The 72,089-nt window shown below is 42.4% G+C and overlaps 2 protein-coding genes and 1 pseudogene across 3 annotated transcripts; 1 reads left to right on the top strand and 2 right to left on the bottom strand.

Moving 5' to 3' along the window:
• Positions 1 to 29,219: 29,219 nt before the first annotated feature.
• Positions 29,220 to 48,229, bottom strand: ppm1aa (protein phosphatase, Mg2+/Mn2+ dependent, 1Aa). Of its 2 annotated transcripts, none has more exons than XM_046366958.1 (6): positions 48,109 to 48,229; positions 42,764 to 43,609; positions 42,450 to 42,567; positions 42,191 to 42,302; positions 41,752 to 41,809; positions 29,220 to 33,086 (listed from the first exon to the last, which is right to left on the bottom strand). In XM_046366958.1, exons 2-6 carry the CDS (start codon positions 43,598 to 43,600, stop codon positions 33,057 to 33,059), a joined length of 1,155 nt encoding a protein of 384 aa, XP_046222914.1. In that variant the 5' UTR covers positions 43,601 to 43,609; positions 48,109 to 48,229; the 3' UTR covers positions 29,220 to 33,056. The 2 variants fall into 2 exon arrangements, with proteins under 2 accessions (XP_046222914.1, XP_046222913.1); XM_046366957.1 differs by having other exon boundaries at positions 47,915 to 48,200.
• A 366-nt stretch (positions 48,230 to 48,595) lies between these two features.
• dhrs7 (dehydrogenase/reductase (SDR family) member 7) lies at positions 48,596 to 55,897 on the top strand. Its single transcript, XM_046366956.1, has 7 exons — positions 48,596 to 48,841; positions 49,421 to 49,573; positions 49,706 to 49,812; positions 52,615 to 52,854; positions 52,953 to 53,075; positions 53,346 to 53,561; positions 54,856 to 55,897. The coding sequence occupies exons 1-7, from the start codon at positions 48,718 to 48,720 to the stop codon at positions 54,901 to 54,903; spliced, it is 1,011 nt and encodes a 336-aa protein (XP_046222912.1). The 5' UTR covers positions 48,596 to 48,717; the 3' UTR covers positions 54,904 to 55,897.
• Positions 55,898 to 60,790: 4,893 nt separating this feature from the next.
• On the bottom strand, positions 60,791 to 64,696 carry LOC124046514 (annotated as a pseudogene).
• Positions 64,697 to 72,089: the final 7,393 nt, after the last annotated feature.

The following is a 72,089-nucleotide window of genomic DNA, read 5'->3' as shown; positions in this document are numbered from 1 at the left end:
ACTTTATACAAGGCATAATGTCGCTGCTGTGCAGATTAATTCAATGAAATGTCCTTGGTAACAAAAATGACTGTCTATAATTCATAGATCTTAGCAGAAGTTAAATATTATAGTGGAAGATAAAACTAACCATACATAGCACCATACTGTATTATATTATGTTGAATATAATATACTTTGAAATTCAGAGACAGGTCCAATGTATCTTACCGTTCGTTCCCTTTGATATTGATGCTGTATTTGTATGATAAGGAGCAGATAGAGCCTCGATATTCCCTGGTAGCAGCCCTGCTATGGAGGAGAGTGGGGACAAAGGGAAATTCAGACTGTTTGTATGTCACTTACCAGCTTCTAGAAAATACCATATTTCTGCTGATGTTGCAAAGTGTCTCTATGAAGCTAATACTTAATGCCAGATTCTATACTCACCTCTACATAGTTAAAAAGATGATGACTGGGTTCTTAAGTAGTGGTCGGTAAACAGCACGTCTCCTGCCTGTTTTAGCCACTCTCTCTTTACCTTCATTATCAACACTTCATCAATGAGGAGGGACAGACAAGTAAATTGGTGGGAGGAGGGAAGGAATAAAACAGAATAAAAAGGAAAACAGAAAGAAGTGCCAAGCAATGAGAACTGGCATGCTGCAGTTGTCTGTCAGTCACCTAGCAACAAGTTGTCCCCATCACTTATCCCCCCCATCTCCCGCTGTGCTCTCTAATTCAACAAATCTGCTCAGAATGTATGGCTGCTCTCCTGACAAAACGCATTCTGTGCTGGGGGCTAAGGATGTGGGCCTCTGCTGAACACGCCACTCAGCTGCCCATTGACCACCGGGGCCTTTCTCTGCACACACTAAGGAGCTGGGGACAAAGCCCCTGAAAGAAGGCCAGCTCCACAGAGAAAACATTTGCTTGTAATTGTGTTTGACTGCGTAATGAAAATGATGTTCTTTTTTAATTTGGGCTTGTTAAGGCCACACTATTTTCCTCTGGTCACCTGATTATTTTAAAGAACCCCCCCTCCCCCACCCTGTAGGGGCTCTTTACTATAACCCCTCTTGTGTTTCAAGTATTCAGTGAAAACAACATAAATATGAACACTTGGTTCATTACAGGATGGGAGACAAGATGCCGGAATTTGGGTTTTCAGATAGGAAAAGGGTGTGCACACAAACACTCACTCACACAGCTCTGTCATCCGGTTCTAAAAACCTGCAGTGAGTTGGGAGGTATTCAGGAGGTAGCATTCCTTGTGCTACTTCAGATAAACAGGCCATTAGGGGAAGCATCGGGCTAACACCAGAACACTGCCTCAATGGACACATTCACAACCACTGGTGATTTGCAGATGTTAGCCTCTAATTTCCTGTTTCATTAACTGGACTTTTCCTCATTCCACATCCACTTGGTTTTCTTCCATTTCTCCTTCACTTTAACAAATGGAAAGGTGAATGTACAGGTGAATGTACAAGGGAGAAAAAGTAAAAAAAACAAAGAGAAAACCCTCACATTGAAAGACCCCTTAGTTCGATTGTTATTTGAAAGGGTTGTATTATATTATTATTATTATTATAATTAAGCTTGAGAGAATTTTGTGCCTAATCAAAAAACCCAACCTTCCACTCTCTCCAAGGGGTCAGCATGTTTTTCTCCAATGTACAGCCACACATTGTTGTCATGACTGATGACATGTTACATGAAACTTGTGGCCATCAAAGAGCAAAGGTTGTTGTATTCCTCAAGGTTTCTCCTCACACCTCATATAGATTGCTATTGAATTACATAATTGCTTTGGATGTTGTCCCATCTCTCGCCTTCATTGCACAGCAATGAGTGAACATGAGGCTTTTCAAAGAGACGGGGAGAAAGGAGACATCATTTCTGGTTCAGACATTGATATGCAGTTTTTTAATGCATATCTCTGAGCCACTGGCTTACGTAACCCTGCTCCATGTACGTTGCTTTTCATACACATGTAGCTGTTTTCTTTGATAGTGTCCACATCTTTGCTTACGTCAACTAATGTCAGACTAGCACTCTGCAAACTTATTCAGTTTTCCCAGTTAGAAGGGGAAAAAATGACTTTATGGTTCTCTACAGCCACACACAACTGCACAAACAGAAGAGGACACTTCTTTCAGGACATGTCTTACATTGTTATTACTGATGTATTTACTTATAAGTGTCCCTCTCATGAGCACAACCGCAGTGGGATTTCAGACAAATACTATACCTGAGAACTTTTAGTCCATTTCCCTAATCTCTGTACCACTATAGTTAATGTAGGGTTCAACGGGTGTATGAAGTAAGGATTAATAGTCTGTGAGGTCAGATGTGAGTGGTCTCAGTCTTAGGGGCTTGGTCACACTTGACTTGCTTGAGGGCTTGCGGTGACAACCCTCACGGAATTAACGAGTTCCACCACATTGACCAGAGCCTGTTTTATTTGTTTTTAAAAGTGGAAACAAGCAGAAGTGTGGGTCTGTGGGTGTTTTTGGAACTCTTTCACCATCAAGACTCCAACTCTGACACCAATTAAAGAGATTATGTTTTAAACTGAGAGGAAAGCTATAGCCCTGTCTGTTACCACGGTGATTGCTTTTGACAAGGTCATGGGGTGCCATGCAACAGTGCATGACCTTAACAGAAATTTACTTTGCTGCACAAATGCCAATTTAACTAATATTCCTCTCTGCAGTTAGCAATTTCCAATACCCAATTACGGTTGGCATACATCTGGACGAAGGGACACACCTGCACATATGATAGACAAAGGGACACAACTGAAAAGGGTGATCTGTTTTCAACTGTTGCCACTCAAAACAATGTTATTAGCCATATTGTGATGAAAACAAAATCAGAAGTAAAAAAAACATGGTGACATTTTTTTTCACGCTGTTTGTGAACATGCTAGTTTATAAAAAAAGGTTGGAATAGGTTAGATGTCTTGCTATTCCTTCTTGTCATAAATAAAACATGTGCAGAAGCCTTTTTAAGTGCTCTGAAAAATCCTGTTATATTTAGAATTTATATACATTTCTTAAACCTAGAATCCTTAATTGAAACAATAACAAAGTGGTCCCGGTTCTGGTAAACAGCTGAGGGATGGCCCGGCAAAATGTTTCATTCATCATATATAGACTGATTCTTGAAGAATATAACTTATAAATGGCTCATGAATCAATTGTCTAACCCCATCAGAATCCAAAATATAAGATTTATAAGCTACGTCTTTGTTTGTAAACAATGTAGGCTAATGGTAGCCTAAACAAACTCTATATGGCCTAAAAACATAGTTAAAACTATACTGAACAAAATTCTAAACACAACATGTAAAGTGTTTGTCCCATGTTTCATGAGCTGGAAATGTCATGCTGGTTTAAAGGATTTTGAAGACAGGCGCAGGAATACACAATAGGGGTTTTTAATACACCCATAACAAACATGTATACAAAAACACTGGGCTGTACCCCAAAAAAAAGAGCGAGGGTAAACCTCGTTGACCGACACCCATAACACACAATATATATATATATATATATATATATATATATATATATATATATATATATATATAGCACACAGCATAACAGCTGCACCAACGCATAGGTACTCACACCACCAATGGACATGGGAACAATAATCGACAAGACAATGGAAACCAAAGGGCACATATATACAAATACTAATCAATGTGAATAGGGGACAGGTGTCCGTGATGAAAGTTCCGGAGGGATCCGTGCCAGAAATAAAATATCCCAGACATTTTCCATATGCACAAAAAGCTTATTTCTCTCAAATACCTGTTAGTGAACATTTGTCCGTTGCCAAGATAATCCATCCATCTGACAGGTGTGGCATATCAAGAAGCTGATTAAACAGCCTGATCATTACACAGCTGCACCTTGTGCTGGAGACAGTAAAAGACCACTCTAAAATGTGCAGTTTTGTCACAGACGTCTCAAGTTTTGAGGGAGCGTGCAATTGGCATGCTGACTGCAGGAATATCCACCAGAGCTGTTGTCAGAGAATTGAATATTAATTTCTCTACCATGAACCGTCTCTAATGCCGTTTTAGAGAAGTATGTCCAACTGGCCTCACAACCACAAACCACAGGTAACTATGCCAGCCCAGGACCTCCACATCCTGTTTCTTCACCTGTGGGATCATCTGAGACCAGCCCTTTGGACAGCTAATGCAACTGAGGAGTATTTCGGTCTGTAAAGCCCTTTTGTGGGGAAAAACCTATTCTGATTGGCTGGGCCTTGCTCCCCTGTGGGTGGGCCAGTCTCCCAAGTGGGTGGGCCTATGGCCTTCCAGGCCCACCCATGGCTGTGCCCCTGCCCAGTTATGTGATAGCCATAGATTAGGGCCTAATGAATTCATTTAAATTGACTGATTTCCTTATATGAACTGTAACTCAGGAAAATCGTTAAAATTGTTGCATGTTGCGTTTATATTTTTGTTCAGTATATAATTGTGATATCATGGATGGTCAGTCCTTGCACCCATAGCTCTGTCTATGAATTTGAAAATGGTTACATTTCTACAGCCCCAACCCCTCGGCTGTTTACAGAAACGGTGTAGATTGCCCCTTTAATGACTCCGAACATGCATTCTCAGAGGAAAATAATAATTGATCTTATGCCAATCAGACAACCTTCAGACAGTCCAACTGGTTTTAATTGGATATAGGAGTTTTGTGCAAGATGGGTTCTTTACAGGTTTTAATTAAGAACGTCATGTCTTCCCACAGGTAGACTATTCAATTATCTCAAGTTTAGTGAAATATACATGTTGTGGACATAGACCTACTACATGCCATGTGCGTTGGGAATGTCATTTACTGCTTGTAGGCTACATACATGAGTATCTTTTGTTATTTTGAATGTTTGCGATGTCTAGTTCAACATATAGATGGCTGGAGTATATAGGTTCATGGTCATCTCGTCTCACAATGGTGTGTGTGTGCAAACCAGAGCGGCTCATCTCTTTTCAGTTCAAGTTGAAGCTAAGTTATTTGGCAATGTTTGACTTTACAATAATACACGAACAGTGGAGATTTTAGAATGTAAATCTTGGTAGGGGGGAAAAAAGTGGGATGCATGCCAGAAAATCCACTACACAACACTAAACAATACATTAATTGCACTATAACGGTGACAAATGGTGCCCACAAACTGTTAGAGCCTACATAAAGCTGTCCCAACAGCAGTCCCAACATCTTACCACTGCTACACCTGACTATCAGTGGAGTCTTGTCTGGCAGCGAAACAGTTCATTCAGCCTCATTTACTGCCTTTTAAAAAACATAGCTGATATGAATGACTTGCTTAAACAAATGTGGTTTCCACTGACAATTGAGATGTACAAACAATGACGTAATGGGACAACAAGTGGACAAGAGACAATCTGCAATTTGATATTAAGACATTAATGAGCGAGCTAGGATGGACGTAGTCAATATAACTATTTGTTAAGCACGTTTGAAATGTACAGCAATAGAATTCAGAACATAGTTCGTTCTCACAGTGTTCTCCCTGTACACCAAGTCAGAACCATAGGATGAATAATGGGGGCATATAAGCAGACAATGAAAGCTCTTACAATATTCAATGATTACATTTCTCAAAAACAGGTTATAGGCTACAATTTCACCACCAAGTCAGAACAGTAGGCGAAATTAAGAGGTGAAAATAGACCAAATTATTAGGGTGAGGCACATGGGCTACTAACAGCTTACTACACAACATACACTTCATCTTACTTTCTTAGCTACATTATACATATCTCCATGGCATATTACATAATTTATGCAGCAGCAAACAATACATTTTTGGACTCACTTTGTTGTGCTGTGCTCACTTGAACAGGAAGGTCAAACTTTGTCATCAAACCCTGGAATTCTCTGGATTAATAGTGCTTTCAAGACAACTGGGAACTCTGGAAAAAAAGGCTCATCATGATGATGTCAGTGATCTTCAGGTCGTAGATCTAGAAAGAGGCCCGAGTTCCAAATGTACAATTCCGAGTTGGATGAAAGTTCAAAACCTATTTTCCCAGTCGTAGCTCATTTTTCCAGAGTTCCCAGTTGTCTTGAACTCACTAAAGTCAGATTTTGCAGTTCCAAGTTAAGTTGTTTTGAGCGTGGCACAAATCATGCTCCATTGACAGCATGGCCAATGTTGAATGTTTATCATTTTAAAATAGGAAAAGAGACCCTTAATCTTAGACTTGGGATCATACAGCAACTCCACTGAATAGCAGGCTAATGATTGCTTTGCAATGCTTGCAGTTATAGCAGCTGAATCCTTCCAAACCAGTCATGGTTGAATTTGCGATTTCCAACTTGTTGTGTAATGTTTATGTCTAAAGGCCAATGAGCACCGATATGTTTATCTATCATTTCTATTCACTATTTATCTTCATTTGACAAGGATTATGAAGGATTGCCAGTAAAGTGTTGTTTTGATTCATGATGATGACTGCTTGCTAAGATTTTGAAAGTATGATGTCCAATCAAATATCATATTTTGTTAATCTAGCTAAACAAAGTCACATATAAATAGAACAGACACATTTTGGACCAACATTTATTAAGACCAAATTAATTAACCTGTAACCAGTTACCTACAATTTCAAAGTGAGCATATAGACTGAAGGCTCCAATAATTTATCGCCTTTCCCGGGGGTCAGCCTAAAATATAAACAGTTAACAGTGGTTGCCTGATACTTTGACATTAAGGTTGATGATGACCTTTATTTAGAGTGTATGATTTATTTTACATTTTATACGAAAGTTAAAGCTGGCTTCCTCTATCATGGGAGTTCTCTTTTTGTCTGTTTTCACGTTAATTGGTGGTTGCAATGGGAGTCGTAAATCAAGCACTACGGAGTGTATTAATGAGTTGGACCACCCAAGACACCATTTTATCCCCAGTTTCTTGATGGACAATGTAAGGATACTCAACCCTGCCACGCTCTGAAAACCATTGATGAACATTCACAAGATCAATGGTCTCCTACAGTCACATTTCCAAAACAGGCCTGTGGCGGGGTGCAGGCCTACAACTGAAAAAATATTTCACAAAGCTGAAGTATTTTGGACACAAAATTCAACTAATTTGTTTATTTTACATGCCATATGTTTGTCCAAATCATGAAAGGTGTGCAATTGCATTGAACAACAATGCAAGAGGGACGGGCCTAGTGGCTGTGCAATAAACTGTTTCGTAGATTTTTTAAATATTTTAAATCGTGGGGAAATGTGAATGCCATTGCCATACAATATTTGAATAAGTGATATTTTACGAAACACCAATTATCCTTGGTGCATAATTGGGCTAATTTCAAACGAGGGCACACGTTGTTTAAACTTATACACATTTTAATACAATTGGTTAACAGTTTCAGAAGAAAGCCTTTGGTCGGTCTGCTATCAACTTCTCTTTTGTTTTGTTAATAGGATTATTACTTTTTAATCGGCCAAAAATATCATAATAAAGGCCTAATAAATAAAAATATATAATACATATCTATACAAGACTGAAAGTTTTTTGCTAAAACATTTTTACATTACATTTTTAGTCAGACGCTTGTATCCAGAGCTATTGAAAGCTATTTGTCCTCTTAAACCCCAATGCGTATCTCCTGGTGTTTCTTCAGAGTGCTGAGTTGTTTGAATGCTTTCTCAGACATTGGAATGTTGGGGTAGTTTCTCTCCGGTGTGTTATCATGTGATTCTTTAGAGCTCAAAATAAAGCATTTAAAGTTTATTTTATTTCATAGTATAAAGTAGGCGACAAATCACGTTGTAACATCTCAATATCTCCAAGACCTCATTCCAAAAGCTCATTAAGTTGTTATTACTATTCCAAGAAACGCAAGACCATAATCACAATATTGAGACGGCCGACTGAAACGTCAGGCAGTCAGTAATTAATTAACCTACCATTATTCCAGAATATGCCTATGATTTACAAAGCGTAAAGATTTTTTTTAAACTATTATATATTTGAACTTTTTATGAACTCTTTGAATAGCACAATTAAATATTATATCAATCAGTCACTCACCAAAAATCACATTCAACTAGTCCTACGTTCTCCTGCATTTGGTCTTTGAAAGTGCACTTCATTGATTAATAACTTAGTTCAAAAAAGTTATTTCCCCAAAAAGTTTTACTTCAAAAACCTGCCACGGGTTCTTATCAGAAAATAAAGAATTATACTTTTTTTGCAGGAGCGCATGCTTTCACCACCTCCTAAATTGAAAATGGTCTTCCATTATAACAGTTCACAAAGATAGACCAGTGAAGTATAAAACACAAAGGCTATAATCTTGTTAAAAAGGTTTTTCCTCCAGGATACAAAATACTACATTTCCAAAATACACTCATCAATATGAAGGGACAGTATTATTAATTGAAATGTTAACCTTGATGAGCAGGCTTTGAACTTTCAACCAGGTTTGGCATTCATCATTCATAGTGAACCCAAATTAAACATAACATTTACACAAGACTGATGATTCGAAAGACTGATGATTAGTTTTTCAATATCTTAAAAAAATCATTGTTTTGTCATATCAATGGGTAATATGTATGTCCCTGAAAATTTGTTCAGGAATCCCCACTGCTCTAACTCACCCGTTTCATCCTTCTCACCTGTCTACAATAACTCTCACTTGTTCAGGTTAGCATTCAAGATGTAGTATTTCTGCCTCCTCTCTCCTTCCTTCTTTCCCTCACACACTGTCTATTTACTCAGCCAGACTGTCCAAGCCATTCCTAAAGTGGAGAGCGGAGGATTCCGCATGGGGAAGCTAAATGCCCATCTTTAGAGACTTTTCTTCTCTGACACTGTGGCTTTTTAACCCACATCCTCGTGCTGAAAGATGTTGTCTTCCCACACCTGGCCCTGAAATGTGTTCTCTCCAAACACTGTAGATCTCTAAACACTGTAGGCCTGTGTGTGTGTCCCTCTCAATGAAGGGACCTCAGTCAGACAGGCAGTTCAACCAATTACCTTTAAAAACTGGATGGATGACCATAGATATTGAAAAAAGGGCTCATGCAGTTATCTTACTTGAAGCAGTTCTATACTGAGAACACTTGAAGGGGATGTAGCAAAATAACTGCCTTATATTCAACAACTGCCTTTTAGGTTGAATACAAATGGAAGTAACCACCCATTCTCATCATAATCACACCAAGTCTAATGGTAGTTGTCACCTAATCACTGTTTGGGTTTGTGTGTATGGTATGTCATTGCACTGGGAAATGTAGAACAAAAGACTACTGTGATAGGAAAATGGTCACAAACCTGGTAAATAAATAGCACAAATAGGACAACTGTGAACAAGTGTTGATATTCCTACTGGACTCCAGTCTATCCTTTCTTACCCACGTCATCATATTTTTCAGCCTGGTCTCATATACTAGACGTAACAATGTAAATGTAAATTCGGGCCACTCAAATTAGTATGAAATGTTATTTTGGTATGATTAAACAAGACAGATGGTTACTTAAGGCAAAACTAATGTAGGGTGGTTGGTCGGGGTGGACATATAACCCAAGCATCTAGCAATCCAAAGTTTGTGAGTTAGAATCTCAACAGACAACTTTTTCATTTTCGCTAATTAGGAACTATTGAACTACTACTACTTTTTAGCTACTTTGCAGCTACTTAGCATGATTGCTAACCCTTCACCTAACCCTTTTAGCTAACTCTTCCCCTAACACTTTAACTTAACTCCTAAACGTAACCTTAACCCTAACCCCTAGCCTAGCTAACGTTAGCCACCTAGCTAGAATTCGCCACATAACCTACCATTTTAAATTCGTAACATATAATACTAATTGTAAATCATAACATATCATACCAAATGGAGTGTCTCAGATATACGTTAAAAATATATTTTTTATTTCACCTTTATTTAACCAGGTAGGCTAGTTGAGACCAAGTTCTCATTTGCAACTGCAACTGTGACGGACTGCATCCAATTTGTTGAGTAAAGTGTTGGAGGCTATTTTGTAAATGACATCGCCGAAGTCGAGGATCGGTAGGATGGTCAGTTTTACGAGGGTACGTTTGGCAGCATGAGTGAAGCATGCTTTGTTGCGAAATAGGAAGCAGATTCTTAGATTTAATTCTGGATTGGAGATGTTTAATGTGAGTCTGGAAGGAGAGTTTACAGTCTAACCAGACACCTAGGTATTTGTAGTTGTCCACATATTCTAAGTCAGAACCGTCCAGAGTAGTGATGCTGGACGGGTGGGCAGGTGTGGGCAGTGATCGGTTGAAGAACATGAATTTAGTTTTACTTGTATTGAAGAGCAGTTGGAGGTCATGGAAGGAGAGTTGTATGGCATTGAAGCTCGTCTGGAGATTAGTTAACACAGTGTCCAAAGAAGGGCCAGAGGTATAGAGAATGGTGTCGTCTGCGTAGAGGTGGATCAAAGAATAACTAGCAAAAGCGACATCATTGATGTATACAGAGAAGAGAGTCGGCCCGAGAATTGAACCCTGTGGCACCCCCATAGAGACTGCCAGAGGTCCGGACAACAGGCCCTCCGATTTGACACACTGAACTCTATCAGAGAGTAGTTGGTGAACCATACGAGGCAACCATTTGAGAAACCAAGGCTGTTGAGTCTGCCAATAAGAATGTTGTGATTGACAGAGTCGAAAGCCTTAGCCAGGTCGATGAATACCGCTGCACAGTAATGTCTCTTATCAATGGCACTTATGATATCGTTTAGTTCCTTGAGCGTGGCTGAGGTGCACCCATGACCAGCTCTGAAACCAGATTGCATAGCGGAGAAGGTATGGTGGGATTTCGAAATGGTCGGTAATCTACCTACATGTACACAGTATCTCAATAAGCCTGACTAACAGGTGTCTGTATATAGCCTTGCTACTCTTTTTTCAAATGTCTTTTTACTGTTGTTTTATTTCTTTACTTACCTACACACACACACCTTTTTTTTATTTTCGCACCATTGGTTAGAGCCTGTAAGTAAGCATTTCACTGTAATGTTGTATTCGGTGCACGTGACAAATAAACTTTGATTTGATTCGATTTCATCTGTTTATTAACTTGGCTTTCGAAGACCTTAGAAAAGCAGGGTAGAATAGATATAGGTCTGTAACAGTTTGGGTCTAGAGTGTCTCCCCCTTTGAAGAGGGGGATGACCGCGGCAGCTTTCCAATCTATGGGAATCTCAGACGATACGAAAGAGAAGTTAAACAGGCTAGTAATAGGGGTTGCAACAATTTCGGCTGATAATTTTAGAAAGAGAGGGTCCAGATTTGTCTAGCCTGGCTGATTTGTAGGGGTCCAGATTTTGCAGCTCTTTCAGAACATCAGCTATCTGGATTTAGGTGAAGCAGAAATGGGGGAGGCTTGGGCGAGTTGCTGTCGGGGGTGGAGGGCTGTTGATCGGGGTAGGGGTAGCCAGGTGGAAAGCATGGCCAGCCGTAGAAAAATGCTTCTTGAAATTGACAATTATAGTGGATTTATCGGTGGTGACATTGTTTCCTTGCCTCAGTGCAGTGGGGAGCTGGGAGGAGGTGCTCTTATTCTCCTTGGACTTTACAGTGTCCCAGAACCTTTTTGAGTTTGTGCTACAGGATTAACATTTCTGCTTGAAAAAGCTATCCTTAGCTTTCCTAACTTCCCTGAAAAGTTGCATATCACGGGGGCTGTTTGATGCTAATGCTGAACGCCATAGGATGTTTTTGTGCTGGTCAAGGGCAGTCAGGTCTGGAGAGAACCAAGGGTTATATCTGTTCTTGGTTCTACATTTTTTGAACGGGGCATGCCTATTTAAGATGGTGAGGAAGGCACTTTTAAAGAATAACCAGGCATCCTCTACTGATGGGATAAGGTCAATATCCTTCCAAGATACCCGGGCCAGGTCGATTAGAAAGGCCTGCTCGTTGAAGTGTTTTAGGGGGAGTTTTGGCAGTGATTAGGGGTGATTATGGATGCAGGCAATGAGACAGTGATCGCTGAGATCTTGGTTGAAAACAGCAGAGGTGTATTGGAGGGCAAGTTGGTTAGGATGATATCTATGAGGGTGCCGAGTTTACGGAATTGGGGATGCTCTGAGACCAGGTTATATTTCTTTATACAATATTAATACATACTGCAAATGACTTGTAATAACCAATCATTGGTGTAATATAGTGTACATTAGATGTTTGTGTGTGTAGCCTGCCCTTCACAATGAGGACCCTTGACCCCTCGGTGAAAGGGTGAAAATGAACCTTTTCTCAGCTCAGATACTTACCCACCACGAAAACCAATGACTGTTAGCACGGCATGGGTGTTACACAGACCAATCAATCAACCAACCAACCACACACAAACCAACCACACACATACCAACCATTCAACCAACCACACAAGAAGGAATTTGGAGAAAGCATTTTCTGCTCACATCAAATAAAATGTTATTGGTCACATGCTTCGTAACCAACAGGTGTAGACTGTGAAATGCGTACTTACTGGCCCTTCCCAACAATGCAGAGAGAAAGAAAAAATAAAAATAATAGAGAATAAATCACATGTAATAATAAAAGGAATAGTAACAATAAATACAAAATGAGTAATGATAACTTTGCTATATACTGTACACAGGTTACCAGTACTGAGTCGATGTGCATGGGGTACAAGATAATTGAGGTAGATATGTACGCTATAGAGTGGGGAGAACAAGTATTTGATACACTGCCGATTTTGCAGGTTTTCCTACTTACAAAGCATGTAGAGGTCTGGAATTTTTATCATAGGTACACTTCAACCGTGAGAGACGGAATCTGAAACAAAAATCCAGAAAATCACAAGGTATGATTTTTAAGTAATTAATTAGCATTTTATTGCATGACATAAGTATTTGATACATCAGAAAAGCAGAACTTAATATTTGGTAAAGAAACATTTGTTTGCAATTACAGAGATCATACGTTTCCTGTAGTTCTTGACCAGGTTTGCACATACTGCAGCAGGGATTTTGGCCCACTCCTCCATATAGACCTTCTCCAGATCCTTCAGGTTTTGGGGCTGTCGCTGGGCAAATGAATTACTTAAAAATCATACAATGTGATTTTCTGGGTTTTGTGTTAGATTCCGTCTCTCACAGTTGAAGTGTACCTATGATATAAATTACAGACCTCTACATGCTTTGTAAGTAGGAAAATCTCCACCTGTTATAATCTCCACTCAGCATAGCCAGAAGAGGACTGGCCACCCCACATAGCCTGGTTCCTCTCTAGGTTTCTTCCTAGGTTTTGGCCTTTCTAGGGAGTTTTTCCTAGCCACCGTGCTTCTACACCTGCATTGCTTGCTGTTTGGGGTTTTAGGCTGGGTTTCTGTACAGCACTTTGAGATATCAGCTGATGTACGAAGGGCTATATAAATAAATTTGATTTGAAAACCTGTAAAATCGGCAGTGTATCAAATACTTGTTCTCCCCACTGTATATACAAAAGTATGTGGACACCGCTTCAAATGAGTTGATTTGGCTATTTCAACCACACCCGTTGAGGTGAGTCCAATACTGCGCAGCTGCACGTAATGACGGTGCCAGGTGTGCATAATGAAGGGCAGCCTGGCGCCCTCGAGCGCCAAAGAGGGAGAGTGGGAGCAGGCATGACAGTACCCCCTTCCCCTCTAGGGGCGCCACCCGGCATCCCACCTGGGTGAGCCTGACGGGCCACTCGAGGCATGGGTGTGGAGCTGGACAAGCTGGCTAAGGCGTGGAAGCCAAACGAGCCGGCAAAGGCGTGGGAGCCTGACGATCCGGCTGAGGTGAAAGCCTGACGGGCCAGCTGAAACATGACGTGGGGTGGACGCCTGCTGAGCCCAAAGAGACGAGAAGACCTCTCGAGCCAGCTAAGGCGTGGAAGCCCGACGAACTAGCTGAGGCACCCCCAGTTCCATCGGCGACGGCACCCGGACCCGACATAATCAACCACTCCCTGATGCTTCCTTTAGTGGTGTCAGCATTCTGTGAGGAGCACCAGAGAGGGAGAGCAGGAGCAGGCGTGAGACAGCTCTTTTGCCTTGCTGACATTGTGGGAGAGGCTGCTGTCATGGCACCACACTGCCAGGTCTCTGACCTTCTCAATATAGGCTGTCTCATCGTTGTCAGTGATCAGACCTACCACCGGGTCGTCAACAAACTTGATAGTGGTGTTGGAGTTGTGCGCATCGTTGAACAGTATGCGAGTTGGAGTGGATCCAGGGTGTCTGGGATGATGGTGTTGATGTGAGCCACGAGCAGCCTTTCAAAGCATTTTGTGGCTACAGATGTGAGGGCTACAGGGCAATAGTCATTTAGACCAGTTACCTTGGCGTTCTTGGACACAGTTACTATGGTGTTCTGCTTAAAACATGTAGGTATTACAGACTGGGTGAGGGAGAGGTTGAAAATGTCAGTGAAGACACTTCCCAGATGGTCAGATTATGCGTCCTGGTAATCTGTTTAGCCTTGCAGCCTTGTGAATGTCACTCTGTTTCAGGGTCTTACTCACATTGGCTACAGAGAGCCTGATTACACAGCTGGTGCTCTCGTGCATGGTTCAGTGTTGCTTACCTCAAAGCGAGCATATAAGGGATAGGATTAGTCTCCCGCTCCTTGAAAGTGGCAGCTCTAGCCTTTAGCTCAGTGTGAATGTTACTTGTAATCCATGGCTTCTGGTTGGGATATGTATGTATGGTCGCTCTGGGGACAATGTCGTCAATGCACTTATGAAGTGGGTGACTGATGTGGTAACCTCCTCAATGCCATTGGATGAATCCCGGAACATATTCCAGTCGGTGCTAGCGAAACAGTCCTTCATCGGACCACTTCTGTATTGGGCGCGTCACTGGAACTTCCCGTTTGAGGTTTTGCTTGTAAGCAGGAATCAGGAGTATAGAGTTATGTCATAGTTGCCAAATGCAGGGTGAGGGAGAGCTTTGTGTGCGGTTCTGTGTGTGGAGAAAGGTGATCTAAAGTTTTTTCGCCTCAAGTTGCACAGAATACATGCTGGTAGGAATGAAGTAAAATGGATTTCAGATTCCCTGCATTAAAATCACTGGTCACTAGGAGTATTTCCTTGTTTACTTATAACTATACAGCTCATTGAGTGCAGTCTTAGTGCTAGCATTGGTTTGAGGTGGTAAATAGACAGCTAAGAAAATAATAGATGAAAACGCTCTTCGAAAATAGTATGGTCTACAGCTTATCATGAGGTATTCTAAATAGGCAAGCAGAATATAGAGACTTCCTTAATATTGGAGATTGCGCACCAGCTATTGTTAACAAAGAGACACACACCTCCCACCTTGAGCATACCCGAAGCTGCCGTTCTGTCCTGCCTATGCATAGAAAAACCAGACAGATGCATATTACACCTGTCCTTGTTCAGCCACGACTCTGAGAAAATAGGATATTACAGTTCTTCAGGTCAAGTTGATAGTATAGTCTTGAATGGAGCTCATCCAGTTTGTTCTCCAGTGATTGTACATTTGCAAATAGAACGGAGGGTAGAGGCGGTTTATCAACTAGCCGACGTAGTTTCATCAGTGTGCCTGCAACAAATTGAAATGAACATTCAAAGCACTTGTGAAAAAACAGTACATCATAAAGAGAGAACCATTTATAGTTTTAAGTGCTAACCCAAATACGGTGGTCATCAGAACAGATATCACATCTTTAGGGTCCCTATTTTTCTGAGAAGGTCGGCTTGATTGGCTGTTTGGAAGCCTCTCAGATCAGCACCATTGGATGGTCTTGTGGCTTAGAAGCCTGAAGGAGATGATAGGGAACCATTTCTGCATCAGCCAGTCCTTTTAGTTACCATGAAAATATTATTGTACTTAGCGAGCAAATAAAACCACTAAGGGGCCACAGACTACTCTTAAATAATCCTATTCCTCTTTACTAAAACATCCCTGAGACGACATAGAATATCTTGGTCTTGTCCAAGTTGATGTGCTCGACACACTATTCACAAATGGGCCATACACTGACTTGAGTTGAGCACACAAACTCCTGACGATTGAGCACATATGCCCTTGAAACCAGAGGTTGCACCAATGCATCTCAATTCACGATTGAGCCCATTGTTTGGAATGATTTAAAATGTCTTAGGGCTCCTTTTTTTCTCAATTTCCACCTGACTGACGTGCCCAAAGTAAACTGCCTGTTGCTCAGGCCCTCAAGCCAGGATATGCATATAATTGGTACCATTGGAAAGAAAACACTTTGAAGTTTGTGGAAATGTTAAAATAATGTAGGAGAATGTAACACAATAGATATGGTTGGAGAAAATCCAAAGACAAACCAACCAGAATTGTTTTGGGGGGCCGGGGAGACCATGCTCTTACAATGGAAAGCATAAGGGCATACTGAATTCTAGCTACCAGGACGCAATTTCTATGGCTTCCACAGGGTGTCATCAGGTTATGTTCAAGGTTTCAGGTTTGTAACTTCCAAAACGAATAAGAAATATCAGTTTTAGTACAGGGACACAGTCTTGGAAATTCATGTTTGGACTCGCGATGAAGACAAGGCGCACCTGCTGAAATCGGTTTCCAATTGAACATACTTCTTTCCGTAAGAAATATTAGAGTTTGATTACATTTGAGGGTATCTGAGGAGGAAATAGAAACGTATTTTGACTTGTTGAAACAAAGTTTAGGGGTAGATTTTCGTATTCCTTTCTCTGCATGTTGAATGAGCGGGTTACTCAAATCGATAGCGCCAACTAAACAGACTTTTCGCTATTTGTGAATTTATTAAACCTGTGCCGGTGGAAAAATATTTTGATGTGGGGCACCATCCTCAAACAATCACATGGCATGCTTTTGCTATAATAGCTACTGTATACTCTTCGATTATAATCACAGCCGCATATACCCCCCCTCCCAAGCAGACACATCGATGGCCCTGAACAAACTATTTGACTCTGTGTAAACTGGAAACCACATATCCTGAGGCTGCATTCATTGTAGCTGGGGATTTTAACAATGCTAATCTGAAAACAAGACTCTCTAAATTCTATCAGCATATCGATTGTGCTACCAGGGCTGGTAAAACCATGGATCATTGATATTCTAACTTCCGCGATGCATATAAGGCCCCCCCCCGCCCTCCTTTCGGAAAAGCTGATCACGACTCCATTTTGTTGCTCCCTGCCTATAGACAGAGAATAAAACAGGAAGATCCCGCGTTCAGGAGTTTAATGCTGGTCCGACCAATCTGATTCCACACTTCAAGATTGTTTGGGAAATGTTCCGCATTGCGTCAAACAACAACATTGATGAAAACGCTGATTCGGTGAGCGAGTTTATTAGCAAGTGCATCGGCGATGTCGTACCCACAGCAACTATTAAAACATTCCCAAACCAGAAACCGTGGATTGATGGCAGCATTCACGCGAAACTGAAAGCGCGAACCACTGCTTTTCACCAGGGCAAGGTGACCGGAAACATGACCGAATACAAACAGTGTAGCTATTCCCTCCGCAAGGCAATCAAACAAGCTAAGCGTCAGTCTAGAGACAAAGTAGAGTCGCAATTCAATGGCTCAGACACAAGAGGAGTGTGGCAGGGTCTACAGTCAATCACGGATTACAAAAAGAAAACCAACCCCATCGCGGACCAGGATGTCTTGCTCTCAGACAGACTAAACAACTTCTTTGCTCACTTTGAGGACAATACAGTGCCTCTGACACGGCCCGAAACCAAAACCTGCGGACTCTCCTTCACTGCAGCCAATGGCATCCCCAGCCGCGTCCTCAGAGCATGCGCAGACCAGCTGGCTGGTGTGTTTACGGACATATTCAATCAATCCTTATCCCAGTCTGCTGTTCCCACATGCTTCAAGAGGGCCACCATTGTTCCGGTTCCCAAGAAAGCTAAGGTAACTGAGCTAAACGACTACCGCCCCATAGCACTCACTTCTGTCATCATGAAGTGCTTTGAGAGACTAGTCAAGGACCATATCACCTCTACCGACACCCTACCAAACACCCTAGACCCACTCCAATTTGCTTACCACCCCAATAGGGCTTACCGCCCCACAGACGACGCAATCACAACCACACTGCCCTAACCCATCTGGACAAGAGGAATACCTATGTGAGAATGCTGTTCATCGACTACAGCTCAGCATTTAACACCATAGTATCCTCCAAACTCGTCATCAAGCTGTGCAACTGGGTACTGGACTTCTTGACGGGCCGCCCCCAGGTGGTGAGGGTAGGTAACAACATCTCCACCCCGCTGATCCTCAACACTGGGGCCCCAAAAGGGTTCGTTCTGAGCCCTCTCCTGTTCTCACTGTTCACCCACGACTGCGTGGCCATGCATGCTTCCAACTCAATCATCAAGTTTGCAGACTACACTACAGTGGTAGGCTTGATTACCAACAACGAAGAGACGGCCTACAGGGAGGAGTCGAGGGCCCTCGGAGTGTGGTGTCAGGAAAATAACCTCACACTCAACGTCAACAAAACAAAGGAGAGGATCTTGGACTTCAGGAAACAGCAGAGGGAGCACCTCTCTATCCACATCGACGGGACAGTAGTGGAGAGGGTAGTAAGTTTTAAGTTCCTCTGCGTACACACCACGGACCAACTGAATTGGTTCACCCACACAGACAGCATTTTGAAGAAGGTGCAGCAGCACCTCCGCAACCTCAGGAGGCTGAAGAAATTCAGCTTGTCACCAAAAGCACTCACAAACTTTTACAGATGCACAATCGAGAGCATCCTGTCGGGCTGTGTCAACGCCTGGTACGGCAACTGCTCCGCCCACAACCGTAAGGCTCTCCAGAGGGTAGTGAGGTCTGCACAACGCATCACCGGGGGCAAACTACCTGCCCTCCAGGACACCTACACCACCCGATGTCACAGGAAGGCCATAAAGATCATCAAGGACAACAACCACCCGAGCCACTGCCTGTTCACCCCGCTATCATCCAGAAGGCGAGGTCAGTACAGGTGCATAAAAGCAGGGACCGAGAGACTGAAAAACAGCTTCTATCTCAAGGCCATCGGACTGTTAAACAGCCACCACTAACATTGAGTGGCTGCTGCCAACATACTGACTCAACTCCAGCCACTTTAATATTGGAAAAATGGATGTAAAAAATGTATCACTAGCCACTTTAAACAATGCCACTTAATATAATGTTTACATACCCTACATTACTCTTCTCATATGTATATACTGTACTCTATACATTTACATTACATTTGCATTTAAGTCATTTAGCAGACGCTCTTATCCAAAGCGACTTACAAATTGGTGCATTCACCTTATGACATCCAGTGGGACAGTCACTTTACAATAGTGCATCTAAATCTTAAAGGGGGGTGAGAGGGATTACTTATCCTATCCTAGGTATTCCTTAAAGAGGTGGGGTTTCAGGTGTCTCCGGAAGGTGGTGATTGACTCCACTGTCCTGGCGTCGTGAGGGAGTTTGTTCCACCATTGGGGGGCCAGAGCAGCGAACAGTTTTGACTGGGCTGAGCGGGAGCTGTACTTCCTCAGTGGTAGGGAGGCGAGCAGGCCAGAGGTGGATGAACGCAGTGCCCTTGTTTGGGTGTAGGGCCTGATCAGAGCCTGGAGGTACTGAGGTGCCGTCCCCCTCACAGCTCCGTAGGCAAGCACCATGGTCTTGTAGCGGATGCGAGCTTCAACTGGAAGCCAGTGGAGAGAACGGAGGAGCGGGGTGACGTGAGAGAACTTGGGAAGGTTGATCACCAGACGGGCTGCGGCGTTCTGGATGAGTTGAAGGGGTTTAATGGCACAGGCAGGGAGCCCAGCCAACAGCGAGTTGCAGTAATCCAGACGGGAGATGACAAGTGCCTGGATTAGGACCTGCGCCGCTTCCTGTGTGAGGCAGGGTCGTACTCTGCGAATGTTGTAGAGCATGAACCTACAGGAACGGGCCACCGCCTTGATGTTGGTTGAGAACGACAGGGTGTTGTCCAGGATCACGCCAAGGTTCTTAGCACTCTGGGAGGAGGACACAATGGAGTTGTGTCCTATGCCGTTCTGTACCATCACTCATTCATATATATTTATGTACATATTCTTCATCCCTTTACACTTGTGTGTATAAGGTAGTTGTTGTGAATTGTTAGGTTAGATTACTCGTTGGTTACTACTGCATTGTCGGAACTAGAAGCACAAGCATTTCGCTACACACGCATTAATATCTGCTAACCATGTGAATGTGACAAATATAATTTGATTTGTAAATCGCACAGTGCAGTTAGATTAACAAGAATTTAAACTTTCAACTGATATAAGACACTTGTATGTACCTCAATGTTTAATATCCATCATTTGTATGATTCTTTTTAAATTTTGCCCCCTCCAGCTTCACCGGATGTTGTCCCGCTAGCAGGACGCATAATTAAGTGTTCGAATCAGACAGGAGAAATGTGTGAAAAAAATACCAAAATATATCTTCAGTTCTTGCAAAACAGGGTGCAGAAAAACATTGATGGATTTTCTAACAATTCACAGCCTGTTTGGGAGGAGGGGGGTGGTCAACATTTTGAACAGTATTCAAAGTCATAAAATATAACAGTGAGAGAAAATTACTGATCACAGACAGTTCAAGGTCTGACAATAGACAACAGCAAACACCTCAGTAGGTGGGCGGAGATCATTGGTTTAGCTGAAACCCCGAAAGAAGAGAATCTCCTGGGGAAGATGTAGGTGAAAGATGGAGAAATAGCACAAGCAACTAACTGCATGCAGGGGCATGGATACTGAACATTATTGATGCATGTTAACAAGAGACACAAAAAAGTAACAACTGTCTGCATTCTGAGGGACAGAAAAGCATACCTTCTCAGATGTACTAAGAAAAAACATTTTTTTCTGCATTCCGAGGAATAAAACGACCACTGACTGAAGGCCAGAGGTAGCGGGATAGGCGATGAAAAAATTCTAATTTAAATATATTCAAACAGAGGGAAAACCTTCCACCTCACTACAGCATAGTCCACAGCGCAGAAAGCACAAACTGACAGACGGGCAGAAAGACACGGATCATGCTTAGTCCGAACAGGTGCCATGTATTCATCAATACATTTAAATAACAAGAACAAACAGTATAGTACACAAAAAAGAACATACAAAATAGCAGGTAGAGCTTGAAATTATACCGGACATGCAAGGGCAGTTTCTGTCACTCTTTTGTGCAAGCATATGGGAAGCATATGATTAAAGGCCCAGTGCAGTCAAAACCGTGATTTCCTGTGTTTTATATATATTTCAAACAACTATGTGGCATCACCAGGTGGTTAATTAGTTAATAGACCAATAAGAAAGAGATTTTCAAACCTCTTCCAATAACAGCTCGTTTTCCCCTCTCCACTCAGATCACTCCCAGACAGTTCTAGCAAAACTCTTGCTTGAGAAATTGCTTTCTGCTAAGAAGCTATTTTTTTGTTGCTTTTTGACCATCTTAATTGAAAACAATCACAGTAAGGTAATTAATTGTTACCCTGAAATGATTTGATATTGAGATCAAATCTGCTGCATTGGGCCTTTAAAGTTGTAATAAGCAGTTGGGCTGAATGGTGCAGTTTACATGAAGAAAACGTGTAAATAACCATCACAATAAACTCTGTAAATTTGAGACAATGGGCAACAGGTTTGCAGTCAATTCCATTTAAATTCCAGTCAAATCAGCAAGAATAAAAAAAAATCAAATTCTCTTCAATGACAAACATTTTGAATTTAGTTCACTTTTTGAGTAGACTGGAATTTTAATGTAAGTGAACTCAACCCTGATGGTCAACCATAAAGTTGGGACTAAGGAACAGGCTTTTTTACAAGGCAGAGAAAGCTGTAAATTCCGAATGAACATAGGAGAGGTGATAAGAAGAGGGTTTTCATGCCCCAACACAGAAAGAATCACTGATGCAACTTGACTGTCATGCTGCATCAAAACAAGGGGGATCCTAACAATGGATGTATTTCCCTGCAGTGCCATTTGTAGGGGAAAGTGTGTGGGGGGGGGGGGGGGGTGTCACATATAAAAGTTGAAACCGGAAGGAATTCAATCAGTCCCATAACTGGAGAATATCAACAGTGGTGAGCTGTGGGCCATATCTGACATTAATCCTGAACCTTCCAGTCAGCGTGAAGGAATGACAGGACATAATTTGGTGGGAGAGAATCCTGATACGGGGTCTAACGAGGAAAGTGCTGATGCTAATGAGTGCATCAGTGCACCTTAACGAGGCTGTCTTGTTTGGCATCTTAATTTAAAATGAGTCACATCTCAGGGGATTCAGGATAAAATGAGCTGGGCTGGGATTCCCAGGGCAGGAATAATCCACCTCACAAGGAGGACACAAACTCCCACAATGTGTGTGTGTTTGTGTGTGAGAGAGTGTGATAGAGAAAGCGGGAGGGAAACAGTGTGTGTGTGAGTATGAGAGAGAGAGAGGTACAGTATGTCTGTCTGTGGGAGGGGGAAAGGGCGAGAAAAGAGGAGGGGAAGAGAACAGCTAGATGTCATCCCTGCCTGATACGCTTGTTTATACACTCATATCATTGAATCACCGTGACCAAGTGAGAAAAGCTTGTGCTCTCTATGACAAACTGACCTCGGGCAACAAATAAACTCACGGATAGAGGAAACGGAGAGGGAGGGAGTCTGAGCAAGACGAGAGAGAGGAGTATAAGCAAATAAGAGAAAAAGCCATACAGTCCTAAAAAAGGTTGAATGTTGATTCACTGCAATATTTTCATTGACATTAAGTGTTGTTGGCATTGACCTTGGTTGACTGCATTACTAGGAGCTATGGCCCACTTCAATCTGTATCAATGAAGTAAGGTCAGCATGTCTACCTGTCCATGAGCATTCTATATACTATCAAGGAGAAATAATCAACTAAAGGGATGGCATTCAGTTTCAGGTCTTTCTTACCGGACTACCCAGAGAAAATATTCTTGCACTGCGTTCCGAAGTCAGCTAACAAATACAGAGGCTCGGTGACCTCAGTGTATAAAACCAAATGCAGAGTATGCATTGAGCTCTGCCGCCCCGCCTCTTTCTGCTATGTCTGCATTAGTCAGGCTCAAATGGGTTCCTGCCATGAGTAACAGAGCATGACAGTCGCTAAACAACGCCAGGCAGATGACAGGACAGCTCCGTTTGATGATGAGCCCGCTTTTTGATTTGGAGGAATATCAGGGCAGCGTGATTAATTATGAGATGCAGGTGGATTCGGATCTAATGAGTCTGCCATATTACACACACCTCAAAATGCAAATCGACAAATAACCACAGGAAATATGTACCGTAACATTCACAGTATATTCACCCAATGGTGAGTTATGGTCTCTTCTGGACTTTAAGCAAAAGTTAAAATATGGGACTTCTTGGCACGGTCTTTGAGAACTGTGTTTAAGGATTCAGAGACTTCATAACATGTCAATGTTGACCATCAAATAATTCAGACACCACTCTGAAAACTCTGATCAATCACTTGGAATTTCTCCTCATAGTCCACTACTGTCTGTGAGAATGTGTGGATCCACACAACTCTAATTGACACAGTTAATAACACTGGCCCCCCCTCTGGCTGGCTTAATGCATCTCTACCAGTAACTGGGACATTGGTCATTCCTCTGGTCACATTCACAGATCTGAATAGAGTACCACAGTATGAGTCATAATACCCATAAAACCTAGTGGTCACAGGGAAATGGTTCCAATTTTAGAAACACTTAAAATAAGGGCTGTGTTTTGTGTAGGCTTACCCCGGCGATTGGAACCATTTCCCTGTTTGACTGCTAGGTTTTATGGGTATTATGACACCTCCACTGTGGGGCTCTATTGGAAGAGGGGTGAAAGAGATGCAATATGAATGAAAAATGACCTTCGTTATTTAACTTAAATTCCAGAAATTGAGATGCACCAAAAGGGTGGTAGTAAACAGCTAACTACACTGACATTTACAGATGATTAACATGATTGTTTAAAAGAAACAGACAGAACAGACGGAATAGCATCCCCCAAAAATCTTCGGTATGTAAAGTATTAATTCATTGATGGTATTATGGTACTTTAAATCTGATACATTTACTCTATTCCTCTCAAATAAACCGGACTATATTCAGAGTACCGGTACATACATTTCATTTACACTGAAAAAAAAAATGAAACATGTAAAGTGTTGGTACCATGTTTCAAACGCTAAAATAAAAGACCCCAGAAATGTTCCATATGCACAAAAAGCTTATTTCTCTCAATTATTTTGCCACAAATGTGTTCATATCCATTACTGAGTATTTCTCATTTGCCAAGATAATCCATCCACCTAAAAGGTGTGGCATATCAAGAAGCTGATTAAACAGCATGATTATTAAACAGGTGCACCTTGTGCTGGGGACAATAAAGGCCACTCTAAAATGTGCAGTTTTGTTACACAACACAATGCCACAGATGTCTCAAGTTGAGGGAGTGTGCAATTGGCATGTGGACTGCAATTATGTCTACCAGAGCTATTGCCAGAGAATTGAAAGTTCTGAAATAAAGCTGAAAATGTCCCAGTTGTTCCATGGCCTGCATACTCACCCATTGAGCATGTTCACTCTGAATCGACAATCATGTTCCAGACAATATCCAGTAACTTCGCACAGCCATTGAAGAGGAGTGGAACAACATTCCACAGGCTACAATCACTCTATGCGAAGGAAAAGATTCACACTGCATGAGGCAAATGGTGGTCACACCAGATACGGACAGTTTTTCTGATCCACACCCCTAACTTTTAAAGGTATCTGTGACCAACAGATGCATATCTGTATTCCCAGTCATGTGAAATCCATAGATTAGGGCCTAATGAATTTATTTCAATTGACTGACTTCCTTATATGAACTGTAACACAGTAAAATCTTTGAAATTGTCACGTTTATATTTTTGTTCAGTACATACAGTTGAAGTCGGAAGTCTACATACACCTTAGCCAAATACATTTAAACTCAGTGTTACTCAATTCCTGACATTTAATCCTAGTAACAAATCCCTGTTTTAGGTAAATTAGGATCACCAATTTACTTAAAAATGTGAAATGTCAGAATAATAGTAGAGAGAATGGTTTATTTCAGCTTTTATTTCTTTCATCACATGTGGGTCAGAAGACCCAGTGGGTCAGAAGCTTACATACACTCAATTAGTATTTGGTAGCATTGCCTTTAAATTGTTTAACTTGGGTCATACAGTTCGAGTAGCCTTCCACAAGCTTCCCACAATAAGTTGGGTGAATTTTGGCCCATTCCTCCTGACAGAGCTGGTGTAACTGAGTCAGGTTTGTAGGCCTCCTTGCTCGCACACGCTTTTTCAGTTCTGCCCACAAATGTTCTATAGTATTGAGGTCAGAGCTTTGTGATGACCAATACCTTGACTTTGTTGTCCTTAAGCCATTTTGCCACAACTTTGGAAGCATGCTTGGGGTCATTGTCCATTTGGAAGACCCATTTGCGACCAAGCTTTAACTTTAACTTTAAGACTGATGTCTTGAGATGTTGCTTCAATATAATCCACATAATTCTCCTCCCTCATGATGCCATCTATTTTGTAAAGCACCCCCACAACATGATGCTGCCACCCCCGTGCTTCACGGTTGGGATGGTGTCCTTCGGCTTGCAAGCATCCCCCTTTTTCCTCCAAACATAACGATGGTCATTATGCCAAACAGTTCTATTTTTGTTTCATCAGACCAGAGGACATTTCTCCAAAAAGTACGATCTTTGTCCCCATGTGCAGTTGCAAACTGTAGTCTGGCTTTTTTATGGCGGTTTTGAAGCAGTGGCTTCTTCCTTGCTGAGCGGCCTTTTAGGTTATGTCACTCATTTTACTGTGGATATAGATACTTTTGTACTGGTTTCCTCCAGCATCTTCACAAGGTCCTTTGCTGTTGTTCTGGGATTGATTTGCACTTTTCGCAAAACAAAGTACGTTCATCTCTAGGAGACAAAATGCGTCTCCTTCCTGAGCGGTATGACGGCTGCGTGGTCCCATGGTGTTTATACTTGCGTACACCCATGGTGTTTATACTTGTTTGTACAGATGAACGTGTTACCTTCAGGCGTTTGGAAATCTCTCCCAAGGATGAACCAGACTTGTGGAGGTCTACAATTCTTTTTCTGAGGTCTTGGCTGATTTCTTTTGATTTTCCCATGATGTCAAGCAAAGAGGCACTAAGTTTGAAGGTAGGCCTTGAAATACATCCACAGGTACACCTCCAATTGACTCAAATGATGTCAATTAGCCTATCAGAAGCTTCTAAAGCTATGACATCATTTTCTGAAAATGTCCAAGCTGTTTAAAGGCATAGTCAACTTAGTGTATGTAAACTTCTGACCCACTGGATTTGTGATACAGTGAATTATAAGTGAAATAATCTGTCTGTAAACAATTGTTGGAAAAATTACTTGTGTCATGCACAAAGTAGATGTCCTAACCGACTTCCCAAAACTATAGTTTGTTAACAATACATTTGTGCAGTGGTTGAAAAATGAGTTTTAATGACTCCAACCTAAGTGTATGTAAACTTCAGACTTCAACTGTATATTGGCTAAATCAGGGATACAAGATAAAACCTCCCCTCCCCAACCAGACCATTCATAACGCATCATAACAATGCAAATTATACCCGATACATCAATTGCATGGCACTTAGCACCGTTTAACCTAACCCGGCCCATGACTTTATGTCGACATTTAATATAATCCCTGCCTCGGCCCTGGACCATCCCAAGCTGCATCTCCCCCATGGATGCAGACAGGCAAACACAGACAAGCCACATCCATGGCAGGGCCAATGCTTCGACACTAAGCTCGAGGCCACATGTCCCAAGCATTAGTGCTTGGGACATATGCAAGTGTATTATGCAGCGTTTCCCAAACTCTGTCCTCGGGACCCCAAGGAATGCACGTTTTGGTTTTTGCCTTAAAACTACACTGCAGATTCAAATTATCAAAGCTTGATGATTAGTTGAATCAACTGGTTAGCTCTAGGGCAAAAAACTAAACTTGCACCACTTGGACCCAAGGACCGAGTTTGGGAAACGCTAGTAATGTGTATAATATGAAATATGTGAGCATTGTGTAAGAGGGGGAGTGTACCCTACGTTCCCATCCTAATTTGAGCTGGGTGAGTGTGTAACACTGCATAAAAGCAGTAGTAAAAACTGCAATTCATCACCAGTCTACTGTACTACACACTATATCGTCCCCCACTTCAGGGTAAAACACCCCATAAACATGGATGCACAAAATGTACACCTATGTGACATTGACTCCATTCCTGTTGTCCATGCATGAGTGGATAATGTTATACTGCTGCATACAGCAGCAGTCCAAAATAGGGTACTGCTACAGTATAATCAGTTAAGAAAAAAGGTCCAATCTGTTGGCTAGGATCACTTGCAGTTAGAATTGATCTTTTAGAGACCACCTTAATTCCATACCAAGGGGCGGGGCAAATATATGAACACTAATATGTTCAGAATCTGGAAGGCTTTTAGAGGACTGGTAAAAACACATCACTTAATCTAGATAGCATGCAAAAACATGGCCTCATGCGCCATCACAGGTCTAGGAATACAGTGCCTTCGGAAAGTATTCAGACCCATTGACTTTATCAACCTTTTGTTACATTACAGCCTTATTCTAAAATGTATTCAATTGTCCCCCCCCCCCCCCCATCAATCAACACAATACCACATAATGACAAAGCAAAAACAGGTTTAGAAATTTGAGCTAATTAAAAAAAACTTAAATATTACATTTACTCAGTACTTTGTTTAAGCACCTTTGCCAGCGATTACAGAATCGAGTCTTCTTGGGTATGACGCTACAAGCTGGACACACCTGTATTTGGGGAGTTTCTTGCATTCTTCCCTGCAGATCCTCTCATGCTCTGTTTGGTTGGATGGAGAGTGAGACTTGTCCCAAAACCACTCCTGCGTTGTCTTTGCTGTGTGCTTAGAAAGTCACTGTCGAAAGGTGGACCTTCGCCCCAGTCTGAGGTCTGGCGCAGGTTATCATCAAGGATCTCTCTGTACTTTGCTCCGTTCATCTTTGCCTCAATCCTGACTCGTCTCCCAGTCCCTGCTGCTGAAAAACATCCCCACAACATGCTGCCACCACCATGCTTCACCGTAGGGATGGTGCTAGGTTTCCTCCAGATGTGACGCTTGGCATTCAGGCTAGAGTAAAATCTTGGTTTCATCAAACCAGAGAATCTTGAGGTCCCTTTTGGCAAACTCCAAGCAGGCTGTCATGTGTCCATTACTTAGGAGTGGCTTCCACCTGGCCACTCTACCATAAAACCTGATTGGTGGAGTGCTGCAGAGATGGTTGTCCTTCTGGTTGTCCTACCTCCACAGAAGAACTCTTGAGCTCTGTCAGAGTGACCATCAGGTTCTTAGTCACCTCCCTGACCAAGGCGCTCCTCCCCCGACTGCGCAGTTTGGCTGGGCGACCAGCTCTAGGAAGAGTATTGGTGGTTCCAAACTTCTTCCACTTAAGAATGATAGAGGCCACTGTGTCCTTGGGGATCTTCAATGCTGCAGACATTTTGTGGTACCCTTCCCCAGACACAATCCTGTCTCAGCGCTCTACAGACAATTCCTTCAACCTCATGGCTTGGTTTTTGCTTTGAGATGCACTGTCAACTGTGGGACCCTATATAGACAGGTGTGCCTTTCCAAATCCTGTCCAATCAATTGAATTTACCACAGGTGGACTAAAATTAAGTTGTACAAAGGATTTAAAAAAACGGAAACAGGATGCACCTGAGCTCAATTTCAAGTCTCATAGGAAATGGTCTGAATACTTAAGGTATTTTTTCCCTTTATTTGCAAAACTTTCTAACCCCGTTTTCGCTTTGTCATTGTATCTAGATGAGGATTTATTTCACCCATTTTAGAATAAGGCTGTAACGCAACAAAATATAGAAAGGGTCAAGGGGTTTGAATACTTTGAAGGCACTGTGTATATGCACATTATTGGATCAACAAAACACTAAATCAGTACTTTGTGTGTTGGGTCTTACAGTACATTGTGTGATTGAAAACAGTCTTTTATGAAGGAATTGATAGGTCTGACATTGAGCTTTAGATTTCTGGTTAAAAATGGGACAATGAATTGAGCAGATCAAGAGAGAAGAGCGATACAAGGTAACAACCCGTTTATTTTGTGGTACATTCTGCAAACTAGAAATTTTATTTCAAAATTCAAAAAGGCAACAAACAAAAAAACTAAGAAGATCAGGGAAATACGAGAACGCATAAATTCACAAGCAAGGAATGCAATTTGTTCAATCGACTCACATAGCACAATAAAGTTCAGGGAACAAAGCTTTAACATTTTATTTTATCCGAGCTAGAACATAATACAAAATATACAGTTTTTGAACTTTGTAGTCAGAGGCCTCTGAGAAGCAGTTGAATCAACATAGACAATACTTATCTACAGCACTAAAGCTATTCTTGAATGCATTCATAAATATAGCAGACATGTACGCACATTGCAAATGCTTACGAGGTTACCCAATTATTTAACACTTGCATTTGCTGAAAGTAGGACATCTGCAGGACTGAACAATTCAAATAATATTTCAAAAGATTAAATAAGTAACATTTATTTTTAATATAAACCAAAAATGACAAGGTGTACCATGTGACTACCAACATAGTATGCCACTTTGTAGAGAAGTACCCTAACTTTGAAACCCAATTTGAAATTACTCCTTGAAGTGTTCCAATGAACAAGTACTTTAGGGGGTTGAGTTAGATTGGGTAAGGCAAATCGGTGAGCTTATTAGTGAGCTGAAAAGGTCAGCAACATTGGGTTCAGGCCCCCTGTTAAAGGGGACACAACCCACCACTGCCAAAGGGTCACACAGTATCACCACAACTGAGGTACATCAATATTATGTACAATATGGGTGCAAGCATTAAAATCTCTTACTCCAATATAAATATATTCCTTATGAGGCTTAAATAAGAATATGACAGAGATGACGCCTTACATGAACCTAAAACCTTAGTCACTACGCAAGTCCGACAGTACGCGAGTAGCCCACATTAAAACTGGTGTGTTGACAACAGAATGCTGACCTTAAAGCTGACTCCTTAAACAACAGCAGGGCAGCACAAAATCAGTGTTAAGTTGTACAGATAACAGAAAAATGTCTGGCTAGCCAAAAGATTAAGTTAATGCATTTCGGAAATAAAAAAGTATTTATTTCAAGTCTTGTAAAAAAAAAATATATATATATATAAAAAAAAACTGACAGTAAAAGAATAAACCTGCAAAACAGGTTAAGACCGATTTTCCTTGGTTACATCATTTCGTAAATGAAAAACAATATACATACTGTAGTATTTCTGTAGAAAATACTTTAGCTTATAAAAAGGACAACAGCGTAACCGAATGTTGCACTCCTTAAGCTAAGATCCTAAACAACTATACAGACGTTAAAAAAAAGCTAGGGCTTGTATTACGGTTGTTCACGCCTCTTTGCACTCCTAAAACTTGGTTCCCTTCACACAAAATCACAGTAAAGAAAGACATTTACCAATTCAACCACATTTCTTTCTCAATTTGGAAAAGTGACTTGGGTAGCTGTGACAGTTGAACCAAATGGGTATATTGCATCTCAACAATGACTACATAATCACTTCATCAGATTCATTGCTTAAAATTATGAAGGCATTGTTAGACTGGTTTACCCTTTAACAAAATTGTAAGTATAATTGACATTACAGCTGTATCAATTGCCCATATGGCAAGCTCAGAAAACTGCAGGTACAGATAAAAAACAACAAGGGTGGCATATCAAGCCATCTCTAAACTGTTTATCTTGGGGTCAAATTCAGGAGTCAACGTGGTAGTTTGTTGTTAGAAGTTACATCATTAGATTGTCAGTTTGTTAAAGAGAAATTATAAATTCAGTACATTACCCTGTGTTAGACCAGTGTTTCCCAAACTTGGTCCTGGGTCCCTTGGGTGCACATTCAGTTTTTTGCCCTAGCACTCTGCTGCTGATAAATAAAAAACTTGTCATCAAGCTTTAATTATTTGAAATCAGCTGTGTAGTTCTAGGGGAAAAAAAACAAACCGTGCATTGGGGACCAAGTTTGGGAAAACCTGATTTAGACAAACAGGACAGAACCTAAGGGGATTAGGACACATTTACCTACAGCGCTCAATTCTAATTGATTCAACATTCAAAAACAAGAGTATTTTGCTAACCAAGCATTTAACTCAAGTGACATGATTTATTCCTTGACAATAGGTCAGAAAAGACTTGCAGCAATGCAGTTCAAAATAAAAAACATCTCACCAAGAAATACATCTGCATGTAAAATACAGATTTAGTCTAACTATTCATTTGATTTTTTTTAAGGGAAAGATATACAGCAAAATCATACACACTTTAGAAGCATACCATATTGTGCACAGGCTCCTGGTGCAGTGGCTGAGGACTCTACACAGAGCCCCCCAAACCACTCAGAGTAAATATAAGGTACTCTAGGACAGCTCATTGCATTCAGTGGATTTGTTCTTGGTTGTATAGTTGAATATCGGAACAATTAAAAAAAATACCACCTCGAAATTGTTAAGGGAAGATTGAAGGTTCACTCAGACTGATGGTGGTAATTAGGAATTTTAACAAAATCGGCACTTATACACTTGTAAAATCAGATTATCATATAGATGTTGTGATTTGAACTCCTCTCAGTACCAAACGCAGGCTTTTAACAAATAAAATGCACTGAATCTCAGAAAACTTCACTTGGCATGCTGGGCCATCATAAAGCTGAAATATGTGCATCTGTGACATATTACATTTATTTAAAAAAATTCTTACATGAACATGTAAACTAGTCAGACTAGCATAAATCACTGCATGTCCGTAGAATTACAAAATGGTTGTGGCAGATGTCATAAGTTAAAAATAGCAAAAAGTCAACTTAATCCATCCAGTGTCATATAAAGTGTTCTCCAAAGCAAAGGGTAGTATCGTACTGATATACAAGACAGGTGCACAATAGGTATGTAGGAGTAATGGAGAAACATTTGCCATAATCTGCACCACCATAGCAAACATTAGCTAACAGCTACAGATATACAGATCTACCTCTATACAAACATGTGCACGCACACAAGCACCTAGAAACACTTGCCACTACCCACAGGCAGGCACACACACACACCACAAGTGTTAAAAGGTGTCAGGTGAGCTCATCTTCATTTGCATCTAGGAACTGCTTTGTTGCGTTGTTTACAGGTGATGAACAAGAATTGCCCCCAAAAGACAGAACACACAATGAAAGACTGTAGTACCATAGTTACTACACTATGTATATTTTTTAAATACAAAACAAAAGAAATGTAGATATTAGAATTTATGGTTTAGAGAGCTTACTGTGCTGTGAACCTATACAATTTACCCGTTTCTTAAAGAGCAAAGACAAACAAAACAAAATAAAAAGAGCAATCACCTGGAGGACAAACAGTAATATTCACTGAATAGACATTTGTTGGAACTCCAGAAGAGCAGGAAAAGGGCTGATAGTGTATAAAGGTTTTTTTTTCTTTTAACTTTAACTCAAGCTGTATTAAATACAGGCTTTGTACAGGACAATTGCACTTCACCAAAACAGAAATATACAAACAAGGAAATTACAGACCAAAATAGTTGTTTTAACTGATTAAAAAAGAAAAGAAAACCTAAAACATAACTACAACTACAGAGTCCCAACAGGTTAAGTGTGGGATTGAAAATAAAAGGAGAGACAAAATGGAGGGGATTCTGAACTCCAGAGCTGACTGGTGCTGCTCTATCTGGGATGTGTGCGCATCTCCTCCTCCTCCCATCATATTCCCTTCTTACAAATGGAACGCTCAGAGTGGTGGGGAGACAAGCTGCTGAATGGAGCTGCTGTGATTCTTGAGGGTAGAGGTTTGTAAACTCTGTGCTGTGTTAGTGGTAGGGGTTGTGTTACCACATGTCGTCTGTCGATGCGGAGTCCTTGAAGGAAGGAAAAACCCATCAGATACTGGATCAACATCCAAGGGGTCTCCATTTCAACTCCTGGAGATGTGCTGATCTTTGCACCCAAGAGGTAAATTTTGTCCTAAACTAGTTACGAACTTGGACAGGCATCCAGAAAATAATTTAGGCATGTGCAAAGCTTTCTGGGAATTGAGATTGAGATCCCTGGTATGAACAGCAATTTCTTGAAGTCTTCCCTTTTGCCTAAATTTCTTATAGAATTTTATTTATGGTTAGTTTGAATAGAACATTTCACTAACAACAAGTTGGAGTGAGTAGTCATGAAAATGTTTAGATATGAATTCTGCATTTTTCACTGAAAGAAAAAGATAAGAAAAACATTGCTGTGTTTTGTAAAAGGAGATCTAATTTCTGCTCGGCGTCAGACAAATTTTGTGCTTCAGTTGCACATCTCCACTCGGAAGAGAAATCTTTCCTCTGGCCTTCAGACCAATCATATTCCTGTATTCAAGAACAGCATTTGATCAGCAGACAGCAAGCCAACTGATGGCAGTGGGGAATAATGGTTACTTTTAGCTGGTCGTTTTGGCAAAACATTAGAAAGCTAGCCAGCTACATTTCCTATGGTAAACATAAGAAATCTAATAGCCATGCATTGTCTTTGCAAAAAAATACCTTGCTTTTTCATTGTGTCTAAGTTAAACGTTTGTTTGTCTGCTAGCCAAATATTGTTGCACTTCTGTTGTCATCTGATGAAAACAAAGCCATTTTCGGGCTAATGTTTTGCATTACTTTATTTTGTGTGATGAAAAACTAGTTGCACGCTACTTATCACCCAATTTATAGCAACAAACTATTGCCTTTCAATATAAAATGCAGGGGAAATGGTTTGATAAGACAGTTTTTTTGATGGTCTATGTTTTGAAAATGCAGATCTCTGAACGCTCATGCGACCCCTGTATAAACAGCTCCACAAAAGAACCATTTCCTTTTCAAGCAAAAAGCTTATTTGATAATAATAATAATATATAATAATATATGCCATTTAGCAGACGCTTTTATCCAAAGCGACTTACAGTCATGTGTGCATACATTCTACGTATGGGTGGTCCCGGGGATCGAACCCACTACCCTGGCGTTACAAGCGCCATGCTCTACCAACTGAGCTACTTGATCATGACAGTACCCAACCAGTAATAGAAACCTTAAATCAATCTGGAGGCTAGCTAAATACTGATTCACCTAGGTAATCAAGCACGACAAATGTGATTGCAAGTGCTGGTTTAGTTTCATAGACCTAGGTTAGGCCTAGTCTTAACATCTTAATTGAAAATACAATTTAGTAAACTGTTTCATGGGCATGGCTGATCTCTGCTAGATATGTACACTGGCTAAGTTCCATAAAAACAAGTTTGAGTTACAGTACAGAATCTGTTGTCGAGAAGAACATTGGCTGTGTTCATGCAATCTCATCTGCTCAATAGAGTATAAAGCATTTTGGTATCTTTACATCAAAGGCTGCAATGTCAATTCAGGAGTGAACTAAACAATACGCATGAAACAGCTGTTAACTGTGGGAAGAACTAAATGCATTCTGGGATGTTATGGTAACGAGCTAAATGGATTACAGGTCAAATAGAAAGTGGATTACAAACAAGGATAATATACAGTTGAAGTTGGAAGTTCACATTTTAGCCAAATATATTTAAACTCAGTTTCACAATTCCTGACGTTTAATCCAAGTAAAAAAATCCCTGACTTCGGTCCGCAGGTAGTATAACTTTTCATTACATTTCATTACATTTCATTATAGTATAATGGTTTGATTTGTCTAATCTTAGCAATTTCTTCTTAGCTAGCTACATAGCAGTCTTTGTATCAAAGATAATTGCGTAATTATCGTATTTCGTCGTCCTAACGTAGTCTACACTGCTATCTGCCCAGCAGCTAGCCAGCTAGCAAACGTCCACCGTCTACCGAATAGCAGCACTGTAGAAACTATTACACTCAACTGAACGACTTGATTAGTGTAGTGTTAGCTAGCTACATAGTTGTCTTTGCTGTCTTCGTATCCAAGATAATTGTGTAGTTTAGAGTGTGTAGTCTTAGAGTGATTATCTTAATTTACCGAGGTTAGCTAGCCAGCTATTGTCGTCCTTAACGTAGGAGACACTGCTAGCTAGCCAACAGCTAGCCAACAGCTAGCCAACGTCTACCGAATAGAACTTCCGCACTCAACAACTCGGTCGCATTCCGCTTCGCTCCACAGGTAGTATCACATTTATTTAATTTCATTACAGTACAACGGTTTGATTTGTTTGATCGTAGCTAGCTACATAGCTAGCTACATAGCCGTCTTTGTATTAAAGATAATTGTATAGTCTAGAGCGATTTTCTAGGTTAGCTAGCCAGCTATTGTCGTTTTTTTAACGCAACGTAACGTAATCAACACTGCTAGCTAGCCAGCTAGCCCCCGAATAGCAGCACTGCAGAAACTATTACACTCAACGGAACGACTTGATTAGTGTAGTGTCAACAACGCAGCCACTGCCAGCTAGCCTACAAAGTCAACAACGCAGCCACTGCCAGCTAGCCTACTTCAGCAGTACTGTATCATTTTAATCATTTTAGTCAATAAGATTCTTGCTACGTAAGCTTAACTTTCTGAACATTCGAGACGTGTAGTCCACTTGTCATTCCAATCTCCTTTGCATTAGCGTAGCCTCTTCTGTAGCCTGTCAACTACGTGTCTGTCTATCCCGGTTCTCTCCTCTCTGCACAGACCATACAAACGCTCCACACCGCGTGGCCGCGGCCACCCTAATCTGGTGGTCCCAGCGCGCACGACCCACGTGGAGTTCCAGGTCTCCGGTAGCCTCTGGAACTGCCGATCTGCGGCCAACAAGGCAGAGTTCATCTCAGCCTATACCTCCCTCCAGTCCCTCGACTTCTTGGCACTGACGGAAACATGGATCACCACAGATAACACTGCTACTCCTACTGCTCTCTCTTCGTCCGCACACATGTTCTCGCACACCCCGAGAGCTTCTGGTCAGCGGGGTGGTGGCACCGGGATCCTCATCTCTCCTAAGTGGTCATTCTCTCTTCCTCCCCTTACCCATCTGTCTATCGCCTCCTTTGAATTCCATGCTGTCACAGTTACCAGCCCTTTCAAGCTTAACATCCTTATCATTTATCGCCCTCCAGGTTTCCTCGGAGAGTTCATCAATGAGCTTGATGCCTTGATAAGCTCCTTTCCTGAGGACGGCTCACCTCTCACAGTTCTGGGCGACTTTAACCTCCCCACGTCTACCTTTGACTCATTCCTCTCTGCCTCCTTTCCACTCCTCTCCTCTTTTGACCTCACCCTCTCACCTTCCCCCCCTACTCACAAGGCAGGCAATGCGCTCGACCTCATCTTTACTAGATGCTGTTCTTCCACTAACCTCATTGCAACTCCCCTCCAAGTCTCCGACCACTACCTTGTATCCTTTTCCCTCTCGCTCTCATCCAACACTTCCCACACTGCCCCTACTCGGATGGTATCGCGCCGTCCAAACCTTCGCTCTCTCTCCCCCGCTACTCTCTCCTCTTCCATCCTATCATCTCTTCCCTCTGCTCAAACCTTCTCCAACCTATCTCCTGATTCTGCCTCCTCAACCCTCCTCTCCTCCCTTTCTGTATCCTTTGACTCTCTATGTCCCCTATCCTCCAGGCCGGCTCGGTCCTCCCCTCCCGCTCCGTGGCTCGACGACTCATTGCGAGCTCACAGAACAGGGCTCCGGGCAGCCGAGCGGAAATGGAGGAAAACTCGCCTCCCTGCGGACCTGGCATCCTTTCACTCCCTCCTCTCTACATTTTCCTCTTCGGTCTCTGCTGCTAAAGCCACTTTCTACCACTCTAAATTCCAAGCATCTGCCTCTAACCCTAGGAAGCTCTTTGCCACCTTCTCCTCCCTCCTGAATCCTCCCCCCTCCTCCCTCTCTGCAGATGACTTCTTCAACCATTTTGAAAAGAAGGTCGACGACATCCGATCCTCGTTTGCTAAGTCAAACGACACCGCTGGTTCTGCTCACACTGCCCTACCCTGTGCTCTGACCTCTTTCTCCCCATTCTCTCCAGATGAAATCTCGCGTCTTGTGACGGCCGGCCGCCCAACAACCTGCCCGCTTGACCCTATCCCCTCCTCTCTTCTCCAGACCATTTCCGGAGACCTTCTCCCTTACCTCACCTCGCTCATCAACTCATCACTGACCGCTGGCTACGTCCCTTCCGTCTTCAAGAAAGCGAGAGTTGCACCCCTTCTGAAAAAACCTACACTCGATCCCTCCGATGTCAACAACTACAGACCAGTATCCCTTCTTTCGTTTCTCTCCAAAACTCTTGAACGTGCCGTCCTTGGCCAGCTCTCCCACTATCTCTCTCAGAATGACCTTCTTGATCCAAATCAGTCAGGTTTCAAGACTAGTCATTCAACTGAGACTGCTCTTCTCTGTATCACGGAGGCGCTCCGCACTGCTAAAGCTAACTCTCTCTCCTCTGCTCTCATCCTTCTAGACCCATCGGCTGCCTTCGATACTGTGAACCATCATATCCTCCTCTCCACCCTCTCCGAGTTGGGCATCTCTGGCGCGGCCCACGCTTGGATTGCGTCCTACCTGACAGGTCGCTCCTACCAGGTGGCGTGGCGAGAATCTGTCTCCTCACCACGCGCTCTCACCACTGGTGTCCCCCAGGGCTCTGTTCTAGGCCCTCTCCTATTCTCGCTATACACCAAGTCACTTGGCTCTGTCATAACCTCACATGGTCTCTCCTATCATTGCTATGCAGACGACACACAATTAATCTTCTCCTTTCCCCCTTCTGATGACCAGGTGGCGAATCGCATCTCTGCATGTCTGGCAGACATATCAGTGTGGATGACGGATCACCACCTCAAGCTGAACCTCGGCAAGACGGAGCTGCTCTTCCTCCCGGGGAAGGACTGCCCGTTCCATGATCTCGCCATCACGGTTGACAACTCCATTGTGTCCTCCTCCCAGAGCGCTAAGAACCTTGGCGTGATCCTGGACAACACCCTGTCGTTCTCAACTAACATCAAGGCGGTGGCCCGTTCCTGTAGGTTCATGCTCTACAACATCCGCAGAGTACGACCCTGCCTCACACAGGAAGCGGCGCAGGTCCTAATCCAGGCACTTGTCATCTCCCGTCTGGATTACTGCAACTCGCTGTTGGCTGGGCTCCCTGCCTGTGCCATTAAACCTCTACAACTCATCCAGAACGCCGCAGCCCGTCTGGTGTTCAACCTTCCCAAGTTCTCTCACGTCACCCCGCTCCTCCGCTCCCTCCACTGGCTTCCAGTTGAAGCTCGCATCCGCTACAAGACCACGGTGCTTGCCTACGGAGCTGTGAGGGGAACGGCACCTCAGTACCTCCAGGCTCTGATCAGGCCCTACACCCAAACAAGGGCACTGCGTTCATCCACCTCTGGCCTGCTCGCCTCCCTACCACTGAGGAAGTACAGTTCCCGCTCAGCCCAGTCAAAACTGTTCGCTGCTCTGGCCCCCCAATGGTGGAACAAACTCCCTCACGATGCCAGGACAGCGGAGTCAATCACCACCTTCCGGAGACACCTGAAACCCCACCTCTTTAAGGAATACCTAGGATAGGATAAAGTAATCCTTCTCACCCCCCCCTTAAAAGATTTAGATGCACTATTGTAAAGTGGCTGTTCCACTGGATGTCATAAGGTGAATCCACCAATTTGTAAGTCGCTCTGGATAAGAGCGTCTGCTAAATTACTTAAATGTAATGTAAATGTTAGGTCAGTTAGGATCATCACCTTATTTTAAGAATGTGAAATGTTAGAATAGAGAAATTTATTTCATCACATTCTCAGTGGATCAGACGTTTACATGCACACAATTAGTATTTGGTAGCATTGCCTTTAAATTGTATAACTTGGGTCAAACAGTTCGGGTAGCCTTCCACAAGCTTCTCACAATAATTTAGGTGCATTTTGGCCTATTCCTCAGGAAGGAGCTGGTGTAACTGAGTCAGGTTTATAGGCCTCCTTACTCACACATGCTTTTTCAGTTCTGCCCACAAATGTTCTATAGGATTGAGGTCAGGGCTTTGTGATGGCCACTCCAATACCTTGACATTGTGGTTCTTACGCCATTTTGCACAACTTTGGAAGTATGCTTGGGGTCATTGTCCATTTGGAAGACCCATTTGCGACCAAGCTTTAACTTCCTGACTGATGTCTTGAAATGCTGCTTCAATATATCCACATAATTTTCCTCCCTCATGATGCCATCTATTTTGTGAAGTGCACCAGTCCCTCCTGCAGCAAAGCACCCCCACAACATGATGCTGCCACCCCCGTGCTTCACGGTTGGGATGGTGCTCTTCGGCTTGCAAGCATCCCCCTTTTTCCTCCAAACATAACGATGGTCATTATGCCAAACAGTTCTATTTTTGTTTCATCAGACCAGAGGACATTTCTCCAAAAAGTACGATCTTTGTCCCCATGTGCAGTTGCAAACTGTAGTCTGGCTTTTTTATGGCGGTTTTGGAGCAGTGGCTTCTTCCTTGCTGAGCAGCCTTTTGTACCCGTTCCTCCAGCATCTTCACAAGGTCCCTTGCTCTTGTTCTGGGATTGATTTGCACTTTTCGCATCACAGTACGTTCATCTCTAGGAGTCAGAACGCGTCTCCGTTTTCCCATGGTGTTTATACTTATGTACAATTGCTTGCACAGATGAAAGTTCTACCTTCAGGCGTTTGTAAATTGCTCCCAAGGAAGAACCAGACTTGTGGAGGTCTACAATTATTTTTCTTGGGGGTCTTGGCTGATTTCCCCTTGATGTCAAGAAAAGAGGCACAGAGTTTGAAGGTCGGCCTTGAAATACATCCCCAGGTACACCTCCAATTGACTCAAATGATGTCAATTAGCCTATCAGAAGCTTCTAAAGCCATGACATAATTTTCTGGAATTTTCCAAGCAGTTTAATTACCACTTAAGCCTACCCCTTACTTTTTAGAACATTCTGTTAAAAATCGTGCAACATTTCAGTGTCCTGCTACTCATGCCAGGAATACAGTATATGCATATGATTAGTATGTGTGGATAGAACACACTGACGTTTCTAAAACTGGTTAAATCACTGCTGTGACTATAACAGAACGTGCGTTTTGTCAAAAAGCCCAAGGAAAACTGATCACCAAAAAGTGGAAAATATATCAATGCGCCACTTGCATGTATTGCCTATGGCTCAGCAAATTAGATGGGGCCGAGATTGCAAGTCCTACAGCTTCCACACGATGTCGCCAGTCTTGTCAATTGCCTGGGGGTTGTTTCTTGGTCAAACAAATAGAGACCCCATTCCTTCCGGTCTCCGACAGGATGTTTTGGAAGAGAGATTTCCGACCATGATTTGAAGACATGGAGCTATTGAATACACATCACCCCGTGATCAATTTGATAGATTATTAACGTTTACTATTACCTAAAGTTGGATTACAAAAGTATTTCAAAGTGTTTTGTGAAAGTCTATCGTCGACTTTTTAATTTTAAAAAATTACGTTGCGTTTTAAAACGCTGTTTTTTTCTGGATCACACACTTTTCATATATCGATATTTTGGGTATATATATAGACAGATTTAATCGAAAAAAAAGACCAAATAGTGATGTTTATGGGACATATAGGAGTGCCAACAAAGAAGCTCGTCAAAGGTAATGAATGTTTTATATTTTATTTCTGCGTTTTGTGTAGCGCCGACTATGCTAATTATTTTGTTTACGTCCCCTTCAGGTATTTCGGGGTGTTGCATGCTATCAGATAATAGCTTCTCATGCTTTCGCCGAAAAGCATTTTAAAAATCTGACTTGTTGGCTAGATTCACAACGAGTGTAGCTTTAATTCAGTACCCTGCATGTGTGTTTTATTGAAAGTTTGAGTTTTAACGAGTGCTATTAGCATTTAGCGTAGCGCATTTGCATTTCCAGATGGCTAGATGGGACACCTGCGTGTCAGGTGGGCTTAAGAGGTTAAAGGCACAGTCAACTTGGTGTGGGTAAACTTCTTACCCACTAGAATTGTGATACAGTGAATTATAAGTGAAATAATCTGTCTGTAAACAATTGTTGGGAAAATAATGTGTCATGCACAAAGTAGACGTCCTAACAGACTTGCCAAAACTATAGTTTGTTAATAAGAAATGTGTGGAGTGGTTGAAAAACGAGTTTTAATTACTCCAACCTAAGTGTATGTAAACTTCCGACATCAACTGCAGCTATCCATAAGGCAATGATAGGAAAAGAGCAGTTCAATGCAAACATGAGGATTATCCTGTGCTGTCATTGTCATGCTATATGTCATCCTATTATTCATCATGTCTGAATAATTGTGTGTATATATACATATATTTTTTATACATAATGCCTCTCCTTGATTCAACTTTAAAAACAGATTTTTTGGGGGGCCAGGGGTGTCCAAATTCTAAAAAGTATTAAATATTCCAAATTGAGCTGATGAAAATTGTATTTTCCCCTCGACATACAAAGAGATGTGCACAAACACACCGACAAACACAAACGTACGTACGTACATACATACATACACATTCAAATTAAAAAGCTTTCGTGAGAGGATAGCAATTGTCGGGTGATACTTACTGCGTCATCACCTCGGTATGGGTTGAGTTTGTTGTACACTGCTTCAATAACGCTTCGTCTAAAACACAAAAAAGTAAAGTTACCAACCATGCAGGTTTAGCTAGGCAAGCAATAACAAAATCATTGTATTCAAGTCCAAAGAAAACAAAACAGTTTATACAGGCGAGCTAAATGCTGAGCATAAGAGGGGAAAACAGAAGGCTGGAATTGGAGGGCAAAATTCAATTAGCCCAACTAAAAGCCCAAACTTTCAAGCAAGTCCAAGCTATCAAAACCACTTAGGTGAAAAGTCTTGAGTGCCTGTGCACCTGAGATCAGAAATAGATTCCTCCCCCTAAAGAAACCTTACCGTGCAAAGCATGCTACTCTATTTTGCTAATACTTCATCGACATCAAAAACATTCAGTTGGCTGAGGCACAGTCAAAAGAGCTCACTCACTTGCTGGCCAGCTCTCCCCCAGGAGGGAGGTTAGGGATGCTCTCCGATGCTAACGTCCGCATCACGTGGACCAAGTCTGGAACCCCTTCGTTTCCCTGCTTCTTTATGATCTCTGTGGAAATTAGCAGAACCACACATTCTCTAAGTGGAAAACAATCTATGAAATACACAATTTGTGATCCGAGCTTCAAATCACATTAAATTCATGACAAGGTTCTTGTATTATCTAGGTTTCTATACGCATATTAAGATGCTGCACCTTCTACTCTGCTTTCCAGGTACTTATCCAGCTCCGCTTCCCTTTTCACAGCTTCTGCAGTCACCTTTGGAGCCCCTGGGAGGCAGATCAGCACAACACTCATATTGTCCCGACTCCCCTGTTCATAGAGCGAGTGCAATACAGACAGACTTAAAGTAAAACGTTTAGCATGTGCTATCCATGATGCCTATTCGTGTGACAAAATGTTGTAAAATTTGGAAAAATGAACTGTCTACATGTGAGTGGTAACTTTCAAGTGCATGAAAATGCTTAATTGTTAGCAATTCTGTGAACAATAAATTGACAAATCTCACCTTGTACAAGCAAGTGTCAACAATTTCATTGCAGACTCTCTCAAGGTCATCGGTCACCTCAAGCCTGGACCTGACAAAGTTACAAAGTTCCTCATTGGCCATGACATCCCAGATGCCGTCGCAGGCTAGGACGATGAACTCATCTTCCACCTCAGACCTTTCAATGGCATACACCTCAGGCTCTGGTGAAACCAGCTGCTCCGTGGGGCCCTTGCCATGCACACACTTGTAGTCAAAGTCTCCCAGTGCCCGGGATACTGCCAGAGAGCCATTTACTCGCTGGATCATGACAGAGCCACCTGCGTTCTGGATCCTCTCCTTCTCCAGTGGGTTGCTGGGCTTGTGGTCCTGTGTGAAAAAGTGCACAGCTCCTCCACGGCTAAGAAGACCCCGGGAGTCTCCACAGTTGATGAAGTAGATGTGACCTGGGGAAATCATGACCCCCACCGCGGTGGAGCCGCTGCGGTCCACACCGTGCTTCTTCTCAGAGATGGACCGCATGTGCTCATCAATCTGCAGGAAACCTGTGCGGATGCCGGTCTTCACACTCTCTACGTTGGGTTCCGGCTCCAGAGCACTCTGGAAGTCTGGGTTGCTGGTGATGTGCTCCAGAAGGTGCCCACAGCAGTATTTAGCCACCTGGGAGCCAGCATGCCCATCATAAACCGCAAAGAAGGCCCAAGGGTCGAGCCCATGAGGCAGGCCAATGACTGCCGTGTGGGCATCCTCCATCTCCACCCTCCAGCCCTGCATGCTGCTCAGGCCATAGGTCAGACGGTTCCCCTCACCATGAGCATTGTGCTTCTCCATCTTTGGCTTGTCCAAAAACGCCCCCATTGTATCCCCCTTAAAACAAGAATGAAACAATTATTCTATTCAATTTAGGTCAGTTGCGTGTTTATAATATTGACATTTGTTATTCTGCTAAGCTCAGCTAGCTACAACTTTAATAAATAAACACCTAAATATTAGCCAGATAAATGTTAAGATGGGGATTATTTAGAAGCAGATGACATATCTGCAATTATTGTATTGCAAAATTATTAACTAGCACTTTAGGGCTGATCTCATACATTGCAATGTGGTATCAGAGTATTTCATATTATTCTGCAGGTAAATCCTAGACACTCCATTTCATATGATATCTTCGAATTGAAATTCGTACAATGTTACAAATTGCAATTCATTCAACATTAAGATTTTGCAAAACGTACAATGTTACGAATTTGCAAAACGTACAATATGTTACAAGTTCCAATTTGTTATGGCTAACATTTGCTAGGTGGCTGATGCTAGCTAGCTCTAGGGGTTAAGGTTAGGGGAAGGGTTAGCTAAAAGGGTTAAGGTTACGGGAAGGGTTAGCTAAAAGGGTTAAGGTTAGGGGTAGCTGAAAAGTAGTAAGTATTTTGCATGTAACCATACACTACCAAAAGTATGTGGACACCTGCTTGCCGAACATTTAATTCCAAAATCATGTGCATTAATAGAGTTGGTTCCCCTTTACATGCTATAACAGCCTCCACTCTTCTGGATAGGCTTTCCACTAGATGTTGAAACATTGCTGTGGGGAATTGCGTCCATTCAGCCACAACAGCATTATTGAGGTCGGACACTGGATGTTGGGTGATTAGGCCTGGCTCGAAGTCGACATTTCAATTCATCGCAAAGGTGTTCAATGGGGTTGAGCTCAGGGCTCTGTGCAGGCCAGTCAAGTTCTTCCACACCGACCTCAACCAACAATTTCTGTATGGACCGCACTTTGTGCACAGGGGCACTGTCATGCTGAAACAGTTAAAGGGCCTTCCCCAAACTGTTGCCACAAAGTTGGAAGCAAAGAATCATCTAGAATCTCATTGTATGCTATAGAATTCATATTTCCCTTCACTGGAACTAACAAGCCAAGCCCGAACCATGAAAAACATCCAAAGACCATTATTCATCCAGCAAACTTAGTTGCCACAAAGCATTCGGGCGGGTAGCATTATCCTGGAAGCCGCCAAAACCAGATTTTTCCGTCGGACTGCCAGATTGTGAAGCGTGATTCACTCCAGAGAACACGTTTCCACTGTTCCAAAGTCCAATGGCAGCGAACTTTACACCCTTCCAGCCAAAGTTTGCCATTGTGCATGGTGATCTCAGGCTTGTGTGCGGCTGTTCTGCCACAGAAAGCCATTTCATAAAGCTCCTGACAAACAGTTATTGTGCTAACGTTGCTTCCAGAGGCAGTTTGTAACGTGGTAGTGCGTGTTGCAACCGAGGACAGACGATTTAAACACGATACGCACTTCAGCACTCGATGATGCCATTCTGTGAGCTTGTGTGGCCTACCACTTCGCGGCTGAGCAGTTGTTGCTCCTAGACGTTTCCACTTCACAATAACAGCACTTACAATTGACCTGGGAAGCTCTAGCAGGGCAGAAATTTTACTTACTGACTTGTTGGAAAGCTGGAATTCTATGACTGGATTACGTTGAAAGCACTTCAGTTAGCCCATTCTACTGCCAATGTTTGTCTATGGAGATCGCATGGCTGTGTGCTCGAGTTTACACACCCATCAGCAACGGGTGTGGCTAAAATAGCCAACTCCACTAACTTTTGTTTATATACAGTACCAGTCAAAAGTTTGGACAACTCATTCCAGGGTTTTTATTTATTATTTTCTACATTGTAGAATAGTGAAAACAAACTATATTAAATCCAAAAATGTTTATATTTAAGATTCTTAAAAACTAACCACCCTTTGCCTTGACAGCTTTGCACACTTGGCATTCTCTCAACCAGCTTCATAAGGAATTTCAATTAACAGGTGTGCCTTGTTAAAAGTTCATTTGTGGAATTTCCTTCTTAATGCATTTGAGCCAATCAGTTGTGTTGTGACAAGATAGGGGTGGTATACAGAAGACAGCTTTATTTGGTATAAGACCAAGTCCATATTATGGCAAACACAGCTCAAATAAGCAAAGAGAAATGACAGTCAATCATAACTTTAAGACATGAAGTGGCGCAGCGGTCTAAGACACTGCATCTTAGTGCTAGAGGCGTCACTACAGACACCATGGTTCGAATCCAGGCTGTATCACAACCGGCTGTGATTGGGGGTCCCATAGGGTGGCATACAAGTGGCCCAGCATTGTCCTGGCTTGGCCAGTGTAGGCAGTCATTGGAAATAAGAATTTGTTCTTAACCGACTTGCCTTGGTAAGCTTTTAAAAAATAAAATAAATGTAAAAAAACACTCCAATAAGCAAAAAGGAACGACAGTCCATCATGTCTTTAAGACATGTAGGTCAGTCAACCCAGAACATTTCTAAGAACTTTGAAAGTTCAAGTGAAGTCACAAAAACCATTTAGCGCTATGATGAAACTGGCTCTCATGAGGACCACCACAGGAAAGGAGTTACCTCCACTGCAGAGGATAAATTAATTAGTTACCAGCCTCAGAAATTGCAGCCCAAATAAATGCTTCTCGTAGTTCAAGTAACATCAACTGAGAATTGCCTGGTCCAAGAAACACGAGAAATGGACATTAAACCAGTGGAAATCTGTTCTTTGGTCTGATGAGGCCAAATTTGAAATTTGTGGTTCCAACCGCCGTGTCTTTGTGAGACACAGAGTAGGTTAACGGATGATCTCTGCATGTATGGTTCCCACCGTGAAGCAGGGAGGTGGTGCTTGGCTGGTGACACTGTCAGTGATTTCTTTAGAATTCAAGGCACACTTAACCAGCATGGCTACCACAGAATTCTCCAACGATATGCCATCCAATCTGGTATGCGCTTCATGGGACTATCATTTGTTTTCAACAGGACAATGAACCAACACACCTCCAGGCTGTGTAAGGGCTATTTGACCATGAAGGAAAGTGATGCATCAGAGGACCTGGCCTCCACAATCACCCGACTTCTACCCAATTGAGATGGTTTGGGATGAGTTGGACTGCAGAGTGAAGGAAAAGCAGCCAACAAGTGCTCAGCATATGTGGGAATTCCTTCAAGACTGTTGGAAAAGCATTCCAGGTGAAGCTGGTTGAGAGAATTCAATGCTGTCAAGGCAAAGAGTAGCTACTTTGAAGAATTTAAAATATATTTAGATTTGTTAAACATTTTTGGGGTTACTACATCATTCCATATGTGTTATGTCATAGTTGAGGTCTTCACTATTACTCCACAATGTAGAAAATAGTAAAATAAAGAAAAACCCTGGAATGAGTAGATGTGTCAACTTTTGACTGGTAACTTACTGTAGGTATCATAACAATTTGGCTGTCCCGGATTTACGTTTACTATGTTACCTCTAGTCTATGCGACCAGTCTGCAAAAATAGGTGACTAATGTAAACTAAATATTTGTCTCACTACACTAGCTATGAACGTCTATAGCTATCAATGAAGATCTAACGTTATCTGGTAAACGAGCCATGTTATATGTTGGCCATTGATTGCATGAGTTCATTACAAAACAGTCAGTACTGCAAAAACCTAGCTAACCCATCCAGCTAGCTAGATTCCTAGTTAGGTCCCAAGCAAACGTCCACTACTAGTTAAGTGTTGTTCTTGTGTGGTTAGGTAGCTAACGTGAACTAAAAACATTACAATAAACAGTGTAGCTAGCTAACGTTAGCTAGTTATCTTGGGGTTTTAATAATGTTGGCTACCTAACTGGTTTAGCAATCTGTTAAATAGTTAACTAGCAACCAACATATCTAGCTGGCAATATTTGTTAGGTAACGTTAATTAACGTTCGCTAGCTAAGTCTGCTGGTAAACTGGTATTAGCTACGTCACAATAACACGCTAACACTAGTTAACTAGTCATCGGCTTACTAAGTCAATGACAGAGCCAGGGCTAGTCACATTTCTAGAACAAGAAAAACTTTCACGAAATTACCAACAATGTTTTGAACAGCGTTTATTAGTTGGCTAACTAGCTAACATATCCTCCGGCGGCAATATGACAATTAAAATAAAACATTGCGTCGTTGTGGGCCTCGGCCCCAAGAACCTCAAGCGTTCACATAACGTTAACATTGACAGGCCTTCACTCCCTCACGGACTCATCGCGCTACCCCCAATGCTAGTGAGTATGGCTAATCGCAAATGTTAACGGACTAACTTAGTAGACAGTTTCTTACAGGCACAAACAAATGTGACTTACCAAAATCAGAAAGTGTAAAGACAAGCAGAAGCTGCGACAGAAACACCAACGAGATTGATAGTTTGTGGGTAACGTTATCTAGCACCTCTACCCCTCTGTACATTAATTTGTGAAAGTGCGGAACTCCCTGTTCTAAGTAAACCAGGGATACATTACTTTCTCATTTGGCGACGTAAAGTATATTTCAAATGCACCTCCTTTAAACCTTTAGGCCGGAGCTGTTGAGGCCAAATAGCGTCAAGCCGAAAGCCCCAGCCTCTTCACTTGACAGACAGCTTACAACAGGAATCGAAAAAGACCCGGATGTTGCAGGTTGCGTACTTGAAAGCATTACATCATTCCTGTGAGGCAGTCAGTGGTTGATATCCTCTAGCAGTGGTTGATATGCATATTATATCAAAACAAAAACCCATACATGGATTAAACATTGTAAAGGCAAATACAGAATGAACAGAAACAGAAATACATTTCGGTTGGAAATAGCTGTGGCCAATCTTATTTTTCTCACTAATACATGTCTTTGTCACATTATCCTTTATCACTCTCTGTCTCTATTAAAGCGCCAAATATCAGCATGAACACTGTCTATTTATCCTGACATGTATTTCTAAATTCTAAATCTGTCTTTAATATCTTCTAATTGAGTAAACTGTAACCGGAAGGGTTTTCGTTTCTATTAATAGTCGCTTCCGGGTTATTTACGTTTTTATTACAGCGTTTTATTCTAACGCTGGAGAGCAAATAACTGTTGTTCTTGTACTGCGCTGCGACTTTCATAACATTTTCACACAAGCCAGAAGACTATGGATTTGGGCGTGACGTTACTCACAGGAATTGCACTTTGCTTGCTTGTACAGTTTGTGTGCTTCTTATTTGCGGACGCTGACTTGACCTTACTATGGGCAACCTTGTTTGGGAGCAAGCCAGGTAACATACCTGTCCCTTAATTAACTTGTATTGACCAATAACTCAAGGCAGTCGTCACAATGTGGCAATGTACGAGGAGTCAATCTTTCAATACAGACTGTTACACGTTGCTCTCACTTGTATATCTACATTGGTTCAGTGCAGTTCCATGTTGAAGAATCCATCCAATGTAACACAAAGGTTGTTTTGATGACACGTTCTGTATTCTGAGCACCAAGCAGACTTTGACCTCTTAGGATCTCCTTCAGATTTGAACAGCAATGTCCACACAATGTTGCAAAACAGCAATGAAATTGAACATCTGGAGATCCAGAGAGGTCCGACTACAGAATTGGTCATATAAACAAAATGTATCTTTGTATTACATTGGTTGCTTGCCCTCAAGGGCCATTAGGGGGAATTTACAACAACGTGCAAGGACCTGTTCTATTATAGTTGGAGAAACCAGGTGATAGTGAATATGACTGCTACAACTGTATGGCACAATATGACTGTTCACCACCCTCCACAAACAAGGTTGTAGTACTGTTTCTCAGTATTTGCTGTGAAATGTAACACAATCTGCTGCTTGTTTTCTAGATACCAAGTTGAAAGGGCTGGTGGTGTGGGTCACCGGAGCCTCCAGTGGCATAGGGGAGGAGCTGGCTTACCAACTAGCTGGATGTGGGTCTCGTCTGATTCTATCTGCTCGCCGTGTGGATCAGTTGGATAGGGTGAAACTTCACTGTTTGGGTGAGGATGATAGTTCTCTCGTCTAATGAAAACAGTATTCTCTCGCACACAGTCACAGTAGTAAGTGTGATTTTATACACCTAGCCCTTTCATTTGAAGACCAGTTAAATGAAAAATGTTTTCTTTCCCAAGAGCGCTCCAACTTGAAAGATAAGGATATTCTTGTTCTTCCACTTGATTTGCTGGAGAGAGCATCCCATGAGGCAAAAATGAAAACTGCTATCCAGCACTTTGGCAATGTAAGACCACTACACTTAACTCTCCCTTATCGCTCTTTATTTTATTGGGATTTTAAGTTAGTTCAATTTAATTCAGTGTCTGACCATTTCCAATTGATTAACCACTCAATAAAGATGGAAGTAACCAGGCATTAGTCATGTCGGACAGGGGTTCCCAAACATTTTCACTCTGGGAGGGGATATGTATGCAAGGTATGCAATGACTAACATGACAAGAGGAACTGATGATTCACTACCGAATTTTGAAATTGCACATTGTGCGTTCAGTTTGAAGCTGGACTGAGTTCCTTGAAATTGTTTTGTGTATGTATGTGTGTATAGATAGATAGATCTATCTATGTATGTATGTATGTATGTATGTATGTATGTATGTATGTATGTATGTATGTATGTATGTATGTATGTATGTATGTATGTATGTATGTATGTATGTATGTATGTATGTATGTATGTATGTAAGCCATTTTTATGTCCATTAAAATAACATCAAATTTATCCAGTAATCCAAGTTTATCATTTTAAAAGGCTAATTTAAAAGGCTAATTGATCATTAGAAAACCCGTTTGCAATTATGTTTGCACAGCTGAAAACTGTTGTACTGATTAAAGAAGCAATAAAACTGTCCTTCTTTAGACTAGTTGAGTTTCTGTATCATCAGCATTTGTGGGTTCGATTACAGGCTCAAAATGGCCAGAAACAACAAAGAAAATCTGAAACTTGTTCAGTCTATTCTTGTTCTGAGAAATTAAGGCTATTCCATGTGAGAAATTGCCAGGAAACTGAAGATCTCACACAACGCTGTGAAATACTCCCTTCACAGAACAGAGCAAACTGGCTCTAACCAGAATAGAAATAGTGGTAGGCCCCAGTGCACAACTAAGCAAGAGGACAAGTACATTAGTGTCTATTTCGAGAAACAGATGCCTCACAAGTCCTCAACTGGCAGCTTCATTAAATAGTACCTGCAAAACACCAGTCTCAAGGTCAACAGTGAAGAGGCGACTCCGTGATGCTGGCCTTCTAGTGAGAGTTCTTCTGTCCAGTGTCTGTGTTTTCTTTTGCCTATCTTAAGCTTTTCTTTTTATTGGCCAGTCTGAGATATGGCTTTTTCTTTGCAACTCTGCTTAGAAGGCCGGCTTCCCGGAGTCACCTCTTCACTGTTGACGTTGAGACTGGTGTTTTGTGGGTCCTATTTAATGAAGCTGCCAGTTGATGACTTGTGAGGTGTCTGTTCTCAAACTAGACACACTAATTTCAAACCCTTCTTACTGCATTTGAGCTAATCAGTTGTGTTGTGACAAGGATGGGGTGGTATACATTAGATAGCCCAAGTCCATATTTTGGCAAGAACAGCTCAAATAAGCAAAGCGAAATGACAGTCCATCATAACTTTAAGACATGAAGGTCAGTCAATCGGGAAAATCTCAAGAACTTTGAAAGTTTCTTCAAGTGCAGTCGCAAAAACCACCAAGCGCTATGATGAAACTGGCTCTCAAGAAGACCTCCAACAGGAAAGGAAGAGACACAGAATTACCTCTGCTGCAGAGGATACATTAATTAGAGTTACCAGCCTCAGAAATTGCAGTTTAAATAAATGCTTAACACAGTTCAAGTAACAGACCCATCTCAACATCAACTGTTCGGAGGAGACTGCGTGAATCAGGCCTTTATGGTCAAATTGCTGCAAAGAAACCACTACTAAAGGACACCAATAATAAGAAGAGACTTGCATGGGCCAAGAAACACAAGCAATGGAGATTAGACCGGTGGAAACCTGTCCTTTGGTCTGATGAGTCCAAATTTGAGATTTTTGGTTCAAACTGCCGTGTCTTTGTGAGATGCAGAGTAGGTGAACGGAAGATCTCTGCATGTGTGGTTCCCACTGTGGCTTGACCCCCTCAGTTTGGGAACCACTGATGTAGGACATACTTTTTTCGCATTTACTTAATAGTCTAACCAGACTGGCCTTATAAGATAATACATTATATTCAACAGACATGCTCACTACTAGTCTGATTAATCATGCTGTAATAAATAATTGTTATATACAGCCTGAAACATTTGTGTGCAAAATTTTATAAATGTTCCTTGCAAGCCAGAATGTTAAATAAAATTACATTTGAACTCTACCGGCTGTCTCTGAGACAAAATGTCCACAGCAAAGTATTTGTTTACCCAACTTTTTAGAGAGCCGGTAGGTATATTCTTTACTGAGGTGTGGATTGTTCTCCATCCTCCCCTGATTCAGAATATACCATTTTAATTGTACTGAACCATATACCTACCGGCTGTCTAAAAAGTCACTTATCCAATACTTTCCTGTGGATAATTTGTCTCAAATTTTGTGCAGCTGAAGGTCAAACTGCACAGACAACTAGTAGAGTAAGTTCACGTGTCATTTTAGTCAATATTCTGGTTTGCAAAGAACATTTACTGTCAACGATTTTGTATACAAATGTTTCTTGCTGTATATACCAATTCATTGTGCATTACAGCCTGATTTAATCAGACTAGCTTACTACCAACCAGCTCCCAAAGGCATATTATGCACATGAAAATGCAGTTCAAGGCTAAGTCCAATATTAGCGCTGTCTTATTAGACATGTTCTCTTATTCTGAGACATGAGGTTGTTTCCACTTGGAATCTGTGTTTTGATTATACCTTTGGCAGAAATGTTCACAACCAAGTCTTGATTTTGTTACCAGTGTATCATGAATTCAATAAATTCCTTTGAAGAATAAGATAATTGGTGATACATGGCTTGCTTTGTTCCGGTCTCTCTCTGCACTATGCCCATTTAGATTGACATCCTGGTTAACAATGGTGGCCGCAGCCAGCGTTCTCTGTGCCTGGAGACCAGTGTGGATGTGTACCAGGCACTGATGGAGCTCAACTTCCTGGGCACAGTGTCACTTACCAAGCAGGTGTTGCCCCACATGACGCAGCGAGGGTCGGGCAGTGTAGTTACTGTAAGCAGTGTGGTCGGCCTGGCTGGGGCACCTCTGGCAACCGGATACTCTGCCAGTAAACACGCTCTTCAGGTGAGATCAATCATGGGCCACCCTCTGCCCGTTTGTAGTTGTACAACATCTAGATAGATTGTCATCTCAAGATTTTAATCAATCTACTTTTTCCACAGGGCTTCTTCAATTCTCTTCGAACAGAGCTGACTGAATACCCAAGGATACTCATCAGCACAGTATGTCCAGGGCCTGTACAGTCACAGATAGTCCAGAATGCTTTCACAGAAGAAGTGGGAAAGGTGGGTTTTGCTTCCAAATTGTGAATATTTTATATTATTATAAATATTAATATTTTTTTTCACATTATTGCTGAATTCATGCTTAATTTTACATCTTACGTTGCAATTGCATCACATTTTGTTATTGTCAAGATGTCACAAACACATTCATGGGAAAGCCATTGGTCTTTCAAATAATTGTCATTAAAGTATGATTTAACTTCCGTTGAACGGAACATTTTTGTACGAGTGTTGACATGAATTTCCTGTCTTATCCCCTCCATATCTAAGGCCATTCCCACTGCTGGGGACCAGCAACACAAGATGGTCACTAGTCGTTGTGTGCGTCTCATCCTGGTGGGTATAGCCAATGGCACCAAGGAGATGTGGATTGCCCAGCAGCCCTTTCTGCTGTTCTACTATGTGTGGCAGTATGCTCCCACCTGGGCCTGGTTCATCACTGATGTGCTGGGCAGGAAGAGGGTGCAGAACTTCAAGGCTGGCCTGGTTAGTATTGGTTTTCTGTAGGTCTCACAACATGATTTTGCTGAAGAATGTGTTTTCTGAGCTGCATACTATATATTGTTACAGTTTTGCCGATTAGAATGATCATAACTTAGAGCTCAGTGTATTCCATAGAGCAGTGTTTCCCAACTCCAGTACCCCCAACAGTACATACTTGTTGTAGCCCCGGACAAGCACACCTGATTCAACTTGTCTACGAATCAAGTCCTCAATGAGTTGAATCAGGTGAGTTTGTCTGGGGCTACATCAAAAATATGTACTGTTGGGTGTACACAAGGACGAGTTGGGTGAAACGCACTAGGCCAGGGAATCGCAACTCCAGTTCTCTGGGCTGGAGTGGTGTCACACTTTCCCTCCCATCCCTAGCAAACACAGCCGATTAAACTAATTGCATTCTAAACTGAAGATCATGATTATTGGAGTCGGGTGTGTTAGATGGGGATGGGGCAAAAGTGACACCAATCAGACCCTAGAGGACTGGAATTGCCCATCCCTGCACTAGGCATCGTTTATGCATGGCCTTGCTTTCACATTCTAAGGTTAACCTTGCCTTTCCAGGCCAGGAATAAGGGGACACTAACCATGTGAACAGTCAAATACTTGAGTAAAGCAGACTCTATTTAGAGCTGTCTCTTAACAGCTAGGGGGCTCAGCTGTTACTGACCTTGCTTCAGCCTGATAAAGAGAAGGGGCGGCCACACTGGCCAGGGTATAGCAGTGGGCATGACTGATTCCCAGTGGCAGTGACTGACTTCTACGTCTGGTGGCCTCTGCTGGACAGCTGAGGGCCACGCAGAAAGGTCATTTTCTGACTGACCAGACATTTGTGTCAGGATTTGAATGGAAAATGTCACCCAACCACGGTGGTTTAGTTGTGTGTAGGAATGATCAAGATTTGGTCAATATATTTAAAAAATTAGACAAAGGAGAGAAAATACAGACTGAGGAAAGGCAAAGGTAACTTAGTGAGTTTGCAGGTTTTCATTCTTCATCTGTCAATGAACAGTATTTGAAATCTAGACACCTAAAACAGACAATAAAGCAAGATCGGCCTCAGAACATAGGACATATATGGATAAAGTAGAATCGGTCGCCTTTCATTAAACTGAGATATGACCTATTCCCACACCATCCTGTTGACAAGTCCATATTCTGATGCCTTAACTTCTTGAGTGACGGAACGTCTCCCCAAAATGTAAAATGTTTATATTTTGCCTGTGATACAGATTTTTTAACAGTCGAAAAAACAACTTTAAAATTAAGCTTTGTTTTACAGGACGCAGACTCTGCGTACTTCACAAAGCCAAAGCCCAAGTCTTCCTGAAAGGCATTCCAAATGCTTGAGCTCCACCTTGAAATGGGTGAACTTGAACCTGGAAGCAATTGTCTCATTTTTGGCTGTCCTAAAACATTTTCCTTTCAGCTCTCTTCACAAAGCAGAAGAATAGGGATGCGGGTGGAAATAGAGACATTGAAGATTTTTCTCTAGCCTATGAAATTAGGATGTGTCCAGGCTGACTCAGTTGTTGGGGGAAAAAAGTATTTCAGAATAAGGAGGAACATTAAATTGATTGTCTGATAGGTGGAGTATAATTAATGCACTCCCCACAGATCTGTGATGAATGTCTATAGCACTGACCAATCTCCAGTAAACAATAGCCTATCAGGTTTCTTTGAAAACGTTATAAGTGTTTATACAATTACACACCAGTATGTACAAGAGAACATGAGTTAGTCTTAAAAACAAGAACTGTAAACAAAATTATAGCAAAATGAAGACCAACCGAACGGCATATCCTTGTATTTAACACTGAATAATAATTTTAAAAAGCAAAATTTTTCTCCCATTTTGCATTTGGGAGCATTACATAACTGTATTTGAGGGAAAACAATTGCTAAATAAGTTTATCATGAAATTGGCACTGTGTTGGCTGTCCACGATTAAATTTCATTTACACATGATACAATTGTTTTTTCCAGAATGATAAATGTATTCTGAATAATTATATCCCATGTAAATATGTTTTCTCCAGAAAGCTGATATTTCGTTGTTTGAACTAGTACCACACCTTTGATAATGTCGCTCCTGCATGAATGAAACCATTTGTTTTTAATCTGCCTTCCAGGTACTTTCCTAAGATACCCTTGTACAGGGGTAGGCGACTAGATTCACTTGTAAACTGCAAATTGACCACAACTAAACCCAAAAAATGCAAAAAATGATTTCATACATTGAGACATGAGCACCTGTTTTTATTTGTCGAATTTCTAATGATCATATTTATTTTCACAAAATAAAATTCCCCAAATACATTGAATCTTGTATTTTACAAAACTTTTTGGGGCCAAAAATTAATTGCGGGCCAGTATTGGCTCACATATACAGGTCACAACATTAGGCTTACCCAGTGACAAAGTTAGGCAAACACGAGGCAGGGTGGGTATAGGGAAGTCAGTGAAGATGGCGTATCCCAACAAGGGGTTGAGGTTAGAAGCAGGGGAGGTGCAGGGGGACAGAGGGGTGGATGGGGTACCCCAGAGGGGGGGGGGGGGGCTGGTTGCTGTAGTGCTCATCATCGTTGGTGGCGTAGAGCAGGTCCCAGGACAGGTTAGCCCACTGGCCACGCACCACCACCTCATTCGGATGGCCTACCTGAACCAGCCCTGTGTAAGTGCTCTGTGGAGACAGAGACCGGCAGGTGGAGGTTAATTACTGTACTGACCACTAGCTCAGTTTAAAATACACACCCCCCAAAGATAACACCACACAAAACACTCTATATAAACAAACCATTTTTAAGCAATGTTAATAGTTCATCAGTTGTTTGTTGGGTTACTTTAGTGAGAACCCTGTGAGTTAGTAAGGTAACAGAAACACAGGTGTAGCGTGGTTACCAGGGTGAGGTCATGGCCCGGTGAGAAGAGGGTTTCTCCTGTAGGACACAGTCCTGCCAGCCTATCAGCCACCAGGACGATGTACCAGTCCCTCTCATACTCCTCCAGTGTGCTGAACAGCTCCTCAAGACTCTATTGGCCCCAGACTCACCTGATCAAACAGCTGCTTGAAACTGTACCTGCAGGTAAATAGATCAGTTACAGGTACAAGCTTTGGATAGCAACATTTAATATGTGTAACACACATCCAGTATATATGTTTTAGATTCCATATGTTGACCTGAAAGCCTTAAGTGCAAGCTGGTCAAGTTCTTTGTTTTCAGAGAGTCACTCCAGCACCTCTGTCCAAGGCACGTCCCCACAGTAGACCCTGTAGACATAGCTGGGGCTGGTAGAGGCAGACTCTGTCCCCAGGGAGATGAAGCATGACCGGTCCCTCAGCTCCTCATCCTCCTTCAGGGCTTTGGCCACATCTTCCAAAGCCTTGTCCTGAATGGACAGCGCCAACTGCCCCAGAGTGAACCGAAACCAGTCGGGGAACAAAAGCATAGGGCTGCTGCAACCGGGATGTCCTCCACCCAGGGGGCAGACTGAACAGCTCAGTGTGGGGGCAGCTAAAGTTTGCATGGGCCAAGATGCTGGAGTCTGTGAGGGGTACTTCAGGGTTCCTGCCCTTGTCCACAGCCGGGAGACCCAGGGCCTGGGGGGACGAGAGGGCCATGTTTTCAAACCTACTGCCCATCTCCACAGCCTGGCAGTGAGGGGCTGGTGTGGAGCACTGTGTCCCCCAGTTGGGCCTCTGTACTTACCAGCACCACCGTCCTCCTGGCTGGCTGAGCCCCAAACAGGTCATCCTCACCTGACCAGTCACCGGAGGTCGTCAAACTGGAGCTGTCCCGTCTAAACTTGAGAGAGGAGACGGACTCCACCATAACAGCCTCTGAAGGCTGGGTGACAGTTGACTGGCCAAGATTGGAGGGCTGGAACTTACTTTCCTTTCCCGGTGTCCCCCAGTAAAAGTCTTATGTCTCTGGACAGAGTTCCTCAGCAGCAGCTACACCAGGGCCTTCAGGAAGTCATCCTGGACTTCCTCAGGTCATGCGAGCATATTTCGGGCATCAGAGTAGACGTGGACAGGCAGGGCAGCACATGGGGTGAGGGCGTTACCCAAGTGCAGGTTTAACCCCTTGTTGAGACCAAGCTGCTCAAAGGCCCCCTCAAACACCCCATCCACCCCCCGAGCCTCCACTGTATGGCACGACGTGTCCTGCAGCTCCAGACCCTGAAACAAAATGGTCAAATGAGTTCACCACAAATGAGCGATTCAAACACATAACCATTAATGAACCAGTACCTTGATGTTGACCGTGCAGTAGCCATATCTTCTCTCCAAGATCATGATCCAAACCATGCAGTGTCCTGGAAGCAATCCAGGAAGTGGAAGCCAGGAGCCAGAGAACCTTCAAAGGGAAGGAAAAAAATCAAATGTAGGCCTATCAGCTTCTTCATACACTTATCCACAGCTAAGATTTCGGGTAAGGCTGATTCCATTATGCATCATGTCCCTATTCATAGCATATTCTCATCGCAACCTTTGAGTGGTGTTATACTTGGTCACAGTCATCCCAGTGGTAAATTATTATTATAGGACATGCAGTCAAGAGATGCTATCCTCTGGGGGCTGAAGATGAGAAAGCTTGGAGTATATACATAGATAAGTTCCCCCTGGTCACAGAACCCTTTCATTTTGCATCAGTAGTGAGTCTTTTCGGCTGTGGATAACTTGGCTGTCGGATTAACTTACCATTTCAGTTGTATAGGAAGGTCATGATACAGTTTAAACTGGCTGACTGCACAGATCTAAATAGTGAATTCCTCGGCTTACCATTAGTCTCTAAATATTCATTCCTCTCATGGGAGTAGACTTGGGGAATTTGTACGAGGGGGCATTTCATTTTTGGTCGACAGAGGGGAGAGCGGACAAACATTTTTAGTGAAGTTGTAGTGGCAGAGCGATGGTTGCTTTCGTTTAAGTTTGACTAGTGTTCAAGGATAATGTCATATCCTAAAGCGGCAACTCGGAATAGTCACCGACACTGCCTCGCGATGGGAAATGACACGCTGTGCGTTCTCCGCTCCCGCTCAATGCTCACTGATGCACAGCCGCCAATGTCACAGAGGGGGCAAAGGGAGAGAAAAAAGAACACTACAGTACAAACTCTCCTCGTTCTACTGGGTATAGCATGCCCAACAAGCGCTTAGCCTAAATTAAACATCACAGCTCAGGCACCCCCAGTTAGCCAAGAAAACCAAATTGAGTGATGACATTACTATAGCAATTTCTGTTTCTGTTTTGAGTAGTCAATAAATAATTACGCTTGTACTTGCTCAGTTTCTTCCTTGCCCCCCTCCTGACAGCAAATAGAGCACTGAACACATTTTTTGGAAGAAGCTCTGTCTGGCTTTAGAGTATGATGAGGTTAATGGTGTTGAAACATTTGGATGTAATGAATACAGATCAGAACGATTTTATTCGGGTCACTTCTCGGGAATCACAACTGGATCCTGCAAGCTTACATTACTGCCGGTGTCTCTACTGAGCAACTCACAACAACATTCCTCTTAATATGAAACCATAAGAGGCTCCCCCCGCCCGGCTCTTTCATCTGCATACATTCACTGCTCGAACAATCTAAAAGTTCACTGTCACTGCGATTGAGTCAACATACACAGTAAGTAATAAAACAACCATGAGGTCACGGAGCTGGAACACTGAGTGCACTATGGTGTTCTGTTCTAACTGCTTGTGGTTGGAAAATTAATGGCTTCTCCCAACAATAGGGGTTAAAGATTAAACTGAAAACATATGCCCAACACCTAATGCAGTATGTAATGTATACTGTAAAGTGTGGGTAAATAAGGAAGTCTGACAACGTTACTGCCGGTGTAATTTTAATGTTTACCTTACCATTATCATTTCATACATTGTACATCAGTTACAAAGTCATGTCTGGAAATTAAACAGTTATATCAAAGTACTTTCACTTCACCTGGAGTCTTAAGTCAAATAAAAAAGTAACAAGCCTCCCGGGTTTGAAGTACAATCCCCACACAATACCCCATAATGACAAAGCAAAAACAGGTTTATATTTTTTTGCAAATATTTTTTAAACATCACATTTACATAAGTATTCAGACCCTTTACTCAGTACTTTGTTCCCTTTACTCAGTACACTGCCAAAATGTGCCTTTTGGCAGTGATTACAGCCTTGAGTCCTTGGGTATGACTCTACAAGCTTGGCACACCTGTATTCGGGGAGTTTCTCCCATTCTTCTCTCAAGCTCTGTCAGGTTGGATGGGAAGTGTTGCTGCAAAGCTATTTTCAGATCCCTCCAGAGATTTTCGATCGGGTTCAAGTCCGGGCTCTTGCTGGGCTACTCAAGGACATTCAGACACTTGTCCTGAAGCCTGCATTGTCTTAGCTTTATGCTTGGGGTCGTTGTCCTGTTGGAAGGTGAACCTTCGCCCTAGTCGGAGGTCCTGAGTGCTCTGGAGCAGGTTTTCATCAAGGATCTCTGGCCTTTGCTCCATTCATCTTTCTCTTGATCCTGACTAGTCTCCCAGTCATTGCTGCTGAAAAACATCCCCACAGCATGATGCTGCCACCACCATGCTTCACCGTAGGGATGTGATTGCCCAGGTGTTGAGCGGTGCCTGGTTTCCTCCAGACGTGATGCTTGGCTTTCAGGCCAAAGAGTTCGATCTTGGTTTCATCAGACCAGAGAAATAATCTTGTTTCATGGTCAGAGTCCTTTTAGGTGCCTATTGGCAAACTCCAAGCTGGCTGTTATGTGCCTTTTACTGAGCAGTGGCTTCCGTCTGGCCACTCTACCATAAAGAACTGATTGGTGGAGTGCTGCAGAGATGGTTGTCTTTCTGGTTGATTCCCCCCCATCTCCACAGAGTAACTCTGGAGCTCTGTCAGAGTAACCATCGGGTTCTTAGTCACCTCCCTTACCAAGGCCCTACTCCACCGATTGCTGTTTGGCCAGCTCTAGGAAGCATCTTGGTGGTTCCAAACTTCTTCCATTTAAAAATGGAGGCCACTGTGTTCTTGGGGACCTTCAATGCTAGACATTTTTTGGTACCCTTCCCCAGATCTGTGCCTTGACACAATCTTGTCTCGGAGCTCTACAGACTTTCTTAGACCTTATGGCTTGGTTTTTGCTCTGACATGCACTGTCATCTGTGGGACCTTAAATAGACAGGTGTGTGCCTTTCCAAATCATGTCCAATCAATTTAATTTACCACAGGTGGACTCCAATAAAGTTGTAAAAACATCAAGGATGATCAATAGAAACAGGATGCACCTGAGCTCAATTGAGTCAGCAAAGGGTATGAATACTTTTAAAATGAAAAAACATACCTTATTTACATTAAATATACAAGCATGTCTTAACCTGTTTTTTTCTTTGTCTTTATGGGTTATTGTGTGTAGATTGGGGGGGGAGTATTTAATTCATTTTAGAATAAGGCTGTAACAAAGTTAAAGGTTCTAAATACTTTCCGAATGCACTGTAAATGTGTGTGTGCAGAGAATCAAGAGCAGGTGGTCAGTCCAGTTCAAGTGTTCAGCAGTCTGATGGTTTTTAGATAAACGGTCTCTGAGCTTGTCTCTAAGGGGCGGGCCATTACCATGGTAACGGTGGGATTCTCTGACAGATTCTCCTTTGCTAGTACCAGTTGAGCAAGCTCAAACAAACATTGAACAACCTAGCGTGTGAACAAAACAATGTAAATAGCCAAGAAACACAAGGACAAAGTCACACATCAGTAGACTTTTTGGTAAATTCGACCAACTTCTATAGTTGTGCGCTTCTAAAAATTTATATTTCAGTGCGCACAGCGCCCCAGGCACTGTTGCTGCGCACAAGTTGGGATATATGGGACTCTACATAGGTTTTTGTATAGAAATAAATCATTCTTATTTCTATGGTTCTTTGTGTGATTAGCTGCCAACTATGAAACAAAATTGCATAAAGACATTGAAAATAGCTACAGATGGATTTTTTGTTGTTGCTATACATCACAACTCGCACATGCTCATACTTAAGCTTACTTTTTCAGTTCGTACGCATCTACTTATTGGCGCATATGCAAGTATAATGGTCACATCGTAGAACCCTGAAATTCATTCAAAGCATCATGCTCTCCCCTTCCTCTTTGTAAATAAATTTGACTACAACCAACCAAACCTTAGCGCACACAAATCACACTGCCCACAGCACACTGTCAAGCCAGCATTGTTTCCCTGTCACTGGCTGTCGGCTGTTTAGCCGACAGCCAGTGCTAGTCGAAAACACTGTTCACCAATGAATGGAAGAAAATGCAAATAAGAAACAGGGGAAAATAACTAAAGAGTGACACCCACAAACTAAGTGATCCCCTGGTGAAGGTACTCCTCAGAGCAAAGGCCAGGCTCCCCCTCATCTGCTGGTAGTAGATGGAGTCTGGACGGAGGCAGGCGGTGCCCACGGGCCCAACCCAACTATGCTGAGGCCTAGGGAAGCCCAAAGGAAGATGGGCAGGGTGAAGAGGGGCAGCAGAGGAGCAGAGATCATGGCAAACAGGAACACCACAGAGAGCAGCAGAGGACACAGGGAAGCGTTCGGGGCCAGGAGGGTCCCGGCCGACTGAAGCCGCTGTTTCTTCTCAGTCCAGGAGGTCACCAGCAGGGTCAGGGCAAACTTCAGCTTGGACAGGAACTGGAGCAGCCTATCACTCAGCAGGCCCACCTGGGATGACAAATGAAAGACAAAAACTTTGTGCATTTCTGGTTTTGGGCGATACTAAATATTTAACCAGGACTTCAATTTCAATGTTCAACTTTAAATATTTTTCCGGAAAAAGACCATGCCTATGTCATGAATGCTGAAATGTGTTGTTACCAGAAGGAGCTGGACCCCTATGCCCATACTGTCCCACCCAGGCAGTCTGGTTTCCCCTGCAGCCAGCCTCACTGACACCACCATCTAAAACAGGGCATCCTCAAAGCTCTGCCACACCTGCACAACACAGAGACCCATTACTCAAATCAACATGACTTAAATCATATTGATAACAGAGGATCAATGGTCATGAAATCACCGGAGAGACACTCTGGTTGATTGATATACAGTACATGCTTACGTTATACATAAAATAATCCATGTATACCATTCTGAAGGCCCAGGTGAATCCCACACAGAGAGGCTGTGTGGAGTTGCTGAACAGAGCCATCCAGCATCAGCAAAGCAATCATTGCAAAGGGAGACACTGCAATGTAAAACACAGTCACTGTTAAATATAATGTATTAAGATGCATGAATAGTATGTTTCAGTAATGACAAAGCAATACTATATTGCAAGGTGAGCTCACTCAGATTGAGCAGCACCCTCCTGATGGCCCCAGCCACGCTGGTTGAACACCCGGACATTGGCCATTCCTCCTGGGTACAGTGGGCTGAGGAATACTCCTCCAAAAACATAGGCTCCCTGGATCTCTCCCGAGAGCCCAGCAGACAATGAAGAGGATGAGGTAGCTGACAGCAGCTTGAGGTCCCCTGGCCAGGTTCTGGGGCTGAGAGGCACTGAGGAAGTGATGTAAGAGGCCTGCCTCGGCCATGGCCCCCAGCAGTAGCCCCAGGTACAAAAAGTAAGCAATCCTATCAAAATATCCATAAGCTTCAAAACAGTCATTAAGACCAATTTTGTTATTTCTTACCTATCAGCAAGGTCCACAGCTATGACAGTTAATATGTAGAGTGGTCGGATGAGTGGGATGATCTCATAGGTGTCCTGCGCCTGGAATGTGGCCATCTTTGCGTCCGTGTTGATGATAAGGGAGTACTCTGCCGTACAGTCACCCAGCTCAGGACAAAGACCACCAAGGCTACATCCACACTGTCGTAGAGTGTAGTTAACCTGCCCAGGAGCACATACCATGTTCCCAGGCCACAGAGGGTCCCCGCCAGCATGGTGTGGAGCACCACATTCAGCCCAAACCTCTTCCTTGGGGCGATGAACCTCACTGTCTCTGGGCCTACACAGTTGGTGAACTCCACCTCCTCATCAGCCAGGATGTTGGGCATTCCCAACCTCTCCACCGTGCCATTCCTGCGGGCTGCATACAGTGCCAGGGCCTGGACACCCACTGCTGCCGCAATCATGAGCATAGCAGACAGCACGGCAGCGTGGAGCTCCTCCTGCAGCTGGCACAGCAGCGTGCCAATGGCACCCAACAGCCATGGTGTCAAGAACAAGACTGCCTGGTTGACATAGATATAAGGCGGGGCGCAGTAGCCCAACTTCAAGCATGGACCCCCTGCAACATCTGAGGGAAACGCTTCCAGAACTCCTGCTTGTATTCATTGAGCAAGGGCACATCTGGCCCCATCCTGACCATGCCCTAGGGTGGTGCAGGTCATGTTTCTGGGGCTGCAGTTAGCATCTGTGTCATCCTATAGGACAAGATCAAAGAGGCAGCTTGAGTCATATGTCTGCCACAAAAGGAATGCTGCTTGCAGGATATATATATATATTTTTATTATACAAACTCCCTCGAAAACCTACCTAACATCAGTAATGTATAATTGTCAACAGGTTTGCTAGGTATGTTTTCAACTGCTGTCAAAGAGCTGGCTGCCTGGGTGCGTCAGTCACCCACGCACGGATGACTAAGTTCGTAGTCAGGTCAATAACATTGCAAAGCTACACTAGTACATGTTGTATAAACTGACCTTGACTAAAACATGTAAACAGTAATGGCTAGCTAACGTTATCGCAGCAAGGTTGCAAAGAAAACATAAATACAAGCTAGCAGCATAACATACGCTAGCTGCATTCATATATATGGGATGGCTAGCTAGCTACTGAGGCGATTGTCAGAAATAACGTTTGTGAAAAAAATAATTAGCTAGCTACATTAAATTGAGCTATATAGCTAACATTATCTAGCTAAATTACCTATGTACCTTTGAATGGAGAGATAGGATATCCTTTAAATTAAGCGGCTGTCTTATTAATTTTCGACAGTAAGTATAGCAATTTGTTTAGATACACAAATGCTGTCTTAAATGTGCCGTTCCCAGAGAGCAACGATAGCTAGCTAACATTTGAGGCTAGAAAATAATCACAACAATAAGTGAGGGCGTGCGCTCCAACTAGGTTCGGCAATGTTTGCACTTTGTGACAAAACAGTCAAACTCAGCCTACCCATCAATTTCCACCCAGCTCTTCTTCTTCTTCTTCTTCTTCGTAGTCTTCTTAGTAGTCTTCTTCTTCTTCTTCGTGGTTTAACGGCGTTTGGCATCCAATAAATGTTGCATTACCGCCACCAACTAGACTGGGGTATACATTTCTTATACCTTGAGTGGGAAAAGGGGGAAAAAAATCAAATAATGTGTAATCTAACCCTATTCCAATATTTAAACCCATCTAGTCCTAGCTCAGGCTAACAGCCTGGAAGGATGGGACACCACCACTCAACTGTAACTCTTTTAAAGTCAAATCTCGTACATGCAAATACTTCCCCGCAGCTGCCACCACAAGCTCTATTTTTTTGCGGTACAGTTGATAACCATTGCTATGTATGCTACAAAGCCAATCTTACTGAAGCATATATCACTCGTTGGCCTATCCCTCTGTACTGGCACAGATCTACCACTCACACAAATCCTTTCAGAATCCCTCCCCATTGACCCATCTTCCGCTACTTTCTTCACTGCCTCAGCATATGGACACCCTCTCCATTACTCCAACCCTGGTACACTCAACCTGCCTCTCTCGCACCAGACACTTCTGATCCCCATGGGGATCATGCCCATGGGCACCCCTACAATTAACACATACTGCTTCTTTCCCCAATACTTCACATTATTTTCTCTTTTGACCTTCTGCTCACCCCACTCACCAGATGGGACTATCTAAAAACATTTCTATACAGCTATTATCGAAAGTGACTTTTTTGTAGCAAGTTAGGAGAATTTAGGCAGCAGGAGAATTAGGTTAAGATTATGAAAAGGGTTCGTTTAAAAAAAATGCTTTCTTAACCTGCTGCGAAAATCACTTTGGGCGAAGTGTCATGTTTTTGGGGAGTCCCCTCACCAGACAGACCAAAAGACAGACAGAGAGACACGCCCAAACACACACATCCTCATGTTTGCATTGAACTGCTCTTTTCTTATCACGGATAGCTACAGTTGAAGTCGGAAGTGTACATACACTTAGGTTGGAGTCATTAAAACTCGTTTTTCAACCACTCCACACATTTCTTGTTAACAAACTATAGTTTTGGCAAGTCGGTTACGACATCTACTTTGTGCATGACACAAGTAATTTTTCCAACAGTTGTTTACAGACAGATTATTTCACTTATAATTCACTGTATCACAATTCCATTGAGTCAGAAGTTTAAAGCTTGGTCGCAGAAGTTTACGTTGACTGCCTTTAAACAGCTTGGAAAATTCCAGAAAATGATGTCATGGCTTTCGAAGATTCTGATAAGCTAATTGACATAATTTGAGTCAATTGGAGGTGTACCTGTGGATGTATTTCAAGGCCGACCTTAAAACTCAGTGTATCTTTGCTTGACATCATGGGTAAATCAAAAGAAATCAGCCAAGACCTCCGAAAAAAACTGTAGACCTCCACAAGTCTGGTTCATCCTTGGGAGCAATTTCCAAATGCCTGAAGGTACCACGTTCATCTGTACAAACAATAGTACCCAAGTATAAACACCATGGGACCAAGCAGCCGTCATACCACTCAGGAAGAGACGCGTTCTGTTTCCTAGAGATGAACATACTTTGGTGCGAAAAGTGCAAATCAATCCCAGAACAACGGCAAAGGAAGGACCTTGTGAAGATGCTGGAGGAAACGGGTACAAAAGTATCCAAATCCACAGTAAAACAAGTCCTATATCGGCATAACCTGAAAGGCCGCTCAGCAAGGAAGAAGCCACTGCTCCAAAACCGCCATAAAAAAGCCAGACTACAGTTTGCAACTGCATATGGGGACAAAGATCGTACTTTATGGAGTATTGTCCTCTGGTCTGATGAAACTGTTTGGCCATAATGCCCATCGTTATGTTTGGAGGAAAAAGGGGGAGGCTTGTGTAACCGATGTGAAATGGCTAGCTAGTTAGCGGTGGTGCGCGCTAGTGGCGTTTCCATCTGTGACGTCACTTGCTCTGAGACCTTGAAGTAGTGGTTCCCCTTGCTCTGCAAGCATGCTTCCAAAGTTGTGGCAAAATGGCTTAATAAGGACAACAAAGTCAAGGTATTGGAGTGGCCATCACAAAGCCCTGACCTCAGTTCCATGTCAAATGTGTGGGCAGAACTGAAAAAGCGTGTGTGAAGAGGCCTACAAACCTGACTCAGTTACACCAGCTCTGTCAGGAGGAATGGGCCAAAATTCACCCAACTTACTGTGGGAAGCTTGTAGAAGGCTACCCGAAACGTTTGACCCAAGTTAAACAATTGAAAGGCAATGCTACCAAATACTAATTGAGTGTATGTAAACTTCTGACCCACTGGGAATGTGATGAAAAAAATAGAAGCTGAAATAAATCATTCTCGCTACTATTATTCTGACATTTCACAGTCTTAAAATAAAGTGGTGATCCTAACTGACCTAAGACAGGGAATTGTTACGTGAATTAAATGTCAGGAATTGTGAAAAACTGAGTTTAAATGTATTTGGCTAAGGTGTATGTAAACTTTAACTGTAAGTATTATAATGGGCGACCAATTGTGAAAGGATTTCCATTCCCAGTACTGTATACAAAGAGGGACCTTAGTTCACTGGTGTCAAGATCAACTTTCAGTTCAGGGTTAATTGAGAGTCACTCTGGGACTGAGGGGATTTTGACTGTGATTAGGCCAAAAACGATCAGGATGTCCGCAAGGTGCAGAAGGGTAGGAGAAATTGATTCCATACAGTGTGAGCAAAGCACAAATCACATCAGATTTTGCTGTTATTGTCCTCAACAATTATTTCAAAGAGATCATTTGAGGTTACATACGATGGCAATGGCTTCATCTCTTCTATAGGCTACAGTACAGTAAGTTCTTGTTTGAGAGTTTTATATAAGGAGAATCTGCACTGATTAAATCACCTTTCCTTCAAATGTCTAAAACAATGCTTAATCAGTAAACAAGTCCTTTAGGTATAATGACATGGCGGGGATGGCCTATTGTTTTTAGAGAGAAAATAGGACAAAATTAATACTACATAAAAGTTTAATAAAAAGCACATAGCACAGGCTACTGTTGTTCAGGCAACGTAAAATAACGAAGGGATTTACCACCTCCGATTGTTTTCCCTCAAGAACAATGATAATCACATCCATCTCTGTAATTAGAATGACATCAAATACATACGTAGCTTCAGTCTATCCTTCTTATCCCAAGTCATTTTCTACCTTAACACTTTTCAAATCAAATCAAATTTTATTTGTCACATACACATGGTTAGCAGATGTTAATGCGAGTGTAGCGAAATGCTTGTGCTTCTAGTTCCGACAATGCAGTGATAACCAACAAGTAATCTAACTAACAATTCCAAAACTACTGTCTTATACACAGTGTAAGGGGATAAAGAATATGTACATAAGGATATATGAATGAGTGATGGTACAGAGCCGCATACAGTAGATGGTATCGAGTACAGTATATACATATGATATGAGTGTGTAGACAAAGTAAACAAAGTGGCATAGTTAAAGTGGCTAGTGATACATGTATTACATAAGGATGCAGTCGATGATGTAGAGTACAGTATATACGTATGCATATGAGATGAATAATGTAGAGTAAGTACATTATATAAGGTAGCATTGTTTAAAGTGGCTAGTGATATATTTACATCATTTCCCATCAATTCCCATTATTAAAGTGGCTGGAGTTGGGTCAGTGTCAATGACAGTGTGTTGGCAGCAGCCACTCAATGTTAGTGGTGGCTGTTTAACAGTCTGATGGCCTTGAGATAGAAGCTGTTTTTCAGTCTCTCGGTCCCAGCTTTGATGCACCTGTACTGACCTCGCCTTCTGGATGATAGCGGGGTGAACAGGCAGTGGTTCGGGTGGTTGATGTCCTTGATGATCTTTATGGCCTTCCTGTAACATCGGGTGGTGTAGGTGTCCTGGAGGGCAGGTAGTTTGCCCCCGGTGATGCGTTGTGCAGATCTCACTACCCTCTGGAGAGCCTTACGGTTGAGGGCGGAGCAGTTGCCGTACCAGGCGGTGATACAGCCCGCCAGGATGCTCTCGATTGTGCATCTGTAGAAGTTTGTGAGTGCTTTTGGTGACAAGCCAAATTTCTTCAGCCTCCTGAGGTTGAAGAGGCGCTGCTGCGCCTTCTTCACGACGCTGTCAGTGTGAGTGGACCAATTCAGTTTGTCTGTGATGTGTATGCTGAGGAACTTAAAACTTGCTACCCTCTCCACTACTGTTCCATCGATGTGGATAAGGGGGTGTTCCCTCTACACTTGACAGTGTCTTTAATTCCCAGAGCTTATGCGCTGACCACAAATGACTCAAAGGATTACTAATATTAATATTACATTTTAACTTATCATAGTTAAATGAATAAGAGCAAATCAGCTCCTTTTTCAATTTTAATATCATGAAAGTGAATGCAGTTCATAGCTTGTCTGGTCCTTCCAGATGTTATATTTTCTGTCAGGGTGAGAGAGGAAGGAGACTAAACAGGAGGATCATGAAGAGTGATCAAGAGATAAGGCTAAAATATCAACACAAAGAAAAATCACCTGGAGTAAAGGAGATTACAGTTGTTGTTGACTAGGACTGAGGGGATAGGGTTGGACAGGAGGTTATTCTCTGTCGTCTTCAAAAAAAAGCTCTCTGCCCCGTGTAAAATAAACAAACTAAAAACCCTTCAGCAGCTACAACAACCCATATTATACCCGTAGATCCTGCGAAAGTGACTAAAATATAGCCCTTGACCCCTTTGTCTTTTACATATGATAGTGGGATATCCATTTAGGAATTCAGACTTGCAGGGTCAGGAAAGATTAGAGACTGGGTATGGTCAGGGAGTGGTTAGAGGGGTAGTTGCAAATGGATCACAGAATATTTGTGGCAATAAATAGTGGTTATACGGATACAGCTCCTTGCCCTTAAGCAACAAGTTGATATCAATACAAGCACATTCATGTATGAGGTTATAATCGATGGAATACAGTGCATTCAGAAAGTGCTCAGACCCCTTGACATGTTGTTATGTTACAGCCTTATTCTCAAATTGATTAAATAGTTTTGACATCAATCTACACACAATACCCCATAATGACGAAGCAAACAGTTTATTTTATTTTTGCAAATGTATAAAAAATGAAAACGTAAATGTTACATTTGCATAAGTAATCAGACCCTTTTCTCAGTACTTTGTTGAAGCACCTTTGGCAGCAATCCAGCCTTGAGTCTTCTGTATGACGCTACAAGCTTGGCACACCTGTATTTGGGGAGTTTCTCCCATTTTTCCCTGCAGATTCTATCAAGCTCTATCAGGTTGGATGGGGGAGCGTCGCTGCAAAGCTATTTTTAGGGTTCTCCAGAGATGTTCGATCAAGGATCTCTCTGTACTTTTCTCTGTTCAGCTTTTCCTCGATCTGGACTCTTTCCCTCTCCCAGTCTCTGCTGCTGAAAAACATCACCACAGCATGATGCTGCCACCACCATGTTTCACTGTAGGGATGGTGTCAGGTTTCCTCCAGACGTGATGCTTGGCGTTCAGGCCAAAGACTTCAATCTTGGTTTCATCAGACCAGAGAATCTTGTTTCATGGTCTGAGAGTCCTTTTAGGTGCATTTCTGCAAACTCCAAGTTGTCATGTGCCTTTTATTGAGTAGTGCTTCCGTCTAGCTATTTTACCATAAAGGCCTGATTGATGGAGTGCTGCCGAGATGGTTGTCCTTCTGGAAGGTTCTCCCATCTCCACAGAAGAAATGTCAGGGTGACCATTGGGATCTTGGTCACCTCCAAAGGCCCTTCTCCCCTGATTGCTCAGTTTGGATGGGCGGCCAGCTCTATTAAGAGTCTTGGCGGTTCCAAACTTATTCCATTTCAGAATGATGGAGGCCACTGCATTCTTGGGGATCTTCAATGCTGCAGACATTTTTTGGTAGCCTTCCCCAGATCTGTGCCTCGACACAATCCTGTCTCGGAGCACTATGGACAATTCCTTTGACCTCATGGCTTGGTTTTTGCTTTGACATGCACTGTCAACTGTGGGACCTTATATAGACAGGTTACAAATCATGTCCAATCAATTGAATTTACCACAGGTGGACCCCAATCAAGTTGTAGAAACATCTCAAGGATGATTAATGGAAACAGCATGCACCTGAGCTCAATTTCGAATCTCATAGCAAAGGGTCTGAATAATTATGTACTGTAAATAAGTTATTTCTGTTTAATTTTAATACATTTGCAAAAATGTCTAAAAACCTGTTTTAATTTTGTCATTATGGGGTGTTGTGTGTAGACTGATGTAATTAAAATAATTTCATCCGTTTTAGAATAAGGCTGTCATGTAACAAAATGTGGAAAAAGTGAGGGGGTCTGAATACTTTCCGAATGCACTGTATATATATGAACTGAAGAAAATAAATAACTACATTTTGTTGCTTTTTTAAGGGCATGCATTTAGAGTATACACAGAATAAGCATATTTTCCCTTTTTCGCTCATTATCCCTCTTTCTCTATCCTTTCCTATTTTGCTCCAGGGAGATAGACAGGAAATTAATTACAGGGAGCCTGACAGACCACAACAATAAGACAATGACAGGTTTTTATAGAGGGCATTATGTCAAGATTATCTCTGAATGGGGTATTTTCTTGTGGGTCTGTAAAACTAACTTGCAACATAATACGTACCTTGTGAAAGATAAATATATTCACATGTTGATAATGTTACATTGTGGAAACACGTGGTTTTCATAGTAAAATTCAATTTCGTCTTCAGAATAAGCATTCAAGGAATCTGATTTGTGTTGCGATAATTGTAATCTGTACCCCATGCACACATTACACACAGCTTCGATATGTTATGAATAAGTCATATATTTATCCTCATGACTTGGTCACAGAATATTTTCCTTTATAACAAATATAGAACTAGGCTATATCTTTTCAAAATATTGGTATTCTTCATCCCCTGGATGAACTCTCACTCTTTAGGGCGCTGTAGTCTGTATTATTTGATGATTGAGCTTAAACATCCATTAATGTGCTCAAACCTCTCACTTCACCCACAACCCCAACCCCAACCCCCTGCCTTGGAATCTTAGTAGATAGCACAGAAAACATGGTCCATTCAGCAATTATTCACACAGTCTTGGGCTAATGGTACTCTGAATGCACAGACACAGCAGAATGAAGTGAGTCAGTGGACCAGCAGTAATGGCCCCATGTAGTGTGTGTGTGTGTGTGTGTGTGTGTGTGTGTGTGTGTGTGTGTGTGTGTGTGTGTGTGTGTGTGTGTGTGTGTGTGTGTGTGTGTGTGTGTGTGTGTGTGTGTGTGTGTGTGTGTGTGTGTGTGTGTGTGTGTGTGTG

This window comes from Oncorhynchus gorbuscha, linkage group LG10, assembly GCF_021184085.1.
Source record: "Oncorhynchus gorbuscha isolate QuinsamMale2020 ecotype Even-year linkage group LG10, OgorEven_v1.0, whole genome shotgun sequence".
NCBI classification, from domain to species: Eukaryota; Metazoa; Chordata; class Actinopteri; order Salmoniformes; family Salmonidae; genus Oncorhynchus; species Oncorhynchus gorbuscha.
The sequence above is the reverse complement of the archived record's forward strand: the minus strand, read 5'-3'. Positions and strand labels throughout refer to the sequence as shown.

Coding starts and splice junctions, on each gene's coding strand:
- ppm1aa (XM_046366958.1), bottom strand. CDS start 43,600: ATGGGGGCGTTTTTGGACAAGCCAAAGATGGAGAAGCACAATGCTCAT. Junction 42,303..42,449: donor CCTGGAAAGCAGAGTAGAAG/GTGCAGCATCTT, acceptor TAATTTCCACAG/AGATCATAAAGAAGCAGGGA. Junction 33,087..41,751: donor CATACCGAGGTGATGACGCA/GTAAGTATCACC, acceptor CCTTCCTTCAAG/GACTCCGCATCGACAGACGA.
- dhrs7 (XM_046366956.1), top strand. CDS start 48,718: ATGGATTTGGGCGTGACGTTACTCACAGGAATTGCACTTTGCTTGCTT. Junction 48,842..49,420: donor CTTGTTTGGGAGCAAGCCAG/GTAACATACCTG, acceptor CTTGTTTTCTAG/ATACCAAGTTGAAAGGGCTG. Junction 49,574..49,705: donor GGTGAAACTTCACTGTTTGG/GTGAGGATGATA, acceptor TTCTTTCCCAAG/AGCGCTCCAACTTGAAAGAT.